General features: G+C 41.1%; 3 protein-coding genes across 9 annotated transcripts; all 3 read right to left on the bottom strand.

The window, feature by feature from the left end:
• Positions 1-18,020: 18,020 nt before the first annotated feature.
• LOC130877609 (glutathione S-transferase kappa 1-like) lies at positions 18,021-22,031 on the bottom strand. The gene is made up of 8 exons (XM_057775055.1): positions 21,853-22,031; positions 21,082-21,163; positions 20,768-20,896; positions 20,221-20,321; positions 20,038-20,073; positions 18,979-19,095; positions 18,543-18,636; positions 18,021-18,251 (listed from the first exon to the last, which is right to left on the bottom strand). The coding sequence occupies exons 1-8, from the start codon at positions 21,922-21,924 to the stop codon at positions 18,202-18,204; spliced, it is 681 nt and encodes a 226-aa protein (XP_057631038.1). The 5' UTR covers positions 21,925-22,031; the 3' UTR covers positions 18,021-18,201.
• Positions 22,032-27,602: 5,571 nt separating this feature from the next.
• On the bottom strand, positions 27,603-38,197 carry Gstk1 (glutathione S-transferase kappa 1). Of its 5 annotated transcripts, XM_057785683.1 has the most exons (8): positions 38,027-38,197; positions 37,261-37,342; positions 36,947-37,075; positions 36,409-36,509; positions 36,226-36,261; positions 35,148-35,264; positions 34,711-34,804; positions 34,258-34,423 (listed from the first exon to the last, which is right to left on the bottom strand). In XM_057785683.1, the coding sequence occupies exons 1-8, from the start codon at positions 38,096-38,098 to the stop codon at positions 34,374-34,376; spliced, it is 681 nt and encodes a 226-aa protein (XP_057641666.1). In that variant the 5' UTR covers positions 38,099-38,197; the 3' UTR covers positions 34,258-34,373. The 5 variants fall into 5 exon arrangements, with proteins under 5 accessions (XP_057641651.1, XP_057641673.1, XP_057641659.1 ...); XM_057785668.1 differs by lacking the exons at positions 34,258-34,423; positions 34,711-34,804 and adding an exon at positions 27,603-28,039; XM_057785676.1 differs by lacking the exon at positions 34,711-34,804 and having other exon boundaries at positions 34,219-34,423.
• Positions 38,198-45,414: 7,217 nt separating this feature from the next.
• On the bottom strand, positions 45,415-49,399 carry LOC130884618 (glutathione S-transferase kappa 1-like). 3 transcript variants are annotated; one of them, XM_057785721.1, is made up of 8 exons: positions 49,236-49,399; positions 48,472-48,553; positions 48,158-48,286; positions 47,618-47,718; positions 47,433-47,468; positions 46,392-46,460; positions 45,906-45,999; positions 45,415-45,617 (listed from the first exon to the last, which is right to left on the bottom strand). In XM_057785721.1, the coding sequence occupies exons 1-8, from the start codon at positions 49,305-49,307 to the stop codon at positions 45,568-45,570; spliced, it is 633 nt and encodes a 210-aa protein (XP_057641704.1). In that variant the 5' UTR covers positions 49,308-49,399; the 3' UTR covers positions 45,415-45,567. The 3 variants fall into 3 exon arrangements, with proteins under 3 accessions (XP_057641704.1, XP_057641695.1, XP_057641714.1); XM_057785712.1 differs by having other exon boundaries at positions 46,344-46,460; XM_057785731.1 differs by lacking the exon at positions 48,158-48,286 and having other exon boundaries at positions 46,344-46,460.
• Between the last annotated feature and the right edge of the window lie 22,226 nt (positions 49,400-71,625).

Consider the following 71,625-nt stretch of genomic DNA (forward strand, 5'->3'; position numbering starts at 1 on the left):
GCTTTAAAATGTATATTAGTCTTCTTGTCATTGCTAACTTTGTTGGGTTTAAGCTATTTGGATAAGCTAAGTCATAAATTTTTGTATTGATACTAAGAGGTTTGGACTTCCTCTTTTGGGGAAATAATGTTGTTTCTATGTCAATCACTCTGGGGTAATTGGAGATTCAATGGACTTGTTAATGATAGAGAACAAAACACTCACAGGAAAGCTGGATGAAAACTTGTTCAACTGGTCTCCTTGTTAACAACCTTACTTTCAGCTCTAACAGGCTTCTTCTTATCAACAGACTAATGGCTTTTGTTCAAGAATGGGTCAACACTGTTCCACTGATGGTATTGAGGTTCCAGTATCATCCCTTGAGTCCCTGGACAGACAGGATCCATGATTGATTCCTGTCGTTAGTACTTGTGAAGGGGGAAAAATGAAGAGCCCAGGGCAGCTTTCCCAGGACAACTTGGTACACACCTGGCAAGATGGGTTTTATAGATCAGCAGAAAGGTAGACCTGAGTCTCAGTTTGCCCTACGGCAATGCTAGCTCTTAGACTCCCTCCTATTCCCATTTCACCTTGGGACCTGTTCCTTGCCTTTGCAGGAGACAGCATTAACAGCTAAATATAAACTCGTTCTGTGTTTACCCTTAGAATGACTAACTCAGTTTCTTTATTAGCTTTAATTCAAAATAATTACAGAGTGGAGTTCTAGTCTTGTAAAAGCTACTAACTTATAGACTGTTAGGAAATACAAATTAGTCAGTCATCTTTAAAGTACTGATAAATTAGTTACAGAAATAAGCCTTATTTAGTTCCCTGTATATGTTTTTAAAGTCAAACTTGAAACAAATAATAAGAAACAAAGTTTGTCTAATCAGACATACCTAGGCAGCCCTCATACTTCAAAGATCTACAAAATATGACATTTAAAATAATGATTAAAAAGCTTATTATATTAGACAGAGACTCTGAGATCCTAGCAGTAATCCAAAGTCTCCAAAAAAGATTATGAAACACCATGAAGTCTCCACCTGGATAATGATGACACTGACCACTGGGAGAGATGCCCCAGTACAACACCTGCTGCCAGGACCTGGTCCAGACTGTGGACAAACAGCAGGACATTGGAGAATTGGTTGCACTACTTTTGCCTAGATAAAATAAAGTCAGTCTTTTTCATGTCCGTCTTCCACAAAAAAAGAAAAATTCACCTTATGGGCCTGACTTAGACAGTAAGACTGCTGTTCTGGATACTTCTGCCTCTAATGGTATAGAGACCTGGGTATGACTAACTGTATATGGACTCTGATTCCCTGTCATTTGTAATAGATTCGAAATCTATTTGGTTTGTACTCAGACATAATTTATTTATCCTTCTGAGATCTCTGATAGTATTAATGGCTAGAGCAGTTATAATGTCAGTTTAACAGATTCTTCCACAAAGCTATAGCTAACTTGTTAGCTCATTCTAAAGCTATGATACATGGTTCTCTAGACAGCAGAAAACTATACACGCTTCAAAAACAAAATCTGTAGTTTTTGCTAGGACTCAAAGGTATGAGTCTGTTCCTTCTGTTTACAGATGCCTGTTATCTGCTCTTTTTCTAAATTTTAATTTCTGTTCCTAATTTAAACTTATCTCAGTAGGCTTTGACTTGGTTGACAGATACATCTAAGCATCAGTTGCTGACTACAACCTGTTCTGAATGGTGGCGAGCCCTGGACTTCCTGAAAGCTGATGTGGACCAGTCCAGCTGATATGAACGCTCCCTGTCCCTTCAACAAAGTGTGATGAGTGCCCCATTGCCTAAATGTCCCTCCCACCTTTGGCTAGCCTTTCAACCTGCTTAGGCCCAGATAACAATGCCCCAATGACAGCTGGAAGTAGTTGTGGATAGGATTACTCTGTCCCATGCCCTCTGCCCAAAATAGGTTAAAAGGCTGAAACAGAGGAAAACTCCCTGGCATGGGGGACAAGATAAAGTACCTATAGTGCCTGTTGATATACTAAAAAAATAGGTCCAGAGCTGTCAATAGAATTATTAATTTAAATAGTTCTATACCTCCTTAAAGCCAGGGGCAAGCAGCACCCAAGATTGGGTCCTGTCATTGGTGCTTGTGAAGGGGGAAATGTAGGAGTCAGCCATGATAAGCTAAATATAAACAGATCACCCAAAGAAAGTTCTTTACTTCCAACCATTATCACCTGCCAGCCACTGATAAATTTAATAGAGGCCTGAGTCTTACTAGTTTACCCTGAAGCAATACATGGTTGCAGAAAGAACCACAAACTCAGATTACTCAAGCACCACCCAAGAAGAGACCACCCAAAGTAAATGCCTAACATTCCAACTACTGTAGATAGGCCCACCTGCCAGCACACTCACCAGGACACCCCTAGACAAATGTCAGCCAATCAGGGGTCCTGAACCTCAGAAACCCCTCACCCCCACCTTTACTAGTATAAAAACTCAATTCTAACTGAGCTCGGGGCTCTCCGTTTATTCCAATATGTTGGATATGCGGAGAGACCAAGTTTACAAACTTACGTAAAATAAAGTCTCTTTGCTTTTACATACGGGACTCGGTCTCCTTGTTGGCTTTTTGGGGGACTTCGTGAATTTGGGCATAACAAATTTTAGTTAAAAAAACTTTTTGTTCTACCTACAAACCTCACTCAAGCTCAGTAGCTCCCCCTAAAGATCATCCATTTGCCCAGCCAAAGAGCATAAACAGATAAAAACTGGTAGAACCTCTCTGAAATTGTTCAGAAACATGCTATTAATATTGATTTATATTTTGTTTTTCCATACATTGCAGATTATTCCTTTTCAGTATAAATAGACCATTTTATTATTAATTATTAGAAGCATAGAAAATAATTTTATAATGAATACATATACTAACCAAATGTTTTTATAATCAACACTATACTGTGCTTGTTTTGTTACATGAACAGCCATTGGTTTATCATTTTGTCCATTTTTCAGTGTTTTTGCTACATTTTAAAGGGGTCTGCAAACATCAATACATTTCTGCCTATATACTTCAACATGAAAAAAATAGAGTTCAGTGTTGGTAAGTTTCTCCCATGAAGCACAGATTTTAATGGAGCCGTTACCTGACTTTTGACAGACATAACCCTATATAACCAAGTGTCAATTCAAATGCAAATCAGCACTCTTATGCAGAAAGTAGCCTCCAATCCCTTCCCAGTTAATTACAAAGGCATACACTATTTTCTTTCTATATTTTAAAATACTAACGTATTATAGAATAAGGCACAAATGATCTAGTTTATTCTCTTTCTCTCTCTCTTTCTCTTTTGGGGGTAGAGTTCAAAACAGGGTTTCTCTGTGTCACCCTAGCTATCCTGGAAATTGTTCTGTAGACCAGTCTGGCCTCCAACTCATAAAGATCTGCCTGCCTCTGCCTCCAGAGTTCTGGGATTAAAGGCATTAGTCACCTGGCCTCGCTGATATTATTCTCTTAAGGGAACTATTTGTTTGATTAATGACTTCCCATCTGGTAACCATTTAGAATGCATTGAAGATTTTACAATCAGCATATTTTTGTATCTGTCTTTATTTGTATTTTTAGATAAGATAAATTCTTTTCTCTCTCTAACATATTCATATTAAAATTTTGAACACAGGGTGTCTGTGTAGTTAATAGCAACTCTGCCTTGAGCATCTTGCCTCAGCCTCCCAAGTGTTGGCATTCCAGGTATAAACTTTCAAAATGAAGTTGTTGGTAGGTGTAGTCAAATTGCCTTCCAAGGAAGTTCAGTACTGTGTCCTCTGATTCGAAGAAGCACCTGCTCCTTCATACCTCAGGGAAATGTTAGCAAACTTAGGTTCAACAAATGTCTTGTCTTGCACTTTTTCTGCCTGTGCTGTATATTAATGCCTTATGTAGAAACCGGCAGGGAGCTTACCATATACAGTGGAAAGATGGGTAGCTGGAAAGCTGACTATGAAATGACAAGTGCTGAAAGGAAGGCACTGAGTTCTGTGCTTGAGAGGAGGGACTGGGTCTTGGGAAGGGTGGAGATGGGAAATATGCCAAAGGGGCTTGTTCACATTCCTTTTGTGGGTGTCTCTGTCATGAAATAGGAAATAAGTAATTGCCTTGTCATTTGGTGGTAATTAGTGGATAGGTATTGGTTTAATAACTCATGATCTTCTGATTGTTGTGGGACATTTTATCACACTGTTTGAAGATGTGTCTCTGTCCTTCCTCACCTGCCAAAGGCACCTCTGGTAGGTTTAATAAAGAACTGAATGGCCTATAGCTAGACAGGAGAGTTAGACAGAACATCTGAACAAAGACAGGATTTCTGGGAAGAATTTGAAGTGCAGGGAAGTCACCATTGAGACAGGAACAAGTTAGATATACAATAATGAGGAGAGGTAATGAGCCACGGAGCAGAATGGCAGAATGAAGATTAATATGAATGGATTAATTAGGTTATAAGAGCTAGTTAGGAACAAGCCTAAGCTAAGACCAAGCTTTCATAATTACTAAAAAGTCTCAGGGTCATTATCTGGAAGCTGGTAGTCCAAAGAAAGACTAGATAATCTGATCTCTTGATTTCCCTTCAGCTATCATTTTTTTTATCACTCTTCCATCTTTTTGATTTTTATTTTCAGTCTAATATCAGGTAGAGCCAACTATACCTTAGGATATGGGTATGGTTGAGAAACGAGTTAGGATTCTTTCTCCTCCTCCGCATCTTTCTCCTCCTTCTACGTCTTGTTTTGTTTTGTTTAAGACAGGGTTTCTATACAATCCTAGCTGTCCTGGAATTTGTTATGTAGTTCAGGTTGGCCTCAAATTCTGAGATCTTCCTGTCTCTTCCTCCCAAGTGCTCAGATTAAAGATGTGTGTCACTAAGCCTGCCCAGGTAGTTATTTCTTAACACTGGTAATATGTGGACAATAACACTCTGGAAACATGTGGACCTATATGTTAATGACTGCTTTTAAATTAAATTCAACAAATAAATACTTAAATAAACACAAGGTTTCTCATTAACAGTAGATACAAACCATAATTGAAATGGCATCACACAAAGCTACCCATTCAGGTGATTCTGGAATGTTTCATCACATAATTTCCATGTCATTTATACAGTCCATAAATATATAAAAATAAGGAAGAAATAAAAAAATTGATGTGACCCACGCCAATGATTTTCGTTTTCCTCAAATTCTTTTAAGAGACTCTCAACCCTTGCATAAGAGGCCTAGTGTAAGGAAGCAGGAGTTCCTCTGGCCTCCAAAGTCTTCACTGATCCCTTTCTTGCTCTGGGGTCAGAAAAGCCATTGCTTCTGCTTTTACTGCTATCTCTATCTAGGAATAACAGGTAAATGAAGAAGGTCTGTATACCCATGAAAAGGAAAAAGATGGATAATGGGCCCAAGACTCCAGTCTTCCACAGATTCCCACTTTCTCAGTCTTCTGACCTCACATGAGGCACAATTTCCTGCAGTCTGCACTTTAAAAAAAATTTTTTTTAAGATTTATTTATTTATTATGTATACAGTATTCTGTCTGCAGGTCAGAAGAGGGTACCAGATCTCATTACAGATGGTTGTGAGACACCATGCGGTTGCCGGGATTCGAGCTCAAGACCTTTGGAAGAGCAGTCAGTGCTCTTAACCTCTGAGCCATCTCTCCAGCCCCAGTCTGCACTTTGGTATGTACTTTCTTTTCCTTCTCCTTGGACCTTTCTATTTCGTAGTTTTTGCTCCCTCCATCTCCTTCTCTCTCATTTTCTTCCCTTTCAAGAGCTTCGGTTTCTTTTGTTGAGATCATTTACCTATCATGTATTATATGTTTCCAACATCAGGAACATGATCTGTATGTGTGTGGGGGGGTTCTATACAAAATGAAAATGTAGATAAATGAATTAAAAAACTATGGAGATCCAGGAGATGAGTCGCATCCCTGAGGCAAGAAAATCTTACATTCCAAGCCTACCTGGGATGGGTAATAATTCCCTGCCTCAACCACTCTCTCAGAACATTATGAAGCATTCCATTAAGGTGATAGCAAGCAATAAGCCACTTCTGAGGTCATGCGAATACATAGTTGCAATTATTTGAAAGCGGCCTGGCATTGTTGGGCAGAAAGAGGCATGTAGAATTGCAATCTCATTACATTTTTTTCTGGCTTGCTATTTTAAACATTGATCTTTAACATACGACTATATGTTTATGGAGTGCTATATATAAATACACACTGTGGAATGATGACTGTGACTTTATTAACATCACCTATGTTTTTATGCAATGAAAAGATTTAATATAAATTTCTTTTGCACTGTGGAAATGAATCTGGTCATCAAAATACTTGAGAGGTCTTGAAAAGTCCTTATTTACGCTGAACACAAACTTTGTAGCCTTTGGTCAATATCTTCCCAGCATCTCACTCACCTGTGCCCTGTCTTGCTGTAACCACCACTCTACTACAGTTAAGATTGACATTCAGACTCTTATTCATACTTCCTGTCCTCTCTCCCCATCTGTCATCTATCCATGTATCTACCCATCCATCCTCTTTCCCTTCCTTCTAGCAGTTTCATACTGTATAGTCCAGAGAAGTCTCGAACTTACAATCCTGTCCCCTCTAGACTCTAAGGCACTGTGATGACAGCTGTGTAGCACAACAGGAAGCTGAGTTTTGGACTCTACCTGTGAGACCATGCAGCACTTATTTTGAATGAGTATCCTGCCTTAGAGGCTCATCCCTTCTTTGCAAGTAGAAGTTCTTCTTATTTTAAGGCTGAGAAGTATTGCATTATAATTACAGCATATTTTATGTATGTAAATATTAGTGAACATCTACATTGATTTCATATCCTGGCTGCTGTGGATAATGCTGCATATGTCATTTTGACAGACTGATTTCAGTACTTTCATACGTGTATCTAGGAGTGTGACTGCTAGATTTTATGGTAGCTCTACTTTGTTTGAGAAACCGTTTTTGTTTTTCAAAATGACAGTACTAATGGTAGCTACCCTCTCTGGCATACCTGGGGGACAGTTGGGAAGACAGACAGACCAGACAGAAAACTCCAAGTCCCATTTTCTTAAGGTGAGGCAGATTTTAATGGCATGGCCTGTTTGTTTATCCCACTACTTGAAGGACAATCTTAAAGTCTGGAAGTGCAGGACCTGTTTACTTTTCTCTACAATAAAGAGAATCACAGATGTCTGCACACTATTTTCAGGGGCTATGCTAGTTAATTTAATTGTGACCTTGATGAGATCTAGAACCTTGTTGTTAGACTGGCCTCTGGACATGCCTCTGTGGAGATTATTTTGATTAGGTTGAGATGGGAAGGCTTGCCCACTGTGGTGGTTTGAAAGAAGATGGTCCCCAAAAGGAATGGCACTATTAGGAGGTGTGGCCTTGCTGGAGGAAGAGTGGCACTGTGGGGGCGGGCTTTGTGGTCTCTATGGCTCAAGCATCCCTCAGGGTGACAGTCAGCTGACTCCCTGTTGCCTGCAAGGTGTAGTATTCTCAGCTCCAGCACCAAGTCTGCCTGCATGCCGCTTTGCTCTCTGTCATGATGGTAATGGGCTAAACCACTGAAACTGTAAACAAGCCTCCCCAGTTAAATATTTTCATGAAGAGTTGCCCCGATTATGGCATCTCTGCACTGCATAGAAAACCACAAATAAGAGTCAGCACAATTTCCTTAGCTGGGATGCTGGGTTTTCTCAAAAGGGAAAACTAATCTGAGTGTGAGTATTCATGTATCTCTTCTTCCTCACTACAAATGGCTCCTGCTGTCTTGTCCATGTGGGACATCACCTCCGATGGGAAACCAAAAAATAAATATGTCTTTCCATAAGTGACTTTTGTTGGGTATTTTATCACAGCCAGCAGAAACCTAACAAAGACAGAGGTCCTTGTAGAAGGGGTTGTCCTTGCAGGGTCAACTCTTGATTCAAGTGTCTTCCTTTCTCATTCAACCTTAACTGAGTATACTATCTGTAATTAATATGTTAATACCTTAATGTCTTTGTATTATGATGTCATTCTTTGATGACATGCTGAAGTCAGATTATATATAGTTTACTATTTTCCCAATCAATATTACAACCTAAGAATGTCTAGTCTTAAAAATTCTCCATACATACAATTTTTGATATGTGATGCACTATTTCCTGAATGAATCAATGTTATTGAAGCATCCTATTGCTGTTACATATTTAAATGACAAAAATAAAAAGAATTCTAAACTAGGAATCCTTGGTTACCTAATTTTTGAGAAAGGTGGAAAAAACATGCAGTGGGCAAACTATAGCCTATTCCACACATGATGCTCACAGTCCGGATATCCATCCACCTGCAGAGGATGAAACTGGGTGTGAATCTTTCACCTTGCACAAAAATCAAACGCCTTAATTTAAAACCTAGAACACTGAAGCATCTAGAGAAAAATCACAGGGAACGCTGAAGATATTGGAGTAGGCAGGAACTTCCTGAACAGAATTTCAGCAGCTTAACCCAGAAATCAACATATGGGACTATAGAAAATTTAAGAGGGGCTGGAGAGATGGCTCAGAGGTTAAGAGCACTGGCTGCTCTTCCAGAGGTACTGAGTTCAATTCCCAGCAACCACATGATGGCTCACAACCATCTGTAATGAGATCTGGTGTCCTCTTCTGGTGTGCAGGCAAACACGCAGACAGAATATTGTATACATAATAAATAAGTAAATCTTTAAAAAAGAGAAAATTTAAGAATTTCTGTATATCAAAAAATTTATCAGCAGAGCAAACAGCCCACAGAATGGGAGAAAATCTTTATTAAGACTGGAAGCTAAGAACTAGAATTTCACAAAGAAGTCCCCAAATTAAACACCAATAAAACAAAACTGCCAATCAAGAAATGGGTTAATGAAACAGGTGGTTCTCAAAAGAGACACACAAGTGGCAAATATGTGTTTTTAAGTTTTCAATACCCCTAGTTATCAGGAATACTTAAATTAAGAGTACTCTAAAATACTGAATATAGCACCATCATCAAGAAATCTGACAAATGTTGGAGAAGAAGTGGGGAAATAGGGACCCTTATTCTGGCTGAAGGGAGTGATGATTCATACACCATTATAGAAACCAGTTGGTGATTATTCAAAATATTCAAAATAAAACTGTCATATGATCCAGATACACCATTCCTGGGAATATACCAGGAAATATACCCAAAGGACTCTATATCCTACTGCAGAGACACTTCATGTCCGTGTTTACTGATGCTATATTCACCATGTATAGGAAATGGAACTATCCTAAGTATCCATCAATAAATGAACAAACCATGAAAATGTGGTACATATACAATATGGAGTATTATTTAGAAAAGTGAAATAATGAAATATTCAGGAAAATTTTAGGACCTGTGACATACATTAAGCAAGATGATCCAAATTCAGGAAAAAACTACATGTTCTTCCTCATATATAGATCCCAGCATACAATGTAAATATGTGTGTAAATGGTTATTAGTGGATATTGTGCTGTGAATGATAAATGTCCACCATGGGCTAATGTATTTGGACACTTGTTCCCCAGTTAGCAGCAGTTTGAGCAGATACAACATTGCCTGTGGCCTGAATAAGAAAAACCCAGAGACAGAAATTGGGGTTCAACCCAAAAACCAGAATAGCAAGGCAGCCAAGCTACAAGAGAAGTCTTATCTATAACAAGGCTGGGCAACTGCAGACTAAGCAGCCTAAGCCTCTCTTCTTTCATTTCATATTCCCTTCAGTGCTGGGATTAAAGGTGTAGACCACCACTACCTGGATTTGATTCTGCATTGATCTTGTGTAGCCTTGAACTCACAGAGATCCATTTGCCTCTGTCTCCCAAAAACTGGGATTAAAGGTGTGTGTCACCATTGCCTGACTTCTCAAGCCTTTAGCTTTGCCTCTGATCTTCAGGCAAGATAATTTATTAAAACACAAATAATATACCACTATACTTGGCAGCTGAAATACATCACCACACTTGAGCTTTGAAGGCTTATAACCTCACCCCATTTTTTGCTTGCACCCTCGGCTTCCTGTGCGCTATTGGATGATCTCACAGTTTCCTGCACTGGCTGCCTGCTCCTCTATCTCCCTTCCATTGTGGACTCTCCCTCTGCAGCCATAAACCAAAATAAGCTCATTTTTTTTTGTTCTAGCAGTTGCTTTTGGTCATTGTATTTATCAAACAGCAAAGTAGCTAATACAGCCTAAAACTGAGGAAGGAGAGGATCATATTAGGTGATGGGGGAGAAAGGGATGCAGACGAAAGGTCACACAAGTCATGAAAGAAGATATAAAACTTTTCTTTCTAGTTCCAGTTCTTTCAAAGTTTTTTTCTCTTGCACTATCAACTGTCTATTAAAGTTCCTAGACCTGCTTTTACATGTCATAGGAATCCAACATGTGTTTCTCCTTTGACACAGTAATTGTGAAAGTTGAGTTTTGTTTTTAATTCCATTGACCATTAGTCCAATAGGAACAAGACATGCCTGGGTCCTGAACTCATTTGTCACACTGACCCACTTAGGACAAGTGATTAAAGATATTTTGAGGTAATATCCAGTAAACATTAAGTCGGCCTGGCCTAGCTACCCTAGAGGCATGCGGCATAGGTTTTCCAGGTTAGAATCCATGGCCCCTGGGGTACTCTGTGCCTTTCAGTTCCTGAAAACCAAGGCACCCCCTGGGTAGTGCAGCATTCAGGCAACTTTGTGTTTATCTGTATGTTCCCTTAGAAGTCAAGCAAGCATGGAAGCTTGACAGGACAACTCGTCTTAGAAATTCATTTTGTGGACCCTTCATAGCTTATACAAGTGATTGTATCCTGGCAACTATAACTGTATCGATCCTGGCAATTGCCACTATATTCTGTTTCTGATAACAGTATAAAGAAGTCTCATTGTTCTCAGTAGAAGTTGTCACAGCCTGTATCTTGCTATCATCCCTCCAACCGAGCCTGGTTTAACTTCTTATTGACTATATCAGGAAACCTTGGCCTAGTAAGTAATCATACAGTGAGGAATTTTGTAAATTGAAATTTCTTCTATTTAAGATGATAGTAAAATTTTCTATTGTGGTATTTAGTAAATAAACCTTTGGTATGCATTAAGTATGCTTTTCAAAGAAAAAACTAAATTGCATTCATTTGTGTTTGTATGTGCATGAACAGGTATGTACAACAGTGCTTGTTATGTGTGTGGAGTGGTTGATACACAACTATCAAGACTCAAATTTTTCTTTTCACTGTGAATGCTCTAAGTTCCGATCAAGACATCAGGCTTGCAGTTAGCACCTTTACCCACTTGGCCATCTCAATGGCCTAGACAAAGAGTTTGAATGAGAAGACAACACAGAGAAACACATCTTTATCCCTATACTTACTATTGCCCATGTAACTCTAACGTATACAAAGCTCCTCATTGCTTTAATTAGGCCTTATGTTTGTAAACATTGGGAATCTTCACATTTTTAAAAAAGATTTATTTATTTATTTATTATGTACACAAAGTTATGCCTCCATGTATGCCCGCATGTCAAAGGAGGGGGCCAGATCTCATTACAGATGGTTGTGAGTCACCATGTGGTTGCTGGGAATTAAACTTAGGAGCTTTGGAAGAGCAGCCAATGCTCTTAACCACTGAGCCATCTCTCCAGCCCCAAGTTTTTACATTTTTTATTTTACATGAGCTGTATGTTCTATACGACTTCTTTGCAGAAGAGAATAGTCCATTTGAGATGTACTTCTGAGTTTATACCATAGTGAACCTGGGTAAAGATGACTGTGGAACCCAACAGTTGCAGGGATCATGGAAGAGAAGAGAGAGGAAGGACCTTGAGCTGGAGCAGGATTGAGGCAACAAATTCCACAGGAGTGGGACTGAACCAGCTACCTTGGCTGGAGTGGGCCTGAGGAAGCAAGCTCCATGGTAGCAGAAGCTGGGAGCCAATCCAGTCCCGGGACATTGGTGGAGCAAGACTGATCCAGCGACATGATCCAGAGAAGACCTGAGACAGCAAACTCCACTGGAACAGCTACAGGGGAGTAACCGTTGTTGAGCAAGTGAGCCATAGCCAGAGACCGCTGAGGCTCTGACAGGAATCTGGGACCTTCAAGGGAGTAGACCTAAGCCAGGACCCCTGTGGGTTTGGTTGTGAGTCAGGACCTCCGAGGAACTAGGCCTGAACCAGGACCTCTGCCAGTCTGGATGTGAATCTGGGACCTCTGACAGAGAAGGCAATAACCAGAGATCTCTGCTGTTCCAGGCATGAGTCTGGAACCTCAGAGGGAGTAGGTCTCAATCAGGACCTCTGTGGGTATGGGCATTGGTCTGGGACATCAAAGGGAATAGGAAGGAACCACAAACCTCTGCAGGTCCAAGCATGAGTCTGGTTCCTCTGAGGGAGTAAGCCTGAGCCAAGTCCTCTGCTTGGGTTTGGTCACATCTGAGTCTAGGAACTCTGAGGGAGTAGACTGGACCCAGAGACCTTTTCAGGACCAACTACAAGCCAGGGACCTTGTAGGAGGGGATCCACCCAGGATTTATAGAAACAGGTCAAAGAGAGTAACCTAGCCTAAAGTAGACCTGAGACAGCAAACTCCAAGGGAGCAGAACAAACTCCTAGAGGCACTGAGCTATCTCTAGGATGAAGGAGTTACTGTCAGGGTAACTAGAACTGTGACACTGACTGTACAATGAGGAACAACCACCTGAGCTTTGTATTCACTGGCACCTAGAAGATTAATCAACAGAATCTCAAACAGCCCCAACCACACCTATTAGAGGAGAAGGTGAATAGAAAAGATAAGAAAACACACAACACCACAAAGAGCATCATGACACCAGGAAAACCTAAAGACCCTATAACAGCAAGACTTGAACAACCAAATATAGATGAAGCAGAAGAAAATGACCTAGAAAATAACTACAGGAGAATGTTTGAAACTCTTAAAGAGGAAATCCCTTAATATACGTGGGCTCAACTCACCTATAAAAAGGCACAGACTAACAGATTGGATACGAAAATAGAATCCATCTTTCTCCTGGATACAAGAATCCATCTTTGTTCTGGATATAAGAAACACACCTCAACCTCAAATACAGAAATCACCTCAGAATAAAGGGTTGGGAAAAAAATTTTCCAATAAAATGAACCTAAGAAACAAGCAGGTGTAGCTATCCTAATATCTAACAAAATAGACTTCAACCTAAAGTCAATCAAAAGAGACAAAGAAGGTCATTTCATATTAGTCATAGGAAAAATCCATCAAGAGGAAATTTCAATACTGAACATCTATGTCCCAAATACAAGGGCACGTACATATGTAAAAGAAATACTTCTAAAGCTTAAACCATATATTAAACCCCACACACTAATAGTGGGAGACTTCAATACTCTCCTCTCACCACTGGACAAGTAAATCAGACAAATAAATGAACAGAGAAATAAGGGAGCTAACAGATGTTATGACTGAAATGGACTTAACAGACATCTATAAAATAATCGATGCAAACAAAAAATATACCTTCTTCTCAGCACCTCATAAAATCTTCTCAAAAATTGACCAAATACTCGGTAGCAAAGCAAACGTCAACAAATAAAAAAAAAATTGGAATAACAAAATGTATCTTATCAGATCACCATGGTTTAAAACTAGAAGTCAACAGCAATACTAATCTAGAAAACCCACAAAAATATTGATGTTAAACAATGCTCACCTGAATCATCAATGAGTCAAGGAAATAATAAAGGGAGAAATTAAAGACTTCCTAAAATTCAATGAAAATGACCACACAACATGACCGAATTCATAGGACACAATGAAAGCAGTGTTAAGAGAAAGTTCATAGCACTAAATCCGTACATAAATAAGCTGGAAACAATCCCACACCAGTAAACTAAGAGAACATTTGAAAACTTTAGAAGAAAAAGAAGCAAACTCACCTAATAAAACAAGATGACTGGAAATAATCATATTGAGAGCTGTAATCAACAAAATAGAAACAAAAAAATACAAAGAAGCAAAGAAACAAATAGTGGGTTCTTCGAGAAAATCAACAGAATAGACAAACGTTTATCCAAACTAACCAAAAGTCAGAGAGAGAATATCTAAATTAACGAAATCAGAAATGAAAAGGGGGACATAACAACAGACATGGAGGAAATACAGAGAATCATCAGGTCATATTTCAAAAACCTGTACTACACAAAATTGGAAAACTTAAAGAAAATGGACAACTTTCTGGATAAATATCACTGACCAAAATTACATCAAGACCAGATAAGCAAATTAAACAGACCTATAACTGCTGAAGAAATAGAAACAGTCATCAAAAGTCTCCCAACCAAAAAAAAAGCCCAGGACCAGATAGTTTCAGCTCAGAATTGTACAAGACATTCAAAGAAGGACTAATACCAATGCTCCCCAAATTATTCCACACAACAGAAATAGAAAAAAATTGCCAAACTCTTTTTATGAGGCTACAATTACCCTGATACCCAAGCTACAGAAAGACACTACCAAGAAAGAAAATTAGAGACCAATCTCACTCATGAACATTGATGCAAAAATATTAAATAAAATACTGGCAAATTGAATCCAAGAACACATCAGAACCATCATCCACCATGATCAAGTTGGCTTCATCCTAGAGATGCAGGGATAGTCATACAAAAATCTGTCAATGTAATCCACCATATAAACAATTGAAAAATAAAAACCACATGATCATCTCACTAGATGCCAAAAAAGCTTTGACAAAATACAACATCCCTTCTTCTTGGAGAGAACAGGGATACAATTAACATACCTAAACATAATAAAGGCAATATACAGCAAGCCAACAGCCAACATCAAACTAAATGGAGAGAAACTATCAGCGATTCCACTGAAATCAAGAACAAGACAAGGTTGTCCACTCTCTCCATGTCTATTCAATATAGTTCTTGAGGTCCTAGCTAGAGCAATAAGACATCAAAAGGAGATGAAGGGGATAAAAATTGAAAAGAAGAAGTCAAACTGTCACTGTTTGCTGATGATATGATAGTTTACATAAGAAATCCCAAAAATTCTACCATAGAATTTCTACTACTCATAAACACTTTCAGTAATGTAGCATGATACAAGATTAACTGAAAAAAAAATCAGTAGCCCTCCTGTACACAGATGATAAAAGGGCTGGGGAAGAAATCAGAGAAACAATAACCTTCACAATAGCCACAAATAGCATAAAATACCTCGGAGTAACTCTAACCAAACAAGTGGAAGACCTGTATGACAAGAACTTCAAATCTTTGAAGAAGGAAATTGAAGATGACGCCAGAAAGTAGAAAGAGGCAGTAGAAAGAATTAACATAGTAAAATGGCAATATTACCAAAGCAATCTACAGATTCAATGCACTGTCCATCAAAATCACAGCAAAATTCTTCACAGACCTCAAAAGAAAGGTACTCAACTTCAAATGGAAAAGTAAAAAACCCAGGATAGCCAAAACAATCTTGTACAATGAAAGATCTTCTGGAGGCATCACAATCCCTGACTTCAAACTCTACTCAAAGCTATCTACTGAAAATCGTCTGGTATTGGCATAAGAATAGACAGGTGAATCATTGGAACCGAATCAAAGACCTAGATATTAATACATACATTTTGAACACCTGATTTTTGACAAAGAAGCAAAAATTATCAAAGGAAAAAAGAAAACTTATAAATATGTTATATGTTATATATGTTAAAACAAATGGTGCTGGAATAACTGGATATCAAAATGGAGAAGAATGAAAATAAATTCATTTCTATCACCATGCACAAAACTCAAGTCCAAATGGATCAAAGACCTCAACATAAAGCTAGCCACACTGAACCTTATAGAAGAGAAAGTGGGAAGTACACTTGAACGCATTGGCACAGGAGACCACTTTCTAAATATAAACCCAGCAGCATGGACAGAGAGAAACAATTAATAAATGGGATCTCCTGAAACTGAAAGGCTTCTGTAAAGCAAAGGACACGGTCAACAAGACAAAAAGACAGCCTACATAATGGGAAAATATCTTCACTAATCCCACATCAGACAGAGGTCTTATCTCCAAAATATACAACAAACTCAAGAAAATGGTCATTAAAAGAACAAATAATCAAATAAAAAAATGGAGTGCAGACCTAAACAGAGAACTCCTAACAGAGGAATCTAAAATGGCTGAAAGATACTCAAAGAAATGTTCAAAATCCTTAGTCATCAGAGAAATACAAATCAAAACAACTCTGAGATTCTATCTTACACCTGTAAGAAAGGCCAAGATCAAAAACACTGATGACAACTTATGCTGGAGAGGTTGTGGGGTAAAGGGAACACTTCTGCATCGCTGGTGGGAATGCAAGCTGGATGTCAGTGTGGCTATTTCTCAGAAAATTAGGAAACAATCTTCCTCAAGACCCAGCAATACCACTTTGGGGTACATATCCAAAGGATGCTCAATCATGCCATAAGGACATGTTCTCAACTATGTTCAGAGGAGTATTGATTGTCATAGCCTGGAAACAACCTAAATGCTCCTTGACTAAAAAATGGATAAGAAAAAATATGGTACATTTATAAAATGGAGTACTACACAGCAGAAAAAAATAATGACATCTTGAATGTTGCAGGAAAATGGATGGAGTTAGAAAACATCATTTTGAGTGAGGTTACCTGACACAGAAAGACAATTATCACATGTACTCACTCATAAGTGGTTTTTAAACATAAAACAAAGAAAACCAGCCTAGAAATCACAATCCCAGAGAATTTAGACAACAGTGAGGTCTCTAAGAGAGACATACAAAAATCTAATCTACATGGGAAGTAGAAAATGACAAGATCTCCTGAGTAACTTTGGAACATGGGGACCTTGGCAGAGGGTTGAAGGTGAGGGGAAAGGCAGGGAGGGGAGCAGAGAAAAATGTAGAGCTCAATATAAAAATAAAAAAACAAAAACAAAAACAGAAAACAAAAAAAGAGAGAGGAAGATGAAAGTGGCAGGTTCTGTAGGAGAAAATAGGATATAAAAAGAGAAAAGCAGACAGAGCGAGAGAGCAAGGAGAAGCGGGAAAAAGGCTTAGCTGATTTATAGCTGCCCTTGGTTCCTATCAGGTGTCCGAGTGTGGACCCAGCGTCAGAAGTCTTCCCACATAAGTTAGTATGACTAACTTATCAAAATGCAGACGATTCTGATTCCTGAACAGTATAGAATAAAGACAAGTGGGGATTTAGGTGAATAACTGGTCAGTTTGACGGACGAATGCAAAAGCTGCAGTTACTTAGGATGTAACTGATTGGGCACAGAGGTCTGGTGTGTTCTCAGCATTTCAGGGAATTATGAATGATTATGTGGTGGCACACACCTTTAGTCTCAGCAATCAGGACGCAGAGACAGGTCTATCTTTGAGCTCAAGGTAAGCCTGGTTACAGAGGAAGTTCCAGGACATGAAGGGCTACATAGGAAAACCGATTTAACAACAACAAAAACAAGAAAACAAAAAGAAGTAAAATAAAAAGATTAAACAATGTCTACAGATCATAAGAGCAAGACCAGAGACTACCTAGTTCTCGTGTTGCTGAGGTATAGCTGGACTCACAGTAAATAACTGAGCTCAGCTGGACAGTTTGTTGCCCCCCACTCCCGCACCCGTGTCCACTGTTACAGGTTCCCTGGCCGTACTCCTCTCCCAGTGTCCATGGCTGGTCAGAGACAGCTAAATGCTAAGCTGATTCATTGCTAAGTCTACTGTGTTTAGTCTTCTGTCTCTGATAGACATATAGGTATTTTGGGTAAGAGGAAGGGGAGACTATCTCCTGCATCTGCCCCTTAGTAGCCTCACTGTGCTCTGGGAGAGTTGGGAGCGCTGAGAATCCAGGAAGAGTTCTTCTTGCCCAGCCTATGGCATGGGCTGCATACAATCACAGGTCATGGTACAGCAACACTGGCCAGGTAGACGCAGACCCAGAAATGTCTTGTTAGCGGCATTAGGTTTATTTTATGGAAATGCAGAACTTAAGGTTTTCCAAAAGGCACTTGTGAGGCACAGAGGGAAAGGCAGCTGATTCCTGCCTCAGCCCACAGGGTCACGGAAGTCAACTTTGTCAAATGGAGAACTTGAAGTTCACTTCTTAAGGCAATCTTAAAGTCTGGCATATTGGGCTGTAGGCACAGGACCCATCCACTTCTCTCCTAGATAAAAAAAATCACAGAAGTGTATATATGGTTCTCAGACATGTTTGCAGCAGGATATGGTCCCAAAAATCCCAAGAGCCTTCCAGGACCTGTTTGGCTTCAAGGAGTAGAAGGCTTTTTTTCCCCATGGGGAAGACTTCTTACCCCCATCAGCACCAACCCTGATCTGCTCTAACTGTATAAGCCTTGCATGTTGCAAATACTAGAAACTTCTGTTGTTCTGGTTATTAGATTAAATGTGTGTTGGGCTTGTGTCAAAAGCTCAAGAGAATGGAAACCTGAACTTACCCAGCAAGTAAGCTAGCAACTCCATGCGATCAGAACCAAATAACATGTAGGTTTTATCATCTACGTGGGCAACAGTGGTGGGCAGCCCAAAGGCCTAGAGAAAACAGAGTAGGAGGAAGGTGATAGAGCAGGTGCTTATTATGCTGAGGATGAATGTGCTGGGAACACAGAGAAAAGCAGATAAAATGTTTGCTAAGAGGTTTGGCAGCCTCAGGCATCTTCTCTCCACAACTTCTGTGGCACATAGCTTCTTATGTTAAAAAACCACCATCTACCTCCTTTCCTTCCTTGACTAGGCTTAGGGGAGGGAGGAAGGGACCAGGTGAGGTGCTGCAGATGAGCTGAGGACATCTTAGGATGGGGAGCATGAGCAACCACATTGACATTCCTTCTGTACCTTCAGGCTGGGAATGGGGATACACTTGAAGTTACTCACCCCATAACTGCAGGCCGCATCAGTGGTCTCCTTGAGCTTGTTCTTTACCTGTACTGTGGAGATTTTCTCCAGAAAGAGTTGGCCTTGCTCTGTGGACATTCCTGCCTTCTCTGCAGCCTAGGGAGACAAGGAAGAGCTATTCCCCAGATGGTGACATCCATCTTTCTGGGGGTGACACTGGGCTCTCCTGGTGATGTCAGTGTACAGCCCAGGTTGAGAAGCTACACCTTGAACTATAAGCTCTGTCTCTGACAGTTCAATGAGAAAGTTGTTGAGCAACAGAGTAGTGGATAAGTCATTGAGAGTAGTGGGTTGTTAGAAAGATTTGTTAAATATTAAGTACAAGCAGGCTAAAATCATACATGCACACATATATGTTTTTAGTAACTAGATATGGACATGAGAGGATAAACTAGCCATTCTTTGAATATCTAATGTAGGAGTGATTCGATGTCTCGTGTGTTGAGAGAATAAATGTCAACTATCATCCATATACAGGAAGAAAAGGACATTTCGAGTTTCTTGAGTTCATCCTACAGGACATCTGACTTTGAATCCCCATCCCTCTCTGGCGTGCACTTCCATATTTCATGCTTTTCCATTTATTTCTCATTGAGCATCTGTTTAATTCTCACTTGTCCGTTATCTCTCTGGCTAGTTAAAGTCTCCCTCTTGGTAGTAGTCATAGACTAGTGACGTTTGCATTGTGAGTCTCTGGAGACCTGTGAATGGAAGGCTCCGTCTTTCCCACCCTGGTCCTTTCTATGGTACTGACTATGTCATTTCTCTCACCAATTCCATTTTATACATCTATTGTCCACAGTAGACATTGTCATTGTTGCTACAGATTGAACTCCGGCCTCAGGTCTATTAAGCATGCACTCCACAGCTGAGCTACAACCCTATCCCATGGAAAAATCTTCAAAGACTCCTCTTAGTTCCCACTGGGGTAATTTGTCCCCCTAGACACAGACTTTTCTTTCTAAATCACTAAGAACCTTTTATGTCCTCAGATTCCCTGTGGCATTAGCATGGGGTGGTCCAGTCCAGAACACTCACAGCCAGGATGCTCTGGGACTCCGTGATGTCTTCATCCTGAGGAGAAGAGAACACTTAGCAGGAAGGAGATAGCAGAGAGAGGTAGGGCAGCAGGATCCTGTTTCTGGAAAATCCCCTGAAAGGGGTCAGAATGTCATCTAACTAACTGTCCCTTCCCTCCAGGTTTCAAAGTCCAGCTCTTACTCGAGACCAAATACGCATCCATAGCTCTCTGGACACCTTCTCCAGCAGCTCTGGTTGCTCCATGCTCACAGCCGTGAGGAAGCGCATGGCATTTAGACTTCCTGTGGGGCACAGGAACATAGACCTAAGATTCTGATTCCAATGTCCTGATAGAGGATCAGCTCATCCTTACTTCTGACACCACTCCCCCACCAGCCCCAGGGCCAAGTCACCTGCAGTCTTTTATCCCAGTCTCTCATATGGGTTTTCTAAGCTTAGCCCTTGTTTCTGCCCATTACTCACTTTTGATGAGGTGACTGGGTGGACCTCCTAAGAAAGCCCTGAATATTCTGTTTTCCACTAGATCTGCCAACCTCGTGTGACTCTTTTATTTATTTACTTACCTTTATACCTATTTATTTCATTTCGTTTATACCTATTTATTTCATTTCATTGAAGTTATGGAGAGTTGTGAGAAACCATGTCAGTGCTGGGAATTAAATTGGGTCCACCAGAAGAGCAATTAGTGTTCATAAATACTGAGCCATCACTCCAAACCTCTTCTCACCTTTCTTAAACATCACAGTGTTTAAATCCTTGGGTATGTTGAGGGGAACCTGGAATTGTTGCCCCAGGAGAAGCATATCTTTGTTCATGTATTGGCCTTTTCGGGGAACCGTAGCTGGTGGTTTGTTTCCTGTCAGGGGAGAGTTAGACAATTTTGAGAGAGGATATTTAGGTCTCAGGCTTGGGGAACCCTTAAATAGAGGGCAAACTTCTAGCTTAGGATGTCTGAACTCTGCATACCCAGTGTAGGACAGGCCCCTTAGGTCACAGAATACAACCCTCCTTCCCCCACTGGGAGGCCTTCTTCTGGCATACCACTGTCATTCATGATCCCAGCAATGAGAGCAGGATGCAGCTGCAGCTTGATGTTCCAGAGGTGTTGGTACCTGCATAGGACCTACCAGTACACAGAGAAGAGAGGGAGCCTGTGTGGTATCTGGAGAAGACAAATGGCTCAGGAGGCCTACAGGGTTGTCTCCTGGCTCTAAGTGCAGAGCAGGGAAGACTACTCACACTGACCCAAGGAGAAACTCTCAGCAATCTGAGACAGATACTAGAATATGGATTCTAGTACATTGTTTCCACCCTGCATAGCAGAGATTCTCAACCTATGGGTAGCAACTCTTTGGGGGGGGGGCGAACGACCGTTTAATAGGGGTCGCACATCAGATATTCTGCATATCAGGTATTTGCATTATGATTCATAACAGCAGCAAAATTACAGTTATAAAGTAGCGACAAAATAAATTTATGAGGAACTGTATGAAAGAGTTGCAGCGTTAGCCAGGTTGAGGACCACTGCTGTGGAGCAAACTAGCGCCCCTGATTCTCCCCCCAAAAACTTGCGTCCTTGGAGTTGTTCCTGTTCTTTCTAGGGCCCGTGGGAAGAGAATGTTGACCTTCGGAAAGCAGGACCCTACTTAGAGACACAGCCCGTTTAAAGGCAGAAAGTGAACTTTGGACCGGGAACAGTCTGTGCTTCTCCTAACATTGCCGGTATCTCTGGAAATTTCTTCAGCCCTTTACCCAGACCCAGTGCTCTGCTGTGCAATCGCCCAGACAGCCCTGGCGGCTTCCCTGTCTCACCTCAAAGCCCAGCCAGGAGTACGGGGACAGAACGTCGTAGAACAGTTCCAGAGTTCGCCGCGCTGGCCCCATACTGCACAGGAGGATGAAAGCTAACTTGAAGCTGCTGTCTGCAGAAAGACCCCAGTGTCAGCAGGAAGCTGCCAATTCCAGCCTGTGTACTGTAGATGGGACCGCTGAAGGCCCTAGTGCGCAGCCTCCGGGACAGAGCCCGCCCTCCGGGGCGGGCCAAGGGGGTGTAGCTTGATTGACCAATGATTGAGCGCTGCAGACCACAAGGGCGATAAGGGCGGAGAAAGGAAGGCATGGGCAGAAGAGCCTCTCAGGTGTGTGCAGGCTCTAGACAACTGTGGAACTTTATCTCTCTAACAAAGAGGCAGTACAAAAGGATACGAGTTCGGTGGAACCAAGGGGTTATATTAAATGTAACTCTAAATATCATTTCTTGTCAGGTGCAGGACGTTGTAAAGACTGAGGCGGGGTGGAAACTGAGGCAGGATGGAAGTTCTGAATTACATCTTTTCTTGTGTTCACTGTCTCAAAGATTAGCACAATGGCCGAAACGAATCTAACAATTCACATAGTGGCCTTTTTTTTTTTTATCTTCATCCCATACATTAAAACACACATAAGGGATGCTTGAAATTGCTGATAATATCAAACTCCACACATTATGTTTTTGTCTGCACATGGATTTGTATGGGGTTTAACGTATAAATTTGGCAGATTAATGATGAATAATATAATAACCATAGTATACCAAACTAAAACTTTATGTCTTGTTTTGATAAAAGTGTTACTTTAAAATAGTGTTTCGGTACTACAGTACTTGATCTGATAATTGAGGTGACCACTGAAAAGGAGGCAGGTAGCATACACATTTTGGACCATTGTGGGCACAGTGAACATCCCAACGAAGAAGGCACAGGACTTCTTCAGCTACTCTTATTATTTATTTATTTAGGTCGTTGAGTCAGGGTGTCTCTATATAGCCATGTCTATCCTGGAACTTTCTGTGTGGATCAGCTTGGCCTTGATTTAGACAGATTGCCTGTTTGTATCTCCCAAATGATGCGTTTAAAGGCATGCAACACCATACCTTGCTGTTCTCATGTATTGTGTGTTTGTATAATGTGTGTGTGTGTGTGTCTGCCCCAATACACATGTAGCTTTAGAATCTTTACGTGGGTGTTTAGATTTAAACATTGGTGGCCAGGTTTACATAGTCTGGAAGCAAGCACCTTTACCTGTTGATCCATCTCACCAGCCCTCATGACCCTATTCTTGAGGCAAACATTCGATGGTTTATTGTTTTGTTTCCATTTGCCATTGTTAGACCATGTTTACTGCAGGGAGGTAAAACCATGGGAAGTGAACCTTTAGATAAAGGAAGCACTATTGTGATCCAAATAGTTCACCTGTCATGGCCTAGGGATGAATATGCACAATGACAGCTTCCAGAAGTTATGGCAAGATAGTACGTCTCGAGAATTAATACCTGGTGTGATCAGTCCTTGGTATGTCTGATCCTAAGGTCTCTGAAATCAAGCAGTAAAAGTTTTAAACATCTAGGAAATTTTAATGTAATTCTTGAGACAGTGTTAGTAGGACTAGGGGCCTCACTGCGGCAATGATTGTTGGGGAATTTTAGTTTGCCAATAGATGATAGTAAACTGGGAAAGTATTTTCTTGAATTAAATGTATATATTTTAAATCTCATTTAGTTAAATTATTTGAGATTTTTTTTCAGAGAAGCACATAAAACATTTTCCTCTCATTTGTATTCACAAGGAAATCATCACAAGCAATCTCAGTACAAAGAGCCAATCTTTCTCTTGCCTGGAAAATGCTAAGTTTAGATGGAATGTCTCCCTTGGGGCCATCAGTTAATGTTCTCCGTTGCAAGATTTGTGCCATAACGATGTGGTGGGAACATGAAGAGGTAAGACCTGGGGTCTTCAGGTCATGAGAGCAGCACAATTTCCTTAGCTGGGATGCTGGGTTTTCTCAAAAGGGAAAACTAATCTGAGTGTGAGCATTCATGTATCTCTTCTTCCTCACCACAAATGGCTCCTGCTGCTCTGTCTTCCACATGTGGGACATCATCTCAGATGGGAAACCAAAAGTAAAAAAGTAAATAAATTCGTCTTTCCACAAGTGGCTTTTGTCGGGTATTTTCTCACAGCCAGAGGAAACCTAACAAAGACAGAGGTCCTGGTAGAAGGGTTTGTCCTTTCAGGGTCCAAGACCGTTGATTCAAGCTTCTTTCTTTCCTGGTAAGAAGAGAGTAGCCTCTCCCCATTCATCCTTAACCTAGTTCACTATCCATAATTAATACATTAATATCTCAATGCCTTTGCTGCAGTATTCTTACAATGACATGTCGAAGTCAGATAATATATAGTTTAATAATTTTCCCTATCAATATTATAGCCTAAGAATGTCTAGTATTCTTAAAAATTCTCCATACATGCAATTTTTGATATGTGATGCACTATTTCCTGAATGAATCAATTTTATTGAAGCATCCTATTGTTGTTACATATTTAAATAACAAAAATAAAAAGAATTCTAAACTAGGAATCCTATGGTTACCTAATTTTTAACAAAGGTGGAAAAAAAACATGCAGTGGGAAAACTATAGCTTATTCAACACATGATGCTCACAGTCCGGATATCCATCCACCTGCAGAAGGATGAAACTGGGTGTCAATCTTTCACCTTGTACAAAAATCAAAGGCTTTAACGTAAAACCTGGAACACTGAAGCATCTAGAGAAAATCATAGGGAATGCTGAAGATATTGGTGTAGGCAGGAACTTCCTGTGCAGAATTTCAGCAGCTTAGTCCCAGAAGTCTACATATGGAACTGAAGGAAAGTTAAGAATTTCTGTATAGCAAAAGAAATTATCAGCATAGCAAACAAACAGCCCACAGAATGGGAGAAAATCTGTACTTAAGACTGGAAGCTAAGAACCAGAATTTTACAAAGAATTCCCCAAATTAAACACCAATGAAACAAAATTGCCAGTCAAGAAATGGGCTAATGAAATGGATGGTTCTCAAAAGAGGACATGCAGGTGGCAAATAAGTGTTTTTAAGTTTTTAATACCCCTAGTTATCAGGAATACTTAAATTAAGAGTACTCTAAAATACTGAATGTAGCATCGTCATCAAGAAATTTGACAAATGTTGGAAAAGATGTGGGGAAATAGGAACCCTTTTTCTTGTCTGGAGGGAGCGAAGATTCACACACCATTATGGAAATCATTTTGGTGATTCTTCAAATATTAAAAATGAAATTCTCATATGATCCAGATATACCACTTCTGGGTGTATACTCAGAGGACTCCATATCCTACTGCAGAGACACTTCATGTCCTTGTTTATTGGTGCTATATTCACCAAGGATAGGAAACGGAACCATCCTAAGTATCCATCAATAAATGAACAAACCATGAAAATGTGGTACATATACAATATGGAGTATTATTTAGCTATAAATAAAAATGAAATTATGAAATTTTCAGAAAATTTTAGGACCTGGAACATACATTAAGCAAGATTATCTAAATTATCTAAATTATCTAAATTCAGAAAGAACTACACGTTCTTCCTCATATATAGACTCCAGCATATTATGTAAATATTTGTGTAAATGGTTATTATTGGATATCATGGTTTGAATGAAAAATGTTCCCCATGGGCTTACGTATTTGAACACTTGTTTTCAGTTGGTAACACTGTTTGAGGAGATGTAGCCTTGCCTGTAGCATGAATAATAAAAACCCAGAGACAGAAATTGTGGTTCAACCCCAAAACCAGAATAGTAAGGTAGCCAAGCTACTAGAGAAGTTTTACCTCTACCAAGGTAAGCCGACTGCAGACTAAGCAGCCTAAACCTCTCTCTCCTCTCATATTATATTTCCTCTAGTACTGGGATAAATGGTGCAGGCCACCATTACCTGGATTTGCTTCTGTTTTGATCTTGTGTAGCCTTGAACTCACAGAGATCCATCTGTCTCCCAAAACCTGGGATTAAAGGTGTGTGTCACCATTGCCTGACTTCTTGTGCCTTTAGCTTTGCCTCTGGTCTTCAGGCAAGATAATTTATGAAAACACAGATAATACACCACTATATTTGGCAGCTGAAATACATCACCACAGTTGAGCTTTGAGGGCTTATAACCTCACCCCATTTTTTGCTTGCACCCTCGGCTTCCTGTGAGCTATTGGATGATCTCACAGTTTCCTGCTCTGGCTGCCTGCTCCTCCATCTCCCTTCCATTGGGGACTCTCCCTCTGCAGCCATAAACCAAAATAAGCTCTTTTTTTTTGTTCTATCAGTTGCTTTTGGTTATCGTATTTACCAAACAGCAAAGTAGCTAATACAGCCTAAAACTGAGGAAGGAGAGGATCATATTAGGTGATGGGGGAGAAAGGGATGCAGACGAAAGGTCACACAAGTCATGAAAGAAGATATAAAACTTTTCTTTCTAGTTCCAGTTCTTTCAAAGTTTTTTTCTAGCGCTTTAAACTGTCTATTAAAGTACCTAAACCTGTTTTTATATTTCATAGGAATCCAACATGTGTTTCTGCTTTGACACAGTAGTTGTGAAAGTTGAGCTTTCTTTTTAATTCCATTGACCATTAGTCCAATAGGAACAACACATGCCTGGGTCCTGAACTCATTTGTCACACTGACCCATTTAGGACAAGTGATTAAAAGATATTTTGAGGTGAGGAGCAGGAAACATGAAATTGGCCTGGCCTAGCTGCCCTAGAGGTTTTCCACGTTAGAGTCCATGGTCCCCGGACTCTGTGTGCCTTTTAGTTCCTGAGAAACCAAGGCACCCGGTTGGGTAGTGAAGCATTCAGGCCACTTTGTGTTTATCTGTATGTTCCCTTAGAAGTCAAGCAAGCATGGAAGCTTGACAGGACAACTCGTCTTAGAAATTCATTTAGTGGACTCTTCATAGCTTATACAAGTGATTGTATCCTGGCAACTATAACTGTATCGATCCTGGCAATTGCCACTATATTCTGTTTCTGATAACAGTAAAAAGAAGTCTCATTGTTCTCAGTAGAAGTTGTCACAGCCTGTGTCTTGCTATCATCCCTCCAACCGAGCCTGGTTTAACTTCTTATTGACTATATCAGGAAACCTTGGCCTAGTAAGTAATCATACAGTGAAGAATTTTGTAAATTGAAATTTCTTCTATTTAAGATGATAGTAAAATTTTCTATTGTGGTATTTAGTAAATAAACCTTTGGTATGCATTAAGTATGCTTTTTAAAGAAAAAACTAAATTGCATTCATTTGTGTTTGTATGTGCATGAACAGGTACGTACAACAGTGCTTGTTATGTGTGTGGAGTGGTTGATACACAACTATCAAGACTCAAATTTTTCTTTTCACTGTGAATGCTCTAAGTTCCGATCAAGACATCAGGCTTGGCAGTTAGCACCGTTACCCACTTGGCAATCTCAGTGGCCTAGACAAAGAGTTTGAATGAGAAGACAACACAGAGAAACACATCTTTATCCCTATACTCACTATTGCCCATGTAACTCTAACGTATACAAAGCTCCTCATTGCTTTAATTTGGCCTTATGTTTGTAAACATTGGGAATCTTCACATTTTTTAAAAAGATTTATTTATTTATTATGTATATAATGTTCTGCCTCCATGTATGCCCGCATGTCAGAGGAGGGCGCCAGATCTCATTACAGATGGTTGTGAGCGGGAATTAAACTCAAGAGCTTTGGAAGAGCAGCCAGTGCTCTTAACCACTGAGCCATCTTTCCAGCCCAAAGTGTTTCATTTTTTATTTTACATGAGCTGTATGTTCTATACGACTTCTTTGCAGAAGAGAATAGTCCATTTGAGATGTACTTCTGAGTTTATACCATAGTGAACCTGGGTAAAGATGACTGTGGAACCCAACAGTTGCAGGGATCATGGAAGAGAAGAGAGAGGAAGGACCTTGAGCTGGAGCAGGATTGAGGCAACAAATTCCACAGGAGTGGGACTGAACCAGCTACCTTGGCTGGAGTGGGCCTGAGGAAGCAAGCTCCATGGGAGCAGAAGCTGGGAGCCAATCCAGTCCTGGGACATTGGTGGAGCAAGACTGATCCAGCGACATGATCCAGAGAAGACCTGAGACAGCAAACTCCACTGGAACAGCTACAGGGGAGTAACCGTTGTTGAGCAAGTGAGCCACAGCCAGAGACCGCTGAGGGTCTGGACATGAATCTGGGACCTTCAAGGGAGTAGACCTAGGCCAGGACCCCTGTGGGTCTGGGCGTGAGTCTAGGACCTCTGAGGAACTAGGCCTGATCCAGGATCTCTGCCAGTCTGGGTGTGATTCTGGGACTTCTGACAGAGAAGGCAGGAACCGGATCTCTGAGGGGCCAGGTATGAGTTTGGAACCTCAGAGGGTGTAGGCCTGAATCAGGACCTCTGTGGGTATGGGCGTTGGTCTGGGACATCAAAGGGAATAGGCAGGAACCACAAACCTCTGCAGGTCCAAGCATGAGTGTGGGTTCTCTGAGGGAGTAAGCCTGAGCCAAGTCCTCTGCGGGTTTGGTCACATCTGAGTCTAGGAACTCTGAGGGAGAGACCTTTTCAGGACCAAGTACAAACCAGGGAATTCTGCAGGAGGGAATCCAGACCAGGGTTTATAGAAACAGGTCAAAGAGAATAACCTAGGCTAAAGTAGACCTGATACAGCAAACTCCAAGGGAGCAGAATAAACTTCCAGGAGCGCTGCACTATCTCCAGGAAGAAGGAGTTACTGTCAGAGTAACTAGAACTGTGACACTGACTGTACCATGAGGAACAACTACCTGAGCTTTGGATTCACTGGCACCTAGAAGATTAATCAACAGAATCTCAAACAGCCCCAACCACACCTATTAGAGCAAAAGGTGAGTAAAAAAGATAAGAACACACACAACAACACAAAGACAACATGACACCAATTAAAACCTAAAGAACCTATAATAGCAAGACTTGAAAAACCAAATATAGATGAAGCAGAAGAAAATGACCTAGAAAATAAGTACAGGAGAATGTTTGAAACTCTTAAAGAGGAATTCCCTTAATATACGTGGACTCAACTCACCTATAAAAAGGCACAGACTAACAGATTGAATACAAAAACAGAATCCATCTTTCTCCAGGATACAAGAAATACACATCAACCTCAAAGACAGACATCACCTCAGAATAAAGGGTTGGGAAAATTTTTTCAATCAAATGGACCTAAGAAACAAGTGGGTGTAGCTATCCTAATATCTAGCAGAACAGACTTTAAGCTAAAGTCAATCAAAAGAGACAAAGAAGGTCATTTCATATTAGTCACAGAAAAAATCCATCAAGAGGAAATTTCAATACTGAACATCTATATCCCAAATACAAAGGCACATTCATATGTAAAAGAAATATTTCTAAAGCTTAAACCATATATTAAACTCCACACACTAATAGTGGGAGACTTCTATACTCCACTCTCACCACTGGACAGGTCAATCAGACAAATAATTGAACAGAGAAATAAGGGAGCTAACAGATGTTATGACTGAAATGGACTTAACAGACATCTATAAAATATTCTATCCAAACAAAAAAGAATATACCTTCTTTTTTGCACCTCATGGAACCTTCTCAAAAACTGACCACATACTCGGTAGCAAAGCAAACCTCAACAAATAAAAAAAAATGGGAAAAACCAAATGTATCTTGTCAGATAACCATGGTTTAAAACTAGAAGTCAACAGCAATACTAATTCCAGAAAACCCACAAAAACATTGATATTAAACAATGCTACTTGAATCATCAATGAGTCAAGGAAGTCATAAAGGGAAAAATTTAAGACTTCCTAAAATTCAATGAAAATGACCACACAACATGACCAAATTTATAGGACACAATGAAAGCAGTGTTAAGAGAAAGTTCATAGCACTAAATCCGTACATAAATAAGCTGGAAACAATCCCACACCAGTAAACTAAGAGAACATTTGAAAACTTTAGAACAGAAAGAAGCAAACTCACCTAATAAAACAAGATGACTGGAAATAATCAAATTGAGAGCTGTAATCAACAAAATAGAAACAAAAAAAAACAATACAAAGAATCAAAGAAACAAATAGTTGGTTATTCGAGAAAATCAACAAAATAGACAAACGTTTATCCAAACTAACCAAAAGTCAGAGAGAGAATATCGAAACTAACAAAATCAGAAATGAAAAAGGGGACATAACAACAGACACGGAGGAAATACAGAGAATCATCAGGTCATATTTCAAAAACCTGTAATCTACAAAATTGGAAAACTTAAAGAAAATGGACAACTTTCTGGATAAATACCACTGACCAAAATTACATCAAGACCAGATAAGCAAATTAAACAGACCTGTAACTGCTGAAGAAATAGAAACAGTCATCAAAAGTCTCCCAACCAAAAAAAAAGCCCAGGACCAGATGGTTTCAGCTCAGAATTGTACAAGACATTCAAAGAAGGACTAATACCAATGCTCCCCAAATTATTCCACACAATAGAAATAGAAAAAAATTGCCAAACTCTTTTTATGAGGCTACAATTACCCTGATACCCAAGCTACAGAAAGACACTACCAAGAAAGAAAATTAGAGACCAATCTCACTCATGAACATTGATGCAAAAATATTAAATAAAATACTGGCAAATTGAATGCAAGAACACATCAGAACCATCATCCACCATGATCAAGTTGGCTTCATCCTAGAGATGCAGGGATAGTCATACAAAAATCTGTCAATGTAATCCACCATATAAACAAGCTGAAAATTAAAACCACATGATCATCTCACTAGATGCCAAAAAAAGCTTTGACAAAATACAACATCCCTTCATGATAAAGGTCTTGGAGAGAACAGGGATACAATTAACATACCTAAACATAATAAAGTCAATATACAGCAAGCCAACAGCCAACATCAAACTAAATGGAGAGAAACTATCAGCGATTCCACTGAAATCAAGAACAAGACAAGGTTATTCACTCTCTCCATATCTATTCAATATAGTTCTTGAGGTCCTAGCTAGAGAAATAAGACATCAAAAGGAGATGAAGGGGATAAAAATTGGAAAAGAGTCAAACTGTCACTGTTTGCTGATGATATGATAGTTTACATAAGAAATCCCAAAAATTCTACCATAGAATTTCTACTACTCATAAACACTTTCAGTAATGTAGCATGATACAAGATTAACTGAAAAATAATTCAGTAGCCCTCCTGTACACAGATGATAAAAGGGCTGGGGAAGAAATCAGAAAAACAATAACCTGCCGGGCGGTGGTGGCGCACGCCTTTAATCCCAGCACTCGGGAGGCAGAGGCAGGCGGATCTCTGTGAGTTCGAGGCCAGCCTGGTCTACAAGAGCTAGTTCCAGGACAGGCACCAAAGAAAAAACCAAAAAAAAAAAAAAACCAAAAAAACAAAAAAACAAAAAAAAAAAAAAACAATAACCTTCACAATAGCCACAAATAGCATAAAATACCTCGGAGTAACTCTAACCAAACAAGTGGAAGACCTGTATGACAAGAACTTCAAATCTTTGAAGAAGGAAATTAAAGAAGACGCCAGAAAGTAGAAAGAGGCAGTAGAAAGAATTAACATAGTAAAATGGCAATATTACCAAAGCAATCTACAGATTCAATGCACTGTCCATCAAAATCACAGCAAAATTCTTCACAGACCTCGAAAGAAAGGTACTCAATTTCAAATGGAGAAGTAAAAAATCCAGGATAGCCAAAACAATCTTGTACAATGAAAGATCTTCTGGAGGCATCACAATCCCTGACTTCAAACTCTACTCAAAGCTATCTACAGAAAATTGTCTGGTATTGGCATAAGAATAGACAGGTGAATCAATGGAACAAAATCAAAGACCCAGATATTAATCCATACATCTTCGAACACCTGATATGACAAAGAAGCAAAAATTATCAATTGAAAAAAGAAAGCATATAAATATATATCATATATATGTTATATATGTTAAAACAAATGGTGCTGGAATAACTGTATATCAACATGTAGAAGAATGAAAATAGACCTATATCTATCACCATGTACAAAACTCAAGTCCAAATAGATCAAGACCTCAACATAAAGCCAGCCACACTGAACCTTATAGAAGAGAAAGTGGGAAGTACACTTGAAAGCATTGGCACAGGAGACTACTTTCTAAATATAACCGCAGTAGCACAGATACTGAGAGAAACAATTAATAAATGAGATCTCCTGAAATTGAAGTTTTTGTAAAGCAAAGGACATGCTCAACAAAACAAAACAACAGCCTACATAATGGGAAAAGATCTTCACTATCCCCACATCAGACAGAGGTCTAATCTTCAAAATATACAACGAACTCAAGAAAATGGTCATCAAAAGAACAAATAATCAAATACAAAAATGGAGTACAGACCTAAACAGAGAACTCTCAACAGAGAAATCCCAAATGGCTGAAAGATAGTCAAAGAAATGTTCAACATCCTTAGCCATTAGAGAAATGCAAATCAAAACAATTCTGAGATTCTATCTTACACCTGTAAAAATGGCCAAGATCAAAAACTCTGATGACAACTTATACTGGACAGGTTGTGGGGTAAAGGGAACACTTCTGCATTGCTGGTGGGAATGCAAGATTGTACAACCCCTTTGGATGTCAGTGTGGCTATTTTCAGAAAATTAGGAAACAACCTACCTCAAGACCCAGAAATACGACTTTGGGGTACATATCCAAAGGATGCTCAATCGTGCCACAAGGACATGTTCTCACCTATGTTCAATGGATTACTGTTTGTCATAGCCAGAACCTGGAAATAACCTAAATGCCCCTCGACTGAAAAACAGAAATAGAAAAATGTGGTACATTTAAACAATGGAGTTCTACACAGCAGAAAAAAAATAATTCAAGAAAATGGATGGAACTAGAAAACATCCTTTTGAGTGAGGTTACCTAGTCACAGAAAGACAATTATCACATGTACTCACTCATAAGTGGTTTTTAAACATAAAACAAAGAAAACCAGCCTAGAAATCACAATCCCAGAGAATTTAGACAACAGTGAGGTCTCTAAGAGAGACATACAAAGATCTAATCTACATGGGAAGTAGAAAATGACAAGATCTCCTGAGTAACTTTGGAACATGGGGACCTTGGCAGAGGGTTGAAGGTGAGGGGAAAGGCAGGGAGGGGAGCAGAGAAAAATGTAGAGCTCAATATAAAAATAAAAAAAAAAAAACCACAAACAGAAAACAAAAAAAAGAGAGAGGAAGATGAAAGTGGCAGGTTCTGTAGGAGAAAATAGGATATAAAAAGAGAAAAGCAGACAGAGCGAGAGAGCAAGGAGAAGCTGGAAAAAGGCTTAGCTGATTTATAGCTGCCCTTGGTTTCTATCAGGTGTCCGAGTGTGGGCCCAGCGTCAGAAGTCTTCCCACATAAGTTAGTATGACATCAAAATGCAGACGTTTCTGATTCCGGAACAGTATAGAATAAAGACAAGTGGGGATTTAGGTGAATAACTGGTCAGTTTGACGGACGAATGCAAAAGCTGCAGTTACGTAGGATGTAACTGATTGGGCACAGAGGTCTGGTGTGTTCTCAGCATTTCAGGGAATTATGAATGCTTATACAGCTTGAGGTAGGTTGTGGTGGCACACACCTTTAGTCCCAGCAATCAGGAGGCAGAGACAGGTCTATCTTTGAGCTCAAGGTAAGCCTGGTTACAGAGGAAGTTCCAGGACATGAAGGGCTACATAGGAAAACCGATTTAACAACAACAACAACAACAACAACAACAACAACAACAACAAGAAAGCAAAAAGAAGAAAAATAAAAAGATTAAACAATGTCTACAGGTCATAAGAGCAAGACCAGAGACTGCCTAGTTCTAGTGCTGCTGGTGTGTGTAGCTGGACTCACAGTAAATAACTGAGCTCAGATGGACAGTTTGTTGCCCCCCACTCCTGCACCCGTGCCCACTGTTACAGGTCCCTGGCCTTACTCCTCTCCCAGTGTCCCTGGCTGATCAGAGACAGCTAAATGCTAAGCTGATTCATTGCTAAGTCTACTGTCTTTATTCTTCTGTCTCTGATAGACATGTAGGTTTTTTGGGTAAGAGGAAGGGGAGACTATCTCCTGCATCTGCCCCCACAGTAGCCTCACAGTGCTGTGGGAGAGTCGGGAGCGCTGAGAATCCAGGAAGAGTTCTTCTTGCCAAGCCTGTGGCATGGGCATCATACAATCACAGGTCATTGTAAAGCAACACTGGCCAGGTAGACGCAGACCCAGAAATGTCTTGTTAGTGGCATCAAGTTTATTTTATTGGAATGCAGAACTTAAGGCTTTCCAAAAGGCACTTGTGAGGCACAGAAGTAAAGGCAGCTGATTCCTGCCTCAGCCCACAGGGCCACGGAAGTCAGTTTTGTCAAATGGAGAACTTGAAGTTCACTTCTTAAGGCAATCTTAAAGTCTGGCATATTGGGCTCTAGGCACAGGGCCCATCCACTTCTCTCCTAGATAAAATCACAAAAGTGTATATATGGTTCTCAGACATGTTTGCAGTAGGAGACAGTCCCAAAAATCCCAAGAGCCTTCCAGGACCTGTTTGGCTTCAAGGAGTAGAAGGCTTTTTTTCCCCATGGGGAAGACTTCTCACCCCCATCAGCACCAACCCTGATGAGCACTTAATGTATAAGACTTGTGTGTTGGAAATACTAGGAACTTCTGTTGTTCTGGTTATTAGATTAAATGTGTGTTGGGCTTGTGTCAAAAGCTCAGGAGATTAGAAACCTGAACTTACCTAGCAGGTAAGCTAGCAATTCCATGCGATCAGAACCAAATAACATGTAGGTTTTACCATCTATGTGGGCAACAGTGGTGGGAAGACCAAAGGCCTGGAGAAAACAGAGTAGGAAGGAAGGTGATAGAGCAGGTGCTTATTAAGCTGAGGATGAATGTGCTGGGAACACAGAACAAAGCAGATAAAATGTTTGCTAAGAGGCTTGTTGGCCTCAGGCATCTTCTCTGCTCAACTTCTGGGGCACACAGCTTCTTATTTTTAAAAACCACCATCTACCTCCTTTCCTTCCTTGACTAGGCTTAGGGGAGGGAGGAAGGGAGCAGATGAGGTGCTTTAGATGAGCTGAGGACATCTTAGGATGGGGAGCATGAGCGCCCATGTTGACATTCCTTCTCTACCTTCAGGCTGGGAATGGGGATGCATTCTGAGTTACTCACCCCATAACTGCAGGCCGCATCAGTGGTCTCTTTGAGCTTGTTCTTCACCTGTGCTGTGGAGATTTTTTCCAGTAAGTGTTGGGCTTGCTCTGGTGACATTCCTGCCTTCTCTGCAGCCTAGAGAGACAAGGAAGAGCTATTCCCCAGATGGTGACATCCATCTTTCTGGGAGTGACACTGGGCTCTCCTGGTGATGTCAGTGTACAGCCCAGGTTGAGAGGCTACACCTTGACCTATAAGCTCTGTCTCTGACAGTTCAATGAGAAAGTTGTTGAGCAACAGAGTAGTGGATAAGTCATTGAGAGTAGTGGGTTGTTAGAAAGATTTGTTAAATATTAAGTACAAGCAGGCTAAAATCATACATGCACACATATATGTTTTTAGTAACTAGATATGAACATGAGAGTATAAACTCGCCATTCTTTGCATATCTAATGTAGGAGTGATTCGATGTCTCGTGTTTTGAGAGAATAAATGTCAACTATCATCCATATACAGGAAGAAAAGGACATTTCGAGTTTCTTGAGTTCATCCTACAGGACATCTGACTTTGAATCCCCATCCCTCTCTGGCGTGCACTTCCATATTTCATGCTTTTCCATTTATTTCTCATTGAGCATCTGTTTAATTCTCACTTATCTGTTATCTCTCTGGCTGTGTAAATTTATTTCTGGCTGTGTAAATTCTCCCTCTTGGTAGTAGTCATAGACTAGTGACGTTTGCATTGTGAGTCTCTGGAGACCTGTGAATGAAAGGCTCCGTCCTTCCAATCCTGGTCCTTTCTATGGTACTGACTATGTCATTTCTCTCACCAATTCCATTTTATACATGTATTCTCCACAGTAGACATTGTCATTTTTTCTAGGGATTGAACTCCGGACTCAGGTCTATTAAGCATGCACTCCACAGCTGAGCTACAACCCTATCCCATGGAAAAATCTTCAAAGACTCCTCTTAGTTCCCACTGGGGTAATTTGTCCCCCAGACACAGACTTTTCTTTCTAAGTCACTAAGAACCTTTTATATCCTCAGATTCCCTGTGGCATTAGCATGGAGTGGTCCAGTCCAAAACACTCACAGCCAGGATGCTCTGGGACTCCGTGATGTCTTCATCCTGAGGAGAAGAGAACACTTAGCAGGAAGGAGATAGCAGAGAGAGGTAGGGCAGCAGGATCCTGTCTCTGGAAAATCCCCTGAAATGGGTCAGAATGTGATCTAACTAACTGTCCCTTCCCTCCAGGTTTCAAAGTCCAGCTCTTACTCGAGACCAAATACGCATCCATAGCTCTCTGGACACCTTCTCCAGCAGCTCTGGTTGCTCCATGCTCACAGCGGTGAGGAAGCGCATGGCATTTAGACTTCCTGTGGGGCACAGGAACATAGACCTAAGATTCTGATTCCAATGTCCTGATAGAGGATCAGCTCATCCTTACTTCTGACACCACTCCCCCACAAGCCCCAGGGCCCAGTTACCTGCAGTCTTTTATCCCAGTCTCTCATATGGGTTTACTAAGCTTAGCCCTTGTTTCTGCCCATTCCTCACTTTTGATGAGCAGATACTGGGTGGATCTCCTAAGAAAGTCCTGACTATTCTGTTTTCTAGTAGATCTGCCAACCTCTTCTGACTCTTTTATTTATTTACTTACTTATTTACCCATTTATTTCATTTTTATTTCCTCTGATACTGGTGTTATAGTGAGTTGTGAGCCACCATGTGGGTGCTGGGAGTCAAATTGGGTCCTCTAGAAGAGCAATCAGTGCTCTTAACTTGTGAGCCATCACTCCAAACCCCTCTTCACCTTTCTTAAGAATCACATTGTAGAAATCCTTGGGTAAGTTGAGGGGAACCTGGAAGTGTTGCCCCAGGAGAAGCATATCTTTGTTCATGTATTGGCCTTTTCGGGGAACCAAAGCTGGTGGTTTGTTTCCTGTGAGGGGAGAGTTAGACAACTTTGAGAGAGGATATTTAGGTCTCAGGCTTGGGGAACCCTTAAATAGAGGGCAAACTTCTAGCTTAGGATGTCTGAACTCTGCATACCCAGTGTAGGACAGGCCCCTTAGGTCACAGAATACAACCCTCCTTCCCCCACTGGGAGGCCTTCTTCTGGCGTACCACTGTCATTCATGATCCCAGCAATGAGAGCAGGATGCAGCTGCAGCTTGATGTTCCAGAGGTGTTGGTACCTGCATAGGACCTACCAGTACACAGAGAAGAGAGGGAGCCTGTGTGGTATCTGGAGAAGACAAATGGCTCAGGAGGCCTACAGGGTTGTCTCCTGGCTCTAAGTGCAGAGCAGGGAAGACTACTCACACTGACCCAAGGAGAAACTCTCAGCAATCTGAGACAGATACTAGAATATGGATTCTAGTATATTGTTTCCACCCTGCATAGCAGAGATTCTCAACCTATGGGTAGCAACTCTTTTGGGGGGGGGAGGACCGTTTCATAGGGGTTGCACATCAGATATTCTGCATATCATATATTTGCATTATGATTAATAACAGCAGCAAAATTACAGTTATAAAGTAGCAACAAAATAATTTAATGAGGAACTGTATGAAAGAGTTGCAGCGTTAGCCAGGTTGAGGACCACTGCTGTGGAGCAAACTAGCGCCCCTGATTCTCCCCCCAAAAACTTTCGTCCTTGGAGTTGTTCCTGTTCTTTCTAGGGCCCGTGGGAAGAGAATGTTGACCTTCGGAAAGCAGGACCCTACTTAGAGACACAGCCCGTTTAAAGGCAGAAAGTGAACTTTGGCCCGGGAATTCTGTGCTTGTCCTAACATTGCCGGTATCTCTGGAAATTTCTTCAGCCCTTTACCCAGACCCAGTGCTCTGCTGTGCAATCGCCCAGACAGCCCTGGCGGCTTCCCTGTCTCACCTCAAAGCCCAGCCAGGAGTACGGGGACAGAACGTCGTAGAACAGTTCCAGAGTTCGCCGCGCTGGCCCCATACTGCACAGGAGGATGAAAGCTAACTTGAAGCTGCTATCTGCAGAAAGACCCCAGAGTCAGCAGGAAGCTGCCAATTCCAGCCTGTGGACTGTAGACGGGACCGCTGAAGGCCCTAGTGCGCAGCCTCCGGGACAGAGCCCGCCCTCCGGGGCGGGCCAAGGGGTGTAGCTTGATTGACCAATGATTGAGCGCTGCAGACCACAAGGGCGATAAGGGCGGAGAAAGTAAGGCATGGGCAGAAGAGCCTCTCAGGTGTGTGCAGGCTCTAGACAGCTCTGAAACTTTATCTCTCTAACAAAGAGACAGTACAAAAGGATACGAGTTCGGTGGAACCAAGGGGTTATATTAAATTTAACTCTAATTATCATTTCTTGTCAGGTGCAGGACGTTGTAAAGACTGAGGAGGGGTGGAACCTGAGGCAGGATGGAAGTTCTGAATTACATCTTTTCTTGTGTTCACTGTCTCAGAGATTAGCACAATGGCCGGAACGAATCTAACAATTCACATAGTGGCCTTTGTTTTTTGTTTTTTTTATCTTCATCCCATACATTAAAACACACATAAGGGATGCTTGAAATTGCTGATAATATCAAACTCCACACATTATGTTTTTGTCTGCACATGGATTTGTATGGGGTTTAACGTATAAATTTGGCAGATTAATGATGAATAATATAATAACCATAGTATACCAAACTAAAACTTTATGTCTTGTTTTGATAAAAGTGTTACTTTAAAATAGTGTTTCGGTACTACAGTACTTGATCTGATAATTGAGGTGACCACTGAAAAGGAGGCAGGTAGTGTACACATTGTGGACCATTGTAGGCACAGTGAACATCCCAACGAAGAAGGCACAGGACTTCTTCAGCTACTCTTATTATTTATTTATTTAGGTTCGTTGAGTCAGGGTGTCTCTATATAGCCGTGTCTATCCTGGAACTTTCTGTGTGGATCAGCCTGGCCTTGAATTTAGACTGTTTCCCTGTTTGTATCTCCCAAATGATGCGTTTAAAGGCATGCAACACCATGCCTTGCTCTGTTGTCATGTATTATTGTGAGTTTGTATAATGTGTGTGTGTGTGTGTCTGCCCCAATACACATGTAGCTTTAGAATCTTTACGTGGGTGTTTAGATTTAAACATTGGTGGCCAGGTTTACATAGTCTGGAAGCAAGCACCTTTACCTGTTGATCCATCTCACCAGCCCTCATCACCCTATTCTTGAGGCAAACATTCGATGGTTTATTGTTTTGTTTCCATTTGCCATTGTTAGACCATGTTTACTGCAGGGAGGTAAAACCATGGGAAGTGAACCTTTAGATAAAGGAAGCACTATTGTGATCCAAATAGTTCACCTGTCATGGCCTAGGGATGAATATGCACAATGACAGCTTCCAGAAGTTATGGCAAGATAGTACGTCTCGAGAATTAATACCTGGTGTGATCAGTACTTGGTATGTCTGATCCTAAGGTCTCTGAAATCAAGCAGTAAAAGTTTTAAACATCTAGGAAATTTTAATGTAATTCTTGAGACAGTGTTAGTAGGACTAGGGGCCTCACTGCGGCAATGATTGTTGGGGAATTTTAGTTTGCCAATAGATGATAGTAAACTGGGAAAGTATTTTCTTGAATTAAATGTATATATTTTAAATCTCATTTAGTTAAATTATTTGAGATTTTTTTTCAGAGAAGCACATAAAACATTTTCCTCTCCTTTGTATTCACAAGGAAATCATCACAAGCAATCTCAGTACAAAGAGCCAATCTCTCTCTAGCCTGGAAAATGCTAAGTTTAGATGCAATGTCTCCCTTGATGGCACAGTTAATGTTCTCCGTTGCAAGGTTTGTGCTATAAAGATGTGGTGGGAACATGAAGAGGTAAGACCTGGGGTCTTCAGGTCATGAGAGCAGCACAATTTCCTTAGCTGGGATGCTGGGTTTTCTCAAAAGGGAAAACTAATCTGAGTGTGAGTATTCATGTATCTCTTCTTCCTCACTACAAATGGCTCCTGCTGCTCTGTCTTCCACATGTTGGACATCAACTCAGATGGTAAACCAAAAAGTAAAAAAGTAAATAAATTCGTCTTTCCACAAGTGGCTTTTGTCGGGTATTTTCTCACAGCCAGAGGAAACCTAACAAAGACAGAGGTCCTGGTAGAAGGGTTTGTCCTTTCAGGGTCCAAAGACCGTTGATTCAAGCTTCTTTCTTTCCTGGTAAGAAGAGAGTAGCCTCTCCCCATTCATCCTTAACCTAGTTCACTATCCATAATTAATACATTAATATCTCAATGCCTTTGCTGCAGTATTCTTACAATGACATGTCGAAGTCAGATAATATATAGTTTAATAATTTTCCCTATCAATATTATAGCCTAAGAATGTCTAGTATTCTTAAAAATTCTCCATACATGCAATTTTTGATATGTGATGCACTATTTCCTGAATGAATCAATTTTATTGAAGCATCCTATTGCTGTTACATATTTAAATAACAAAAATAAAAAGAATTCTAAACTAGGAATCCTATGGTTACCTAATTTTTAACAAAGGTGGAAAAAAAACATGCAGTAGGAAAACAATAGCCTATTCAACACATGATGCTCACAGTCCGGATATCCATCCACCTGCAGAAGGATGAAACTGGGTGTGAATCTTTCACCTTGTACAAAAGTCAAAGGCTTTAACTTAAAACCTAGAACACTGAAGCATCTAGAGAAAATCATAGGGAACGCTGAAGATATCGGTGTAGGCAGGAACTTCCTGGACAGAATTTCAGCAGCTTAGTCCCAGAAGTCTACATATGGAACTATTGGAAAGTTAAGAATTTCTGTATAGCAAAAGAAATTATCAGCAGAGCAAACAAACAGCCCACAGAATGGGAGAAAATCTGTACTTAAGACTGGAAGCTAAGAACCAGAATTTTACAAAGAATTCCCCAAATTAAACACCAATTAAACAAAATTGCCAGTCAAGAAATGGGCTAATGAAATGAATGGTTCTCAAAAGAGGACATGCAGGTGGCAAATAAGTGTTTTTAAGTTTTTAATACCCCTAGTTATCAGGAATACTTAAATTAAGAGTACTGTAAAATACTGAATGTAGCATCGTCATCAAGAAATTTGACAAATGTTGGAAAAGATGTGGGGAAATAGGAACCCTTTTTCTTGTCTGGAGGGAGTGAAGATTCACACACCATTATGGAAATCATTTTGGTGATTCTTCAAATATTAAAAATGAAACTCTCATATGATCCAGATATACCACTTCTGGGTGTATACTCAAAGGACTCCATATCCTACTGCAGAGACACTTCATGTCCTTGTTTATCGGTGCTATATTCACCAAGGATAGGAAACGGAACCATCCTAAGTATCCATCAATAAATGAACAAACCATGAAAATGTGGTACATATACAATATGGAGTATTATTTAGCTATAAATAAAAATGAAATTATGAAATTTTCAGAAAATTTTAGGACCTGGAACATACATTAAGCAAGATTATCTAAATTCAGAAAGAACTACATGTTCTTCCTCATATATAGACTCCAGCATATTATGTAAATATTTGTGTAAATGGTTATTATTGGATATCATGGTTTGAATGAAAAATGTTCCCCATGGGCTTACGTATTTGAACACTTGTTTTCAGTTGGTAACACTGTTTGAGGAGATGTAGCCTTGCCTGTAGCATGAATAATAAAAACCCAGAGACAGAAATTGTGGTTCAACCCCAAAACCAGAATAGTAAGGTAGCCAAGCTACTAGAGAAGTTTTACCTCTACCAAGGTAAGCCGACTGCAGATTAAGCAGCCTAAACCTCTCTCTCCTCTCATATTATATTTCCTCTAGTACTGGGATAAATGGTACAGGCCACCATTACCTGGATTTGCTTCTGTTTTGATCTTGTGTAGCCTTGAACTCACAGAGATCCATCTGTCTCCCAAAACCTGGGATTAAAGGTGTGTGTCACCATTGCCTGACTTCTTGTGCCTTTAGCTTTGCCTCTGGTCTTCAGGCAAGATAATTTATTAAAACACAGATAATACACCACTATATTTGGCAGCTGAAATACATCACCACAGTTGAGCTTTGAGGGCTTATAACCTCACCTCATTTTTTGCTTGCACCCTCAGCTTCCTTTGTGCTATTGGATGATCTCACAGTTTCCTGCTCTGGCTGAACACTTGTTTTCAGTTGGTAACACTGTTTGAGGAGAGGTAGCCTTGCCTGTAGTATGAATAATAAAAACCCAGAGACAAGAAATTGTGGTTCAACCCCAAAACCAGAATAGCAAGGTAGCCAAGCTACTGGAGAAGTTTTACCTCCACCAAGGTAAGCCGACTGCAGACTAAGCAGCCTAAACCTCTCTCTCCTCTCATTTTATGTTTCCTCTAGTGCTGGGATTAAAGCCATATGACTCCCTAGTACTGGGATTAAAGGTGCAGGCCACCACTACCTGGATTTGTTTCTGTTTTGATATTGTGTAGCATAGGGTGGCCTTGAACTCACAGAGATCCATTTGCCTCTGTCTACCCAAAACTGGGAGTAATATTGTCTGTCACCATTGCCTAACTTCTAGTGCCTTTAGCTTTGCCTCTGGTATTTGGGCAATATTTACTTACTAAAGTACAAATAATATATCACTATACTTGGCAGCTGAAATACATCACCACAGTTGAGCTTTGAGGGCTTATAACCTCACCTCATTTTTTGCTTGCACCCTCAGCTTCCTTTGTGCTATTGGATGATCTCACAGTTTCCTGCTCTGGCTGCCTGCTGCTCCATCTCCCTACCATTAGGGACTCTTCCGCTGCAGCCATAAACCAAAATAAGCTCTTTTTTTTCCTATCAGTTGCTTTTGGTCATTGTATTTATCAAACAGCAAAGTAGCTAATACAGTCTAAAACTGAGGAAGTAGAGGATCATACTAGGTGATGGGGGAGAAAGGGATGCAGACGAAAGGTCACACAAGTCATGAAAGAAAATATCTATTTTTCTTTCTAGTTCCAGTTCTTTCAAAGTTTTTTTCTAGCGCTTTAAACTGTCTATTAAAGTACTTTGGCCTGTTTTTATATTTCATAGGAATCCAACATGTGTTTCTCCTTTGACACAGTAGTTGTGAAAGTTGAGCTTTCTTTTTAATTCCATTGGCCATTAGTCCAATAGAAATGAGACATGCCTGGGTCCTGAACTCATTTGTTACACTGACCCACTTAGGACAAGTGATTAAAAAGTATTTTGAGGTGAGGCGCAGGAAACATGAAATTGGCCTGGCCTAGCTGCCCTAGAGGTTTTCCAGGTTAGAGTCCATGGCCCCCGGGGCACTGTGTGCCTTTCAGTTCCTGAGAAACCAAGGCACCCGGTTGGGTAGTGAAGCATTCAGGCCACTTTGTGTTTATCTGTATGTTCCCTTAGAAGTCAAGCAAGCATGAAAGCTTGACTTGACAAATCATCTTAAAAATTAATTTTTTGTACCCTTCATAGCTTGTAAAAGTAATTTTATCCTGGCAACTACAACTGTATTGATTCTAGCAATTGCCACTGTATTTGGTTTCTGATAACATTATATAAAAGTCTCACTGTTCTCAGTAGATGTCACAGCCTGCGTCTTGATATGATTCCTCCAACGCAAGCCTGGTTTAATTTCTTGTTGGCTATATCAGGAAAACTTGACCTGGTAAGTAATTATACAGTGAGGGATTTTGTAAATTGAAATTTCTTTTTTTCTTCTGTTTAAGATGATAATAAATTGTTCGATTGTGGTATTTGGTATATACACCTTTCTTATGCATAAAGTATGCTTTTAAAATAAAAAACTAAATTGCATTAATTTCTGTTCGTATGTGTGTGACCAGGTATGTACAACAGTGCATTGTGTGTGTGGACTGATTCAGAGCCAACTTTCAATTTTCTCTTTTCATTGTGAAGGCTCTAAGTGTTCAGCTCCGGACACCAGGCTTGGCAGTTAGTACCTTTATCCACTGTCCATCCCAGTGGTCTAGACACAGTGTTTGAGTGAGAGGACAAGACAGAGAAACACATCTTTATCTCTACACTCACTCTACCCGTGTAACGCTAATGTATACAAAGCTCCTCATTGCCTTAACTTGGCCTTATGTTTGTAAAGATTGGAAGTCTTCACATTTTTTATTTTATGTGAGCTGTATGTCCCATAAGACTCCTTTGCAGAAGGGAATAGTATATGTGAGATGTACTTCTGAGTTTAGAACATCGTGAACCTGGGCAAAGTTGATTTTGGAACCCAGCAAATGCAGGGATCATGAAAGAGAAGAGAGAGGAAGATGAAAGTGGCAGGGTCTCCAGGAGAAAACATGATAAAGAATGAGAAAAAACCAGACCGAGAGAGCAAAGAGAAGCTGGCAAAAGGCTTAGCCTGATTTATAGCTGTCCCTGGTTCTCATCAGGACTCTGAGTGGTGGCCCAGCGTCAGAACAGTCTTCCCACACTAGTTAGTATGATATCAAAATGCAGACGTTTCTGATTCCGGAACAGTATAGAATAAACACAAGTGGGGATTTAGGTGAATACCTGGTCAGTTTGACGGACGAATGCAAAAGCTGCAGTTACGTAGGATGTAACAGATTGGGCACAGAGGTCTGGTGTGTTCTCAGCATTTCAGGGAATTATGAATGATTAAACAGCTTGAGGTAGGTTGTGGTGGCACACACCTTTAGTCTCACCAATCAGGAGGCAGAGACAGGTCTATCTTTGAGCTCAAGGTAAGCCTGGTTACAGAGGAAGTTCCAGGAGGGCTACATAGGAAAACCATTTAACAACAACAACAACAACAACAAAAACAACAACAAGAAAACAAAAAGAAATGAAATAAAAAGATTAAACAATGTCTACAGGTCATAAGAGCAAGACCAGAGACTGCCTAGTTCTAGTGTTGCTGGGGTGTAGCTGGACTCACAGTAAATAACTGAGCTCAGCTGGACAGTTTGTTGCCCCCTCCTCCCGCACCCGTGTCCACTGTTACAGGTCCCTGGCCTTACTCCTCTCCCGGTGCCCCTGGCTGGTAGAGACAGATAAATGCCAAACTGATTCATTGCTACGTCTACTGTGTTTAGTCTTCTGTCTCTGATAGACATATAGGTATTTTGGGTAAGAGGAAGGGGAGACTATCTCCTGCATCTGCCCCACAGTAGCCTCACTGTGCTCTGGGAGAGTTGGGAGCGCTGAGAATCCAGGAAGAGTTTGTGGCATGGGCTGCATACAATCACAGGTCATGGTACAGCAACACTGGCCAGGTAGACGCAGACCCAGAAATGTCTTGTTAGTGGCATCAGGTTTATTTTATGGGAACGCAGAACTTAAGGCTTTCCAAAAGGCACTTGTGAGGCACAGAAGTAAAGGCAGCTGACTCCTGCCTCAGCCCACAGGGTCACGGAAGTCAGTTTTGTCAAATGGAGAACTTGAAGTTCACTTCTTAAGGCAATCTTAAAGTCTGGCACATTGGGCTGTAGGCGCAGGACCCATCCACTTCTCTCCTAGATAAAGAAAATTACAGATGTGTATATATGGTTCTCAGACATGTTAGCAGCAGGAGACAGTCCAAAAAAAGTACTAGGGCCTTCCAGGACCTGTTAGGCTTCAACGTGTAGGATGCTTCCCTTTCCCCTGTGCGGAACACTTCTGACCCCCATGTAACCCTGATCAGAACCAACTGTATAAGTCTTCCTTGTTGGAAATACTAGCAACATCTGTTGTTCTTGTCTCCGGATATCATTGTGTTGGGCTTGTGTCAAAAGCTCAAGAGAATGGAAACCTGAACTTACCCAGCAAGTAAGCTAGCAACTCCATGCGGTCAGAACCAAATAACATGTAGGTTTTACCATCTATGTGGGCAACAGTGGTAGGAAGACCAAAGGCCTGGAGAAAACAGAGTAGGAAGGAAGGTGATAGAGCAGGTGCTTATTAGGCTGAGGATGAATGTGCTGGGAACACAGAACAAAGCAGATAAAATGTTTGCTAAGGGGCTTGTCGGCCTCAGGCATCTTCTCTGCTCAACTTCTGGGGCACACAGCTTCTTATTTTTAAAAACCACCATCTACCTCCTTTCCTTCCTTGACTAGGCTTAGGGGAGGGAGGAAGGGAGCAGGTGAGGTGCTGCAGATGAGCTGAGGACAACTTAGGAATAGGGAGCATGAGCGCCCATGTTGACATTCCTTCTCTACCTTCAGGCTGTGAATGGGGATACACTTGAAGTTACTCACCCCATAACTGCTGGCCGCATCAGTGGTCTCCTTGAGCTTGTTCTTTACCTGTATTGTGGAGATTTTCTCCAGAAAGAGTTGGCCTTGCTCTGTGGACATTCCTGCCTTCTCTGCAGCCTAGGGAGACAAGGAAGAGCCATTCCCCAGATGGTGACATCAGCATTTCTGGGGGTGACATTGGGCTCTCCTGGTGATGTCAGTATATAGCCCAGGTTGAGAGGCTACACCGTGACCTATAAGCTCTGTCATTGACAGTTCAAAAAGAAAGTTGTTGAGCAACAGGGTAGTGGACAAGTCACTGAGAGAAGTGGGTTGTTAGAAAGATTTGTTAATATTAAGTACAAACAGGCCAAAATCATACATGCACACATATATGTTTTTAGTAACTAGATATAGATAGAGGATAAACCAGCCATTTTTGCATATCTAATGTAGGAATGATTAGATGTCTCGTGTGTTTAGAGAATAAATGTCAACTATTATCCATATGATAGGAGGAAAAGATCATTTTGAGTTTCTTGACTTCATCCTACAGGACACCTGACGTTGAAAGCCCCATCCCTATCTGGCGTGCACTTCCATATTTGAGCCCTTTCCATCTACTTCTCACTGAGCATCTTTTTCATTCTCATTTGTCCGTTATCTCTCTGGCTGTGTAAATTTATTTCTGGCTGTGTAAATTCTCCCTCTTGGTAGTAGTCATAGACTAGTGACGTATGCATTGTGAGTCTCTGGAGACCTGTGAATGGAAGGCTCCGTCCTTCCCACCCTGGTCCTTTCTATGGTACTGACTATGTCATTTCTCTCACCAATTCCATTTTATACATGTATTGTCCACAGTAGACATTGTCGTTGTTGCTAGGGATTGAACTCCGGTCTCAGGTCTATTAAGCATGCACTCCACAGCTGCGCTACAACCCTATCCCATGGAAAATTTTCAAAGACTCCTCTTAATTCCAACTTCATGGTAATCCCCACCCCCCCCCCCCCCCACACACAAAGACTTTTCTTTCTAAGTCACTAACAACTTTTTATGTTCTCAGATTCCCTGTGGCATTAGCATGGGGTGGTCCAATCCAGAACACTCACAGCCAGGATGCTCTGGGACTCCGTGATGTCTTCATCCTGAGGAGAAGAGAACACTTAGCAGGAAGGAGATAGCAGAGAGATGGTTAGGGCAGCAGGAATCTGTCTCTGAAAAATCCCCTGAAATGGGTCAGAATGTCATCTAACTAACTGCTCCTTCCCTCCAGGCTTCAAAGTTCAGCTCTTACTCGAGACCAAATACGCATCCATAGCTCTCTGGACACCTTCTCCAGCACCTCTGGTTGCTCCATGCTCACAGCGGTGAGGAAGCGCATGGCATTTAGACTTCCTGCGGGGCACAGGAACATAGACCTAAGATTCTGATTCCAATGTCCTGATAGAGGATCAGCTCATCCTTACTTCTGACACCACTCCCCCACAAGCCCCAGGGCCAAGTCACCTGCAGTCTTTTATCCCAGTCTCTCATATGGGTTTTCTAAGCTTAGCCCTTGTTTCTGCCCATTCCTCACTTTTGATGAGGTGACTGGGTGGACCTCCTAAGAATGCCCTGAATATTCTGTTTTCTACTAGATCTGCCGTACTCTTCTGACTTTCTTTTATGTATTTACTTACTCATTTACCTATTTATTTCATTTCTATTTCCTCTGATACTGGTGTTATAGATAGTTGTGGGAGCCACCATATGGGTGCTGGGAATCAAATCGGGTCCTCTGGAAGAGCAATCAGTGCTCTTAACTGCTGAGCCATCACTCCAAACCCCTCCTCACCTTTCTTAACAATCACACCAAAGAAGTCCTTGGGTAAGTTGATGGGAACCTGGAAGTGTTGCCCTAGGAGAGGCATCTCTTTGTTCATGTATTGGCCTTTTCGGGGAACCGTAGCTAGTGGTTTGTTTTCTGTCAGGGGAGAGTTAGACAACTTTGAGAGAGGATATGAAGGTCTCAGGCTTGGGGAACCCTTAAACAGAGGGCAAACTTCTAGCTTAGGATGTCTGAACTCTGCATACCCAGTGTAGGGCAGGCCCTTTAGGTCACAGAATACAACCCTCTTTGCCCAGCTGGGAGGCCTTCTTCTGGCGTACCGCTGTCTTTCATGATCCCACCGAGGAAAGCAGGACGCAGCTGCAGCTTGATGTTCCAGAGGTGTTGGTACCTGCATAGGACCTACCAGTACACAGAGAAGAGAGGGAGCCTGTGTGGTATCTGGAGATGACAAATGGCTCAGGAGGCCTACAGGGTTGTCTCCTGGCTCTAAGTGCAGAGCAGGGAAGACTACTCACACTGACCGGCTTGGTTTAAAAGGAGAAAACTCTCAGCTATTTGTGACAGATACTAGAATATGGACTCTAGTATGTGGTTTCCACCTGCATAGGAGACGTTTTCTACCTGAAGGTAGAGACCCTTTGTTGTTGTGGACGGGGAGATCAAATGACCCTTCCATAGGGGTCCCATTTCAGATATCCAGCTCAGACATTTACATTATGATTCATAACAGCAGCAAAATTACAGTTATAAAGTAGCAACAAAATAATTTTATGAGGAAGTGTATGAAAGAAGTTGCAGCATTAGCCAGGTTGAGAACCAATGCTGTGGAGCAAACTAGCGCCCCTGATTCTCCCCCCAAAAACTTGTGTCCTTGGAGTTGTTCCTGTTCTTTCTAGGGCCCGTGGGAAGAGAATGTTGACCTTCGGAAAGCAGGACCCTACTAAGAAACCCAGTCCATTTAAAGGCACAAAGTGAACATCGGCCCAGGAACAGTCTGTGCTTGTCCTAACTTTGAGGGCTTCTGTGGAAATTTCTGCAGCCCTGTGTCCAGGCTGCAGCCCGGGCGGCTTCCCCTCCTCACCTCAAAGCCCAGCCAGGAGTACGGGGACAGAACGTCGTAGAACAGTTCCAGAGTTCGCCGCGCTGGCCCCATACTGCACAGGAGGATGAAAGCTAACTTGAAGCTGCTGTCTGCAGAAAGACCCCAGTGTCAGCAGCAAGCAGCCAATTCCAGCCTGTGGACTGTAGGTGGGACAGCTGAAGGCCCTAGTGCGCAGCCTCCGGGACAGAGCCCGCCCTCCGGGGCGGGCCAAGGGGTGTAGCTTGATTGACCAATGATTGAGCGCTGCAGACCACAAGGGCGATAAGGGCGGAGAAAGTAAGGCATGGGCAGAAGAGCCTCTCAGGTGTGTGCCGGCTCTAGACAGCTCTGGAACTTTATCCCTCTAACATAGAGTCAGTACGATCCGAGTTCGGTGCGACGAAGGGGTTATAGTAAATGTAACTATAATTATTATTTCTTCTCTGGTGCAGGACGTTGTAAAGACTGAGGCGGATGGAAGTTCTTAATTACATGTTTTTTTGTGTTCACTGTCTCAGAGAATAGCACAATGGCCGGAACTAATCTGACAATCTACATAGTGATCTTTCCTTATTTTCATCCCATACATTACAACACACCTAAGGGTGTAAATGGATTTGTATGATGTTTAACGTATAAATCTGGCACATTATTGATGAATAATATAATAACCATAACATACCATACTAAAAATTTGTGTCTTGTTTTAATAAAAGTGTTACTTTAAAATAAGCATTTCAGTAGTACAGTACTTGATCTGATAATGCAGGTGACCACTGAAAAGGAGGCAGGTAGTGCACACATTGTGGACCATTGTGGGCACAATGAACATCCCAAGAGAGAAGGCATGGACTTCATCAGCTACTATTATTTATTTATCTTCTTTAAGTCAAGATGTCTCTATATAGACATGTCTATCTTGGAACTCACTGTGTGGATCATCTTGGCCTTGAATTTACAATGATTCCCTGTCTGTACTTCCTATGTGATGGGATTAACAGCATATAACACCATGCCTGGCTCTGCTGTCATGTATTATTGTGTGTTTGTATAATGTGTGTGTGTGTATGTGCTTATTGTGGATGTATCTGCCCCAGTACACATGTAGGCCTCAGACTCTTTACATGGCTGTCCAGAATTAAACTTAGGGGGTCAGGCTTACATAGTCTGGAAGCAAGCACCTTTACTTGTTGATCCATCTCACCAGCCCTCATCATCCTATTCTTGAGGCAAACATTCGATGGTTTATTGTTTTGTTTCCATTTGACAATGTTAGGCCATGTTTACTGCAGGGAAGTAAAGCAATGGGAAGTGAACCTTTAGATAAGGGAAGCACTATTGCGGTCCAAATAGTGCACCTGTCATGGCCTAGGGAAGAATATACATAAAGACAGCTTTCAGAAGTTATGGCAAGATAGTACATCTCAGAGAGTTAATACCTGGTGTGTCAAGTACTTGGTATGTCTGATCCTAAGGTCTCTGAAATCAAGCTGCAAAACTTTTAAAAATGGAGGAAATTTTTTTCTTTATTTTATTCTTTTTTAATTAAAATTTCGGCCTCCTCCCCGTTTCCCATTTCCCTCCCCCTCGTCCCACACATCGTCCCTCCCCCACTCCCCTCCTCCTCTCCCCAATCCTCTCTCTCTTCCCCCACTCCATTCCCCCTCCCTCTAGGTACTGAAGAGCAGTCCAAATTCCCTGCTGTGCAGGAAGTCCAAGTTCCTCCCACTTCTATCTAGGTCTAGGAAGGTGAGCATCCATACAGGCTAAGCTCCCACAAAGCCAGTTCATGTATTAGTATCGAAACCTAGTGCCATTGTCCTTGGCTTCTCATCAGCCTTCATTGTCCGCCATGTTCAGAGTGTCCGGTTTCATCCCATGCTTATTCAGTCCCAGTCCAGCTGGCCTTGGTGAGCTCCCAATAGATCAGTTCCACTGTCACAGTGGGTGGGTGCACCCCTCGTGGTCCTGACTTCCTTGCTCATGTTCTCCCTCCTTCTGCTCCTCATTTGGACCTTAAGAGCTCAGTCCGTTGCTCCAAATTGGGTCTCTGTCTCTATCTCGATCCATCGCCAGATGAAGGTTCTAAGGTGATATGGAAGATATCCATCAGTATGGCTATAGGATAGGGTCATTTCAGGTTCCCTCTCCTCAGTTGCCCAAGGTACTAGCTGGGGACATCTCCCTGGACACCTGCAAGCCCCTCTAGAGTCAAGTCTCTTGCCAACCCTAAGATGGCTCCTTTAATTAGGATATATATTTCTCTGCTCCTGTATCCACCCTTCCTATATTCCAACCACCCTATTCTCTCAAGCTCCCCCCATCCTCCCCTTCTCACGTTTCTCACCCTATTTCCCCTTAGCACCATGCCACTTCACCGCAAGTTCCCAGTTTTTGCCCCGCAATCTTTTCTACTTCCCCTATCCAGGCAGATGACTATACGCTTTTCTTTGGGTTCACCTTCTTATTTAACTTCTCTAGGATCACAAATTATATGCTCAATGTCCTTTATTTATGGCTAGAAACCAATTATGAGTGAGTACATCCCATGTTCATCTTTTTGGGTCTGGGATACCTCTCTCAGGATAGTGTTTTCTATTTCCATCCATTTGCATGCAAAATTCACGATGTCATTGTTTTTTACCGCTGAGTAGTACTCTAATATGTATATATTCCACACTTTCTTCATCCATTCTTCCATTGAAGGGCATCTCGGTTGTTTCCAGGTTCTGGCTATTACAAACAATGCTGCTATGAACATAGTTGAACAAATGCTTTTGTCATATGATAGGGTATCTCTTGGGTATATTCCCAAGAGTGGTATTACTGGATCTTGGGTTAGGTTGATTCCAAATTTCCTGAGAAATCGCCACACTGATTTCCAAAGTTGCACAAGTTTGCATTCCCACCAGCAATGAATGAGTGTGCCCCTTCCTCCACAACCTCTCCAGCAAAGGCTATCATTGGTGTTTTTGATTTTAGCCATTCTGATAGGTGTAAGATTGTATCTCAAAGTTGTTTCAATTTGCATTTCCCTTATCGCTAAGGAGGTTGAGCATGACCTTAAGTGTCTTTTGGCCATTTGAATTTCTTCTGTTGAGAATTCTCTGTTCAGTTCAGTGCCCAAAAATGGAGGAAATTTTAATGTACTTCTTGAGACAGTGTTAGTAGGACTAAAGGCCTCACTGCTGCAATGATTGCTGGGGAATTTTAGTTTGTCAATAGATGATAATAAATTGGGATAGTATTTTCTTCAATTAAATGTATATATTTTAAATCTCATTTAGTTAAATATTTTGAAAAGTATTTGCTTTTTTAGCTGAGAAGCACATAAACCATTTTACCTCTCATTTGTATTCACAAGGAAACCATCACAAGCCATCTCAGTACATAGAGAAAATCTCTTACTTGCCTGGAAAATGCTAAGTTTAGATGGAATGTCTCCCTTGGGTCCACTGGTTAATGCTCTCAGTTGCAAGGTTTGTGCTATAAAGATGTGGTGAGAATATGAAGAGGTGGGGCCTGGAGCCTTCAGATCATGAGAGCTGCCATTGTAAGCTTCATTTGTCTATGTGGCACATGTGCGAAGAGGGAACTCAACTAAAGAATTGCCTTCTTTGGCTTTCAGGCCTGCCTGGGTTGCATAACACAGATGTCTGGAAGGGAGCGCAGGAGCGAGCCAGGAAACAGTGTTCCAGCGGCTCTGCTTCAGTGCCTTCCTTGAGCTCCTGTCCTTGGCGTTCCTAGATAATGGACTTATAAGTTGCAAGCTAAAATAAACCCTTTCCTCCAAGTTGCTTTTGATCATGCTGTTTATCAGCAACATGGAAGTATTTAAAATAGGGGACATGACCTTAAAGGAGATTTTTAGGACATCCAATTTCTTCCAATATGAAAGTCTTGACTATGGGGCTAATGACTATGCTCTGTCTAAGGCTACTTCCATGATGCATTGCTTTTGTCTAGGTCCACAGGAATGGGTGAACTGGACCCCTAAAACTGTGAGCCAAAATAAACCCTTTCTTTATATGAGTGGATTATCTTAGACATTTTTTATATTAATGGAAAGTTGATTAACATAAAAAGGAATATACAAAACAAAAAGTGATGTTATTTCTACCCGCATATAAATAAACCCAGTTGATCACAACCACTGTCTTAAGCAATTATATTTAACATTTATTATGTTAAAACTATGCAGGAGATAATTCAGCATAGAAATGTCATATTTTATTTTAAAATCAGAACAGTGCTTATTTTAAAGTATTTTATGTATTTTGGAAACAATTTGAACTTAAGAAAAGTTGTCAGTATAGTAGGAGTTTCTGAACACTCTTTCCTCCGGCTTCCGTGAATAGAAATACTTCACATAAATACAGCCTAATGATCAAACCCGGGAAACTGACATTGGCCCATTTCTGTTACCAAAGTGTAGACCTAATGTGTATTTCACTAGTTTCCCCCAAACGTCCTTGTATTTTTGTTCCAGGATTCAACCAAGACTACTACTGTTGACAGGAAATACAGTTCTTTTTCAAGGGGACCTAGGGATGCTTGTTCTGAGTCTAATATGAATTACGGTGGTCTAGGAGCATGGCTTTAGTTTTGGTAAGTGATACGTTCCACTGTGGGAGAGATTGCATGTACTTTCATGGTAGCAGAATAAAAAGTTTCTGTCTTTACTTATTTATGTTCATGTGTATGTGCAAACGTGGGAACTTGTGGAAGTCAGAGGACAATATCAGGTACCTTACTTACTCATTTTCCCGCTTTAGAAACTTTGTTTTATTTGTTGTTAACTCTGTGTACATGTGTGAGCTTGTGCCCATGAGTGCAAATGCCCTCTGAGGTCAGAAGCATTGGTTCCCCCTGAAGCTGGAGTTACAAGAAGTCTCTAGCCACTTAGTATTGGTACTAGGACCTGAACTTGGGTCTTCTGGAAGAGCAGTGCATGCTATTAACTTCTGAGTTTTCTCTTTGGACCCCTTTGATCCTATTTTTGATCGAGTCTTTCTGTGAACTGTGTATTAAGCCATGCACACAAATTTTATATTAGTCTGTGAAAATGTCAAAGTATCAAACAGAATATACTATCATTTAAAAATATTGACATATTCTGTGTGAATAGATAAACACATATAAGTACTACTATAACTTCAAACTTGCTACAAAGCTCCGGCTTGCCTTGGACGCCTGATTTTTCTCCCTCAACCTCTCAAGCACTAATTTTCCAGGTATGCAGCATGCGGCCCAGCTGTAAAATCATTTTCCCCCATTATCAGAAATTGTTCCACAACATGAGATAGCAGTGGTTACACTTGGGAACTGGCAGGTTTGTAAGCCATCACTTTAGTACATGTGTTCTTCATGCTGCTGAGTGAAGACACAGAAAGCTGAGGAAATCATTTGTTTTTGAGGAATGAAGCTATCTGACAGTGTGGGAGAGATCTATTGCTTTGTATAACATTTAATACTTATGTGCTTTAAAAGAGATGAGAGTATGTAATACACCCAGAAAAAGGCCAAGTGTGAAGGAAGGAAGCAGGGAGGAGTGGGAATTTAACAAAGAAGGACTGAAGTGGGAAGAAAGAAAAATGAATGAAGGAAAGCTCGTCCTGAGGAACTCACACAAGAAGCACATAGGAGACAGCTATCGTTTATGGGGCATAGCACAGCTTACATATTTTACTTTGATTTAAGGAAAATTCCACTTATTGAAAGTTGTGCAGCAACATTTGTGAAACAGCGTCGAGATGTTATGTTTGCCAAGATGCAGCTGAGTATTTACATCACAGGTTCTTGAAGCCTGACATTTTCATGGGGACTTAGCGACGGTGCTGCAGTATTCCGTGTGCTGGCTTTCTTACTTGGCAGCCACACCAGAATGCGAAACAGTGAGCTGACGTTGTTACAGCTCTAATCTGCTATATACTAAACTCCCCATTCAAAGACAGAAACTCTGGCAATGTAGGGCACGTTGGGTATTATTAATAACATGCATCCTGTACAAGGTATATACCTAAACATAATAAAGGCAATATACAGGAAGCCAACAGCCACCATCAAACTAAATGGAGAGAAACTCACAGTGATCCCACTAAAATCAGGAAAAAGACATAGTTTTCCACTCTCTCCATATCTATTCAATATAGTTCTTGAGGTCCTAGCTAGAGCAATAAAACAACAAAAGAAGATCAAGGAGATACAAATCAGAAAAGATGTCAAACTCTCACTATTTGCTGATGATATGATAGTTTATATAAGCAACCCCCAAAATTCTACCAAGAAACTTCTACAACTCATAAACACTTTCAGTAATGTAGTAGGATACAAGATTAACTAAAAAAAAAAACAAAAACAAAACAGTAGCCCCCTTGTACACAGATGAGAAAATGAGTGGGAAAGAAATCACAGAAACATCATCCTTCACAATAGCCATAAATAGCATAAAATATCTCAGAGTAACTCTAACCAAACAAGTGGAAGACTCTTATGACAAGAGCTTTAAATCTTTGAAGAAAGAAATTGAAGAAGACCCCAGAAAGTGGAAAGATCTCCCATGCTCTTGGGTATGTAGAATTAACATAGTAAAAATGGCAATCTTACCGAAAGCAATCTACAGATTAAATGCAGTGACCATCAAAATCCCAGCAAAATTCTTCACAGACCTTGAAAGAACGGTATTCAACTTCATATGGAAAAACAAAAAACCTAGGATAGCCAAAACAATTCTGTATAGTAAGGAACTTCTGGAGGCATCACAATCCCTGACTTCAAACTTTACTACAGAGCTACAGTACTGAAAAGAGCCTGGCATTGGCATAATAACAGACAGGAGGACCAATGGAACTGAATTGAATACCCCGATATTAATCTACACAACTATGAAGACCTGATTTTTGACAAAGAAGCAAAAAATATAAAATGGAAAAAAGAAAACATATTCAACAAATGATGCTGACTTAACTGGATATCAACATGTCGAAGAATGAAAATAGACCCATGCACAAAACTCAAGTCCAAATGGATCAAAGACCTCAATATAAAGCCAGCCACACTGAACCTCATAGAAGAGAAAATGGGGCCGGGCGGTGGTGGCGCGCGCCTTTAATCCCAGCACTTGGGAGGCAGAGGCAGGTGAATCTCTGTGAGTTCGAGACTAGCCTGGTCTACAGAGCTAGTTCCAGGACAGGCTCCAAAGCCACAGAGAAACCCTGTCTTGAAAAAACAAAAAAAAAACAAAAAAACAAAAAAAAACAAAAAAAAAAAAAGAAGAGAAAGTGGGAAGTACACTTGAACTCATTGGCACAGGAGACCACTTCCTAAATATAACCCCAGCAGCACAGACATTGAGAGAAACAATAAATAAATGGGATCTCCTGAAACAGAAAAGTTTCTGCAAAGTGTCTGTAAAGCAAAGACACGGTGAACAAGACAAAATGGCAGCCTACAGAGTGGGAAAAGATCTTCACCAATCCCACATCAGACATAGGTCTGATCTCCAAAATACACAAAGAACTCAAGAAATTGGTCATCAAAAGAACAAATAATCCAATAAAATAAATGGAGTACAGACCTAAATAGGGAATTCTCAACAGAGGAATCTAAAATGGCTGAAAGACACTTACGGAAATTCTCAATATCCTTAGCCATCAGAAAAATGCAATTTAAAACAACTCTGAGATCCATCTTATGCCTGTAAGAATGGCCAAGATCAAAAACACTGATGACAACTTATGCAGGAGAAGATGTGGGGTAAAGGGAACACTCCTCCATTGCTGTGGGAGTGCAAATTGGTACAGCTCCTTTGGATGTCAGTGTGGTGATTTCTCAGAAAATTAGGAAACAGCCTACCTCAAGACCCAGCAATACCACTTTTGGGTATATATCCAAAGGATGCTCAATCATACTCCAAGGACATGTGTTCAACTATGTTCATAGCAGTATTGTTTGTCATAGTCAGAATCTGGAAACAATATGGTAATTTACACAATGGAGTACTACACAGGAGAAAAAAAATAATGACATCTTGAAATTTGCAGGCAAATGTATGGAGCTAGAAAACATCATATTGAGTGAGGTAACCCAGACCCAGAATGACAATTATCATATGGACTTACTCATAAGTGGTCTTTAGGCATAAAGCAAAGAAAACCAGCCTACAATTCACAATCCAAGAGAAGCTAGAGAACAATGAGGACCCTAAGAGAGACATACATGGATCTAATCTACATGGGAAGTAGAAGAAGACAAGATCTCCTGAGTAAATCGGGAGCATGAGGACCATGGGAGAGGGTATAAGGGAGGGGAACAGAGAAAAATGTATAGCTCAATAAAATCAATAAAAAAAATTAACATGCATGCTCATCTCAGAGTTCATCAGGACAAACTAAGGTGATAGCATTGAGAACGGCAAGTATATACTGGCATGCCTTTGTAAAACACTTATTCACGTGGACAAAGGCAAGAAAAAGAAAGAACTGTATTAGGAATCAAGCACAATTTTCTTAATTTCTTAGGCTTTTTTAAACATTAGGCCACGTAATCACTTCCTTATCCCTCCTCTTTTCCTATTTTCTTTTAATTCTATCTTTTTCTCTCCTCTTTATCTTTTGTTAAACAGCTTTATTGCATTATAATTGAGATACAGTAAGCTGCACATATTTAAAGCATGTACTTTCTAAGTTTTGGCATGTGTGTACATTTATGAAATTCTTACTGCCGTGAGGACAGTGACCATTTTTACCTTTCCCCAAAGTTCTCTTATAATTCTTTGAAATCATGTCCTTCACCCCTTCCTGCTCCCCATCCCCACACCAATCTGTTTTTTATTTATTTGTGATAGTTTACTCTGCAGGCAAATTTCTTTTTTCTCTTTTTATTTATTCTATGTGTCTTTTACATCATGTATCTTGATCCCATTCATTTCCTACCCCTTTGCATCTGTCTTCTGCCCACACACATCTCCCCCCAACAACCCCAAAATTTAAGAGACGAAAGGGAAATAAAAAAGGCAAAAAAAAAAAAGTCTCATCATGAAAGGTGCAGTGTGACACGGTGAGTCATGCAGTAAACTTTTATCTATGTGTCTTTATTTGCAGGTTTTCATTGCAAAGAGCCATTGATCTGGTTCTAGGCCCCCTGGTTTCTATTCCACTGTTGATACTTAGCCTTCACTAGGCCTCTTCTTGGGTATCCTGCCATTGCTCTGTGTTGTGGGAGATCCTGCATCATTGAGTCCATGGATTAAGTTCCCTCACATGCTCCAGCAGATCATAGATGGGATGAAGGTTGGGGAAAGTGAAGTCATATCCCTGATTCTGAGCCTGGGTGGCTGCAGGGCAAGCTTAGTCTGCTCTCCAGTTCTCCATGGTCCTCACCATCAGGGTGAACTCTCCAACATTGCCCCAGCTAATTCACCTGTTGCAGCAGTGAGTGGGGTCCGTTCTCCCACACCTACACTATCAGAACCAGTTCTATGTGTTATACCTGAGAGGCACAGCGGTCACTCTCTGAAGTGCTACAGCTGTCAGGGAAAGCTCTCCATCTCTTATGACCACATGCCAGCTCTCCACTTGTCTCAGGCATTGATGGGCAAGGGTTTCAGGAGCATCTCTCCTCTGCTCATGCTACCCCATGTCAGATAAGTAATGGGGACAGCTCTCCTTTGCTCACAACCTTGGGCCTGGGTCACCCTTACCTCCAACTACCTGTCCAGCTCTGCTGTGCTTGTCTAGGCAAGGAATAGGACCCACTTTCTTGAGTGCTGCAACTGGTAAGAAGGGATCAACTTTCTTGTCTGTTGCAGATGGTAAAAGGGCAAAGGGTAAGGGGGCAGCTCACCCCAATTCACACCACATAGCAGACAAATAGTTGGGGTGCAGCTTTCCCATACTTACAACTTTGTGGCTGGCTCACCCACACCCTTGCCAACAGGGTTGACTTTAGCATGTTCTCCAGGTGAGGTGCAGGGCCTGCTCTCCCAAGTGTTGCAGCTGGTGTGGGGCAGGGACAGTTCTCCCACTCTTATGACCTCAGGGCTACTTCTCCCACTTGCTTCAGACCTTGGTGGGGGAGGATGGTAACTCTCCCCACCCATGTTGCCACAGGACAGATTGGTTGTGGGGGACAGCTCCTCCTTGCTCTTTATTTTGGGACTGGCTCACCCACACTACTGCTAGGTGGAGGACCTGTTCTCCTGAGTGTCTATGGAGGTAATTTCTATGCATTAAAATATCCATGTTTCAAAATAACTTAGCCAGAATCATTGTTTCATACTGTCACAGCCAGGCAATAGAGTCTTGGAGGTTGAAGTGGGGCTGATTTTATGACCATGGTCTATGGACAAGAATGGAAGTGATGAGAAGGTAAAGGAAGGGAGGAGAATAATGAGCAAGTGAGGGAACAGAAGGTGAAGAAGGGAGAAAGGAGGGCAGGGAAAGAATCCAGTTAAGCAGAGGTTGAGCATGAAGCTGGCAAGTCTTCTATCACTGAGGTACATCCGAAGGTCTATCTGCTATCTGACCAAAGACCCCGGACAATCCTGCAATGAACCTGGGATAGCTGGCCCTTCTGACTTCTCTGGAATTTGCATGCATCTTCTGGGCTTTCACAGCACTTGGTGAATCCCCATGGTATAATCTGTCTTGGGTAGAAGATATGACCTTGTTTGAGGCAGTGTTTTAGCTGAATGCTGAAAGCTAAGGGCTGGCAGCATCCTACTGGCTCTGATTTATGTATGGAAGGAACTTGTGCAGAATCTCTCTGTGTCCCCCACTTTCTGATCCCATTCATACTGTCCCAATGAGTTCTTCAAACATAATACTATCCAATTTGGAACTTAAATCTCCAGAACCAGAAGCTAAATACATCTTTTTTTCCCCCTAGAACTCAATTGGTACAAGGACAATCATTGAGGTGATGGAGCTGCCGAACATCCCTAGGTGGTGTTAAAAACACTCGGGTGGAACATACTGTGTTGGAGTTATTGAGTCCTTTCTACCTCACATACTGTTCTCAGTGATTGGGATGTCAGCACTCAGCTAACCTTTAGAAGTGGCAATCAAAAGGCAAGGTTAGTTGGTTACTTTAGTACGTGTGTAGTGTGTGTTTGTGTGTGTGTTTATGTGTGTGTGTGCTGTGGGCATGCTGGAGACAACGAACAAAAACAAAAAACAGAAAAACCTACTCTGTGGAAGTGACCTTAAGTGAAGACTTGAAGGACTGTTAGGAAATAAACCCTGCACACTTTCTTAAGCAATGGTGTTATTACAGGGATCAGAGATTGCAATGTTTATAAACAATGAAAGATTTCTTTTAATGGTTTTAGAAGCTCACATATCTAAGTTTAAGGTACCAGTGAATTCGGTGTCTGGTGAAGATCCACTTCCTGGTTCTCAGACAGCCATCTCCTTGTGTCCTTGAGAATGTAAGATGTCTTTTACCAGGGGCACTCATTCCTTTCCATAAGGCTTCCCATTATGACCTGTTCACCGCTAAAAGTACCATCTCCTAATAGTATCTCTTAAGGGATTAGGCTTTCAATGCATTTTTGCTACAGGCAAACATCAAGTCGAAGGCACAGAAGGGTGGAAGGTGAATATACAATAAGCCAGCAGCTTGCACAGCCTCATTGTCTGGAACCACAAAGAACTGGGAGAAGTTAGTTCTCTTTAGCCAAAGGGTTTGGAATTGGGAGCTGGAACAGGCAGACACCTGTCATGTGATGAGATTTATGTCTCTACTCAACTGACCTCAAGCTCACTATAATTTTATAAACATTTTATAGAAGAGAGAAAATTGCATGAAGTTCTTAGAAGCACTTTCCATGATGTAGAACACATATAAGAATGGTTAATAATTTACTCCTGTGATTAACTGCACAGCTGCAACCGTGTTTTACTATTTAGGAAGCACACATTGAGCTTGTTATGTTCCACACTATTCTTACTGTTTTCTAAGAATTAACTAGTTTAGAAACCCAGAGTGAGGCGTATATATTTTCACAGTTTTATTTACCATAAAAGGCACTCAGTTCATATGTCACTCAAAGGGTTTAGGTAGATAAATACAATTAGGCAGTTTACAGTCATTACCCTGATTCAATTCTAGAGCACTACTACAATTCCCCAAACTTACCCTGTGCTGGTTTGTATTCAGGCCCACTCCAGCCCAGCTTCAGCAAGCTGCTCTCAGCTTTCTGTCAGTATAGACTTTTTCTTCTGTGACTTTGCATTCAGATGTTTACATCATATATAGTCTTTTACATTTGACTTCTTTTGCTTAGCTGCCATGCTCTTGAGGTACGGTCACATTGTAGCATATATCAGTGGTGTTTTACTCTCTATTGTCAAAAACGTATGGATGTATCATATTTTTCTTATTATTTGTGCTTGGGCTGTTTCCAGATACGGGACATTAGGACCAATGCTGCTGTGAATATTAGCCTCCAGCCTTCATGGGGACACAATTTGTGTTTCTTCTGAGTAGGTATCTAAAAATGGGCTCACTAAGTCAAATGATAAGTGTGTTTAACTTTTTAAGACACCAACAGACCTCTAAAACAGTCATTCAGGTAATGTGGTGGTTTGAATGAGAATGGTTCTCATAAACTTTTGTGTTTACCTCATCCCCAGTTACCAGAACTGTTTGGGAAGGAGAAGAGGTGTGGTCTATTGAAGGAGGTACATTAATGGGGCTTCAAAAGCCTCCCATCAAACCCACTGTGCTCACTGTGCTTCCTGCTTGTGGTTCAAGGTGTAAGCTCTCAGCTGCTGCTACGGCACCATGTCTACCTGCTTGCTGCCACGCTCCCTGCGATGATGGTGTCCCTTTGCTATGAAAAGCTCTCTAGTGAACCACAAGCTCCAATAAATTCTTCCTTTTAGCGGTTGCTTCGGTCATGGCGTTTTATCATAGCAAAACAAAAACAAAACAAAACAACAAAAAGCCCCAAAACCAAACAAACAAGCACACACACCCCACACACAAAAAAACAGTAAGTAGAGTCCAGTCACCCCCCATCATCTCTACTGTATTAGCGGAGAAGTTTGCACTTGAACATATATCCTGTTGGTGTTGGAAATGGCAATTGCAGCTTTGCCATCCTGAACCTATGTCTGCACACTCTGCACAGAACACTGGTGATGACTGACTGCCTCTGAAGCTCTCTGCAGCATAAACCTTGCCTATACCCTCTGTCTGAACTTAGTCTCAGGAATTTTAGAGAATATGTTGTTCAGTTCTGTCCACGAGGAATGGACAGAATCCCTGTGATGTTATTTTTCATCTTTGTTTGTCAGGTGAATCCATAAGCAAATTACAGGATGCTGAAGCATTTTCATTTTTGTGCTCCTTCCATGAGAAATGTGCAAAGCCTTGGTAGTGTTTTCATTTGGGATGTGTGAGCCCTCTAGGGAACAAATCCCTGTTCTTGGACCAAGAACCATCTTCTTAGGATGAAATAGCACCCAAGCTTCTGGGTTAGTCTGTGTGCCTGCTGGATTTCTTCCTAACACAGCAGCTGGTAGCTTGCAGTCCACATGGCAAGGACGATGTGTGGGATGCCAAGGAGCTCAGGAGACCGATGTTCCCCGGGACCCTTTGCCCCTGGCTGTTAACTCCTTCCTTCTGATTTTAAAGGTTGCCGTCATCAATGCCTCTGCTGCTGTCAAGACTTGATATGACCACCGTGCTCTGCGTTTTCACTTTGCTGGTTATAAAAGAACTCGGAGAACCCCCTTCTCCTCATTCCGAGCTGAGCAGGAAGAAGTGTTATCAGGACTCTAGGTGAACACGCATACGATGGGCATGGCTTCTCTTACGACTGTGACTACCTTTAGAGAAGGCTGACCAGAGCGGAGGCTGTGAGGCTTTTCTGCATTCTTGAAATTCTAGTACTGTATTCACAGGACCTGGTTGTCTTCTAGGTGATGCTGCTCTGGAAATAGAATTTGCTGAAAATTCTATGTCTGTAAGACATAGCTGTGATCCTGACTTGTGTCCCAAATCGTAGGCCTCCATTCATGCCAGTCCGAAGATCCTTGTTTTCCAGACTGCTGTGAACCTCTAGCCTAGGCTCGATGTTCTTTTGTGATTTTGTGTTACCTGTGTATTCTCTTTTTATAGGCCTTACTATATTATGAGACTGGCTTCTCTCACACTATGTGGCTGAGCTTGGCTCCATCAAATTAGTAATTTGGTGCTGCTGCCTGAGTGCTGGGATTCCATAGGTACTATCATGTCTAGCCACCCCCCTTTTGGTTTTTAAACAAGTACCTTATTGTTTTTCTTTTTTATTCTCGATCTTCTGCTTATATTATTATTGTAATAAAACTTGGCACTTTACAGCCAAACACTTTAAAAAATTAGCTCTTTGGGAGTTTAGTACCTTTTGCTTAGATCAATTCATCCATCTCTCCCTAACTTTTCTCAGATCCACCCCCCTTTCTTCTCCACTCCATTCTGTGTCCTTTAAGAAAGAGAAACAAAGGGCTGCAGAGATGGCTTAGTGGTTAAGAGCATTGCCTGCTCTTTCAAAGGTCCTGAGTTCAATTCCCAGCAACCACATGGTGGCTCACAACCATCTGTAATGGGGTCTGGTGCCCTCTTCTGGCTTGCAGACATACATGCAGACAGACTATTGTATACATAATAAATAAATATTAAAAAAAAAGAAAGAGAAACAAAACCTTCAAGACAAATTTGCATTGCCTAAATATTCTCGGCTGTGTGGTCTTTCTTCCATTCACTGTCAGTTTGCCTGGGGGCTGCAATACACTCTTAGAGAAAATCACCTCGCCTTCTCCTAGCACCTAACAGTTGCTAGTAGCTCCACGGCAGCCAGACACTTTTTGATTACTTTATAGGAACTCAATTGTACCTTATGACAGTTCCGTTGAAGAGTTACCATCATAAGCTCTCATTTTCAAGTTAAAGAAACAGATTTAGGACAAAGTTAGATATTTTTTTTTTTCCCAAGGTGACAGAGCAAGTTGGGGGGAGTCAGGGCTTGAACTCAGGGGTGCCCTGCTCTAGAAGTCAAGCCTTTAACTTCTGTGTTATCCCATGTCTTGGGTGCCAGTGTGTGTCTCCTCGAGTCACAGACTGCTGTGGTTGATGCTAACCTTGGGCCTAAATATTACTGTCTTTAACGCATGGTGTCATTTTGCACAGGATGTGTTTTTCATAACCATAAATGGCATTACTGTACTACAGGTCTCAGTTTTCCTCTTACGCCCTTCACTCAGTGCTGTCTGCACTGCTATCAACACACCAAGTTAATTGCTTCTGACTCCTATACACTTTACCCTAGCTATCCACCACGCCCCGTTGACCCATTCTTCCCATTGGGGTGGCTTCGACTCATTACATCAATGACATAAGATCTTATCTGTGTCCCTTTCTCCACTGGTGCCAGCACTTCTCCAGGAAACTTCCCCAGGGGTGTATCTCTGGGTCAAAGGGCACTTGAGTATTTTATTCCCCAGGTGTGTAAGGTCTACCCAGAATGACAGTGCAGTCTGGCGCTCCAGCCAGCAGCAGGAAGAGTCTGCCCCTTTCACATTCTTGTCTAAGTTTGGTAATTTTTTGAGGAATGTTGAATATTGTGTTAGTGTTCCAACCCCTTATTCATCGAGGATATTTTTGAAGCCCCTAGTGGATCTTGGCAGCTAAAGTTGGTACTGAACTTTATACATGCTGTTTTTCCTATGGAAAAGTGTATTTAAATATTTAGTATTTAAACATGGCCCAGTAAGATGTTAACAGCCCTTAATGATGAAGTAAGAAGAGTTGTAATTGTGCTGTTATAAAAGTGACATGAATGTGGTTAGTCTCTCTCTCTCTCAATAAACTTATGGTACAGCACTCACCTTTCTTCTGGTTGACTGTGGGTAACTGAAGCTGTAGAAGTTGAAGCTCTGGAGGCACCTATGTACATAGAGGCAGCTAAATCTTATTGCTGTTGATTTGTTTTTGTTTTTATTTTTTTTTTAAGACAGAGTTCCTCTGCATACTAGTCAGTCTTGGTTGTTCTGGAATTCACTTTGTAGACTAGGCTGGCCTTGAACTCACAGAGATCTGCCCGTCTCTGCCTCCCAAGTGTTTGGATTAATGGCGTGTGTCACCACTGCCTGGCTTATTATTGTTTTAATAAATATATTTTTGGTCATTAGTAAGCATGGATACCCTTTCTATATACTCTTCCATTAGCTTCTCACTGCCTGTTGGTAGTGTGTGTGTGAGTGAGTACACACATGTGCACGTGCATTCCCTTGTACAGTCTAGCTGATTGTCTCTTGCTTTATAGCCAGTGAACCTGGCTGTCACTCATGTCTAACTGAATGGAAATCCAGTCAGTTGCTGCCTTGTGATTATCATGTTTAAAATGTTCTTTCATAAACCACCCTAGGTCTTTGGACATAGGGTTATTGTTATTAATTTGCTTTATAATTTTATTATTATTATTATTATTATTATTATTATTATTATTATTATTATTATTTGAGACAGAGTCCTATGTTACCATGCCTGGCTTCAAACTCACTATTCAGCTGAAGATGATTCTCCTGTCTCTGCTTCCCAAGTGCCAGGCTTACAGGTATGTGCCTCCATGCTTTAAATGCTTTCTCTAGGTTTCTCTTTCCATTTGAACTTGCCTTTGAATGAAAAAAAAAAAAAGCACGGGAGTCTGCTTTGTCTCTGTAAGCTGTGGCTTTCATGCGTAGTACCTTTAATAAGTTACCACTTAGACAGCATTCTTAACTGTCATGTTTCCGCGAGAATGAATCTGCTTCTACTCTAAGTTTTTATGCTTATTCTGTAACCCAGTTTGCCTCAGTGTCTGGTAGAGTTATTTCGTCCTTCTTACCTTTACTTTTTATTTTAATTGAAAATGTTTTTACCCTATATTCTGATCAGTCTCCCCTCCCCCAACTCTTTCCAGCTCCTCCCTACTTCCCCACTCACCCAACCTCGTTCTCTTTCTTTCCCTTTAGAGAACAAACAAGTTCTAATTTAAAAAAGGGAAGAAGAAGAAAAAAAACCCAAGAAACATACATCCACAGAAAGAAAAAAATAATCCATAAAAACATAAAATCTGCAACTATAATATATAAGCGAAACGCCACCAAGACAAAAAGATACCTCAACAGAGAAATATGAAACCAAAAATATTTTCACAAAGACATTGCGTTCATTTCCTATTGACCATCTATTGATGGCTATGAGGCCTTCCTTTAGTGTGGTTTGTATACCTGGTGAGACTCCTTTGGAAAACCTAATTTTTTTCTTTGTTAGTGGCTGTCATTTGGACATAACTTCTTGGTGAAGAAAGAACACTCACGTACATTTTGCCGCTCAGCACAGGAGGAGGATTTGTTTATGTAACTTTCTTGTTTCACTGTGATACTTGATTGTTTTTACCTCCTATGTCTGTGGGCTGCCTGGCTTGTGTCTGGTACTATATCTGGTTCACACTATTGCTTGACCAGTATCCATGAAACTATTTGAATTGATTAGTGATCTCTTTTCATTGATTAGGAGGAAAATGTACTAATGGAGGTCAGAACTGAAGACACCTTGGAGAGAGAGAGTGATCCCTTAAGGGATATCTGTGACTTTGGTTGGATCTCTTCTCACTAGACTTTCCCAATGGAGACTAGCTTCTCCATGGCGCTTGAGAGATGACCGCACACAAGGGCCAATATCTCTGGTTTCTGGGAGAATTTCAAAAGAAAACACGAAAATTTTCATTAAAAAAAAGTTTACAGAGAGGAAAATAAACTCCGTCAATTTAATCCATATATTTGAAATGCGGTTTGTTGAATGCTGACTTAGAAACAGTTACAGAAAAGGTTTATGCTAAAGAAATGACTTGGTCGCCATCTAGTGGCCCCACATCTAAACGCCACCTTGTTAGGCACTGTGAGAAAACTTCCTTAAAAGGAGTTGTCACCCTGAAGATAAGGAAACCACGTCAAAGTGGAGCTGAGTACCTTGCTGATACCACAAATATAAGGCTGTACTCAATAAATCTGCATCCCCAAAGTTTCTTTCTATTACTATGTTTGCAAGGGAACATCTTCCAAAGTCACCCATTTGGTAGTTTGAATCTTGCCACGTTTTGGTGCATTTCAATCTACACTCCAAAGACTAATTTTGGATCCTAGCTCATTTTCACAGGAAGCAGAAATTTATGTGAAGTCAAAGAACCTATAAAATTCTTTAGCTTTAGAAAACCAGGAAATATTTGAGAAGTATAGTAACCTCCCTCAAAAACCTTTATAGGTCAGTTGTGGCAAAATGTTTGATGGGAGCTGTAACAAAATGCCCAAGACTGACAACTTAAGGGAGGAGAAAATTATTTTGGTGGATAATTTCAGCAACTTCTGTGGATGGTCACTTGGTGCCATCACTGTGGGCATGCAGTGTGGCAGAATGTTGGGGTTGGGAGGGACTCGTGGAGAAGAGCTCCTCACTACATTGTGGTTACAAGGAAGGAGACTTAAGAGGGTGGAAGAGGAGTGTGAGAATGACCAGGATCCCCCGTACCCTTCAGGAATGTAACTCCCTTTCCTAGGGACATACTGCTTTGTAGAAGGAGCAGTGGGCTGCGTTCCTGCAGCTTGGCTCCTGGCCACCTGGCTAGCTTATGCCCCGAAATAACAACACACAAACTGTATTCATTTAAACACTGCCTGGCCCATTATATCTAGCCTCTTACTGGCTAACTCTCATATCTTGCTTTAACCATATCTAGTAATCTGTGTAACACCATGAAGTGGTGTCTTACTGGGAAAGATTCAGCATGTCTGACCTGGTGACTGGGTCCATTGCGTCTGGCTCAGAGAGGGGAGGCATGACAATTGCCTAACTTCCCTTCTTCCCAGCATTCTGTTCTGTCTACTCCACCCACCTAAGGGCTGGCCTATCAAATGGACCAAAGCAGTTTTTTTTATTAATCAATAAAATCAACACAAACTGAAGACTCTCCCACATCACTACTTCCAGCAAGGGCCCTCTGATCTGTTCAGCTGTGAATGCAGCAGTGCATTTATCCATTGATTAAGCCCTCATGATCCAATAACCTCTCAATTCTGCCACCATCCAGAGATAAAGTTGTTGACACCTAAGCATTTTGGGGGGCAAACAGACCCCAAACAACCTTGTCAAGACTGAGTAGTGACTATATAGGGATGATGTGGTATCTCTTCTATTTTTCTGCATGACTGAAAATTTCCAAAATAAAATTATACAGGGAGCCAACCCATCAAGCTCTTTAAGCGATTATATTTGGTAAGGTGCACGAAGAAAGCATCCAGAGCCGTCAAGAAAAGACTGACCCGAGATGCAGCAGGGGGCTTTTTTCCTAATGCCAATTGACACATTTATGGCAATCAGAAGTCTTTGGAGGGTTTTAAGTATGTAATGTGAGTGTGTGTAAGCACGTGTGTGCATGTGCACATGAGTATGCATGGCTCCTGCTCACAAGAAATGGCACTGGAATGAACAACACAGTTCTAGTTCTAAGGTCATTGTTGAAGGCGGTACTGCAGTGGTTTGGGTGGTGTTAGGGTGACCAACTCTCTTGGTTTGTCTAGGGCAAGAGTTTTCTGATGAAGTCCCTTTGGTGTGGCTGCACTGTGCTATGATTGAGGCCCTGGGTTAAGGCTGGGAGAATGAAAGATGACCTAGTCTGCCAAGGAGAAAGTGAATAATTGGCTTTGGTCAGAGGCTGCATGAGGTGCTGCAGAGGATAGTTCTACATCATATAATCTCCTATGTTTTCAGCTTGGACTTTGGGAGCTTATTCATTAATGTGTAACGACTGATTTTCTACACTCTAGAGGGTTGCCCTGTTTTCTTACAAACACTTCAGAGACATGAAAAGTCATCTAAGACTTTTTTTTGTGACTAAACACTTAATAGTCTGTGCTTACCTTGGATTTGTCTATTACTTGTTGATTTCCAAGGTGTTTTTCTGGGCCTTTGAATGCAATGACACACACTTTTTTCACTGTCTATGCACGTATGGGATGTGTGGTGATACTCCCCTATGGAGCATGATGAGGAAGGAAGGGGCTTGTGTAGTTCTTGGTCTTTTCCAAGAGTCATATTGCCGCCCTTTTCTTTATGAACATTTCTGTTACACATAATCCCAGCTGCAATCGGGACCGCAATGTATCATCAACTAAATCATTTGAATAAACCAAAGATTCATTTGCAGCCTTTGAGCTCTAAGCAGGGGATGCAAATAGCAGCTTTCCCTAGGGAGGATAGGGTGTAATAGGACCCTTTTCTGATTTGCAGCATCATTTCTAATTTGGGTCTCTGAAGATGTTCAGCAGAAAATTCCCATTCCTTTTCATCTTGATCTCTTGTAGTTGACTTACTGAGATCAAGAGATTTTCTCCATGCTCTCCCTTTCCCCTGACAAAAGAGCAAAAGAGAGGAAGGCAAGCATTTATAACACTTTTACATATTTTGTAGGGTAGAGGTTTTAATTGTGGTCATTTGAGGCTTTATTTACATTCCTGATGCCACCCATAGTATACGGACTCATAGACTCTCCCCACTCCGCCTGCACAGAGTATTTCCCAAATATAATCTAGTCAGCCTTCCCATCTCCATCAATTCACTCTTGTAGGAAGAAATTTTTGTTAGCTTAATCTTTGAATTGCTGAATATATATAATGAATAAATGTATAGGTCTTCATATGGCGCTTTGTTGTGGGAATGCTATCTAGTATATTATATAGTTATTGTTACCTTTGAGTCTCACAGCTACCCTGGAAGTGAATATTATGATTATCTCTGTTTTCCGGATGGAGAAACAGACTTAGAGTGGTATCTATGGTCACCAGAGCAGAAATCCAAATCTAAAGCCTTGGCATCAAAGAGCATGCTTTTCTCATAGACCACAAGGTTTCTGGACCTTGCACATCATCATGTAATAAGCCAGCCTGTTACTTACACACGGAAAGAACACAAATGAAAGCTTTGCCATGCAGGGTCAGACGCAGGAATAGAAATGGACTGGCCGGAGGTTCAACATAGTGGAGATGGTTGACAGGGACGGGACTATTTGAAAGTTGCACATAATGCCTTCAAATACTTTCAAAGAGACCGAAGCTGTGCACTTGTTCTTATTTATTACTATTGAGTGAGTGGCATCAGAGTGTCTTTCAAAACACTAGGCCCTGAGTTGGCCCTTAACACCCTTCTCAGGAAAAACTGTGAAACTAGATGTTTTATTTTTACAAGGAACTGAAGGGTTATGCTTTTTAAAAGACAGTCTTACATATTCTTTCCACGCTTCATATTTGCTATGTAGCTGAGGATGACCTAGAACTTCCGATTCTCTAGCAGGTCTGCCTTAAGTGATGGAGTCACAAGCATGGGCCACATGCCTGGCTTAGGTGTGCTAGAGAGCTTGGGATGATTTTCTGGAGTTGGTTCTCTCTGTCCACCATGTGGACCCCAGGAATTGATGAGGCACCTAGCCAGTCTTTATTTCATTTTTCCCTTCCTTCCTTCCTTCCTTCCTTCCTTCCTTCCTTCCTTCCTTCCTTCCTTCCTTCCTTCCTTCCTTCTTTCCTTCCTTCATTGCTTTGTGGGGTATATGTTTTTTAATATAAGTATGTCAGTGGGCATGTGCGGAGGTCAGAGGGCAGCTTGTGGGAGTTGGTTCTCTCTGTAGGACTTGAAAAGTTTAAAAGGAATGGAAAACATCTGGGGAAATAGCAAGCGATACAGTATTGGAAGAGCTGGATGCCAACGGTTGTTTCTTGTGCATTGATGATGTACAGCGGAATCTAACTGCCACACAGGGTCTACCACCGTGGCTTATGTGAAATACAAACTTTTTCTTCTTCTCCTCCTTGTCTTTGTGAAGGCCAGGCACCAAGAATAGTTTTTACATTCTTTATCTTCCCCCTAAGACAGTGGGTCTCTGAGTAGCTCTGGTTGTCCTGGAATAGACCAGGCTAGTCTTAAATTCAGAAATCCACCTATCTGTGCCTCCCCAGTGCTGGGTTTAAAGGCATGCACCGCCATGCTTGGCATTTTTTTTCATTCTTAATGGCTAAACAAATTCAAGAGCAGGCTAGTATTTCAATTTCATGACATTTGAAAAGAATCTGAAATTCAAATTTTAGTGTCCATAAATAAAATTATTTTGGAGCATGGCCACACCCATTCTTTTAAATGCTGTCTCTGACAGTTTTTTTTTCTCCCACACAAAAGTCAAGTCCCTGTGACAGAGACTTTTAAAGCATCTACTCTCTGACTTTTGGCAGAAAAGCTTGATGACCTATGACCTAGTGCTCAAATTAACACCAATCAGTTCCCAGGCAGTTAAAGGAGGAACGCTTGCTGCCTGGCAACCATT

Source organism: Chionomys nivalis, chromosome 1 (genome assembly GCF_950005125.1).
Source record: "Chionomys nivalis chromosome 1, mChiNiv1.1, whole genome shotgun sequence".
Lineage (NCBI taxonomy): Eukaryota > Metazoa > Chordata > Mammalia > Rodentia > Cricetidae > Chionomys > Chionomys nivalis.

Coding starts and splice junctions, on each gene's coding strand:
- Gstk1 (XM_057785668.1), bottom strand. CDS start 38,098: ATGGGGCCAGCGCGGCGAACTCTGGAACTGTTCTACGACGTTCTGTCC. Junction 37,076..37,260: donor TGGGATCATGAATGACAGTG/GTACGCCAGAAG, acceptor CTCCCCTCACAG/GAAACAAACCACCAGCTTTG. Junction 35,265..36,225: donor AGTCCCAGAGCATCCTGGCT/GTGAGTGTTTTG, acceptor TTGTCTCTCTAG/GCTGCAGAGAAGGCAGGAAT.
- LOC130877609 (XM_057775055.1), bottom strand. CDS start 21,924: ATGGGGCCAGCGCGGCGAACTCTGGAACTGTTCTACGACGTTCTGTCC. Junction 20,074..20,220: donor GGATGCGTATTTGGTCTCGA/GTAAGAGCTGGA, acceptor TCTTCTCCTCAG/GATGAAGACATCACGGAGTC. Junction 19,096..20,037: donor AGTCCCAGAGCATCCTGGCT/GTGAGTGTTCTG, acceptor TTGTCTCCCTAG/GCTGCAGAGAAGGCAGGAAT.
- LOC130884618 (XM_057785712.1), bottom strand. CDS start 49,307: ATGGGGCCAGCGCGGCGAACTCTGGAACTGTTCTACGACGTTCTGTCC. Junction 48,554..49,235: donor ACTCCTGGCTGGGCTTTGAG/GTGAGGAGGGGA, acceptor GTGTACTGGTAG/GTCCTATGCAGGTACCAACA. Junction 47,719..48,157: donor TGGTGTGATTGTTAAGAAAG/GTGAGGAGGGGT, acceptor TGTGCCCCGCAG/GAAGTCTAAATGCCATGCGC.